Below are 72089 nucleotides of genomic sequence, written 5' to 3' on the forward strand. Positions count from 1 at the left end.
AGACTTTTGACTAATTGATGTGTGTTGTCATTATTGAAAAAATAAAAATAAATGCTTGTCTTTGATTTACAGCTGACCCATTCTGAGCTGTTCGAGTTTCTCAAGAAAGTATTCCTTTTTCCTTAAAACTTCAAAAGGAGGTCAAAGTGATTCTCTGGAGTTTTGAGGAAACTGGGGAGTGTGTGCGTCAGCAGGACTCAGCTGTGGTCCAGGTTCCTTACTCAGTATAATTTTCAGTTGTTTTGAGAACTGAACGACACCTGTCGTTATTAAATGGAATAGTAACACGCTATATAGCTGTGGTGCACGAGCTGATAAGAGAAAAACGTGCAGCGGCACAGACGCGTGAGCTGGTCGAGCGCATCACTTTACACAGACGTCAGAGGAAAGTTTGTAGTTCAGTCAGATGTCAATGGCAAAGAAAGTAAAACGAAGTATGTAGCTTATTATCGTTAACTGATGAGAGATTGAGAGAGAGCGCACTTCTGTTGAATGCTCTTGATTGGTGACTGTTCACTCAGAACGTGTTATTTGGATTAAAACTGAATTGTATATGTAAGTAAAACGCGTTAGCAGAGCGGAGGCAGTGCAGAAGCAGTCTGTACGGTGAGCGGGAGCGGGTGGTGAGCAGTGTTGTGTGGGCAGTCTCCAGCTCACCTCTTATGGCCTCAGTCTCCAGCCCTTCTCCTATGACCTCAGTCTCCAGCCCTCCTCCTATGACCTCAGTCTCCAGCCCACCTCCTATGACCTCAGGTTCCAGCCCCCCTCCTATGACCTCAGGTTCCAGCCCCCCTCCTATGACCTCAGTCTCCAGCCCACCTCCTATGACCTCAGTCTCCAGCCCTCCTCCTATGACCTCAGTCTCCAGCCATCCTCCTATGACCTCAGTCTACAGCCCACCTCCTATGGCCTCAGTCTCCAGCCCACCTCGTATGGCTTCAGTCACCAGACCACCTCCTATGGCCTCAGTCTCCAGCCCACCTCCTATGACCTCAGTCTCCAACCCACCTCCTATGGCCTCAGTCTCCAGCCCACCTCCTATGGCCTCAGTCTCCAGCCCACCTCCTATGACCTCAAGTCTCCAGCCCTCCTCCTATGACCTCAGTCTCCAGCCCACCTCCTATGACCTCAGTCTCTAGCCCTCCTCCTATGACCTCAGTCTCCAGCCATCCTCCTATGACCTCAGTCTACAGCCCACCTCGTATAGCCTCAGTCTCCAGCCCTCCTCCTATGACCTCAGTCTCCAGCCCACCTCCTATGGCCTCAGTCTCCAGCCCTCCTCGTATGACCTCAGTCTCCAGCCCACCTCCTATGGCCTCAGTCTCCAGCTCACCTCCTATGGCCTCAGTCTCCAGCCCACCTCCTATGACCTCAGTCTACAGACAACCTTCTATGACCTCAGTCTCCAGCCCACCTCCTATGACCTCAGTCTCCAGCCCACCTCGTATGGCTTCAGTCACCAGCCCACCTCCTATGGCCTCAGTCTCCAGCCCACCTCCTATGACCTCAGTCTACAGACAACCTTCTATGACCTCAGTCTACCGCCCACCTCCTATGGCCTCAGTCTCCAGCCCACCTCGTATGGCTTCAGTCACCAGCCCACCTCCTATGGCCTCAGTCTCCAGCCCACCTCCTATGACCTCAGTCTCCAGCCCACCTCCTATGGCCTCAGTCTCCAGCCCTCCTCTCCAGCTCACCTCATATGGCCTCAGTCTCCAGCCCACCTCATATGGCCTAAGTCTCCAGCCCTCCTCCTATGACTTCAGTCTCCAGCCCACCTCCTATGACTTCAGTCTACAGCCCACCTCCTATGGCCTCAGTCACCAGCCCACCTCCTATGGCCTCAGTCTCAAGCCTACCTCCTATGGCCTCAGTCTCCAGCCCAGCTCATATGGCCTCAGCTTCCAGCTCACCTCGTATGACCTCAGTCTCCAGCCCACCTCCTATGGCCTCAGTCACCAGCCCACCTCCTATGACCTCAGTCTCCAGCCCACCTCCTATGGCCTCAGTCTCCAGCCCTCCTCATATGACCTCAGTCTCCAGCCCACCTCCTATGGCCTCAGTCTCCAGCCCACCTCCTATGACCTCAGTCTCCAGCCATCCTACTATGACCTCAGTCTCCAGCCCACCTCCTATGGCCTCAGTCTCCAGCCCACCTCCTACGACCTCAGTCTCCAGCCATCCTACTATGACCTCAGTCTCCAGCCCACCTCCTATGGCCTCAGTCTCCAGCCTACCTCCTATGGCCTCAGTCTCCAGCCCAGCTCATATGGCCTCAGCTTCCAGCTCACCTCGTATGACCTCAGTCTCCAGCCCACCTCCTATGGCCTCAGTCACCAGCCCACCTCCTATGACCTCAGTCTCCAGCCCACCTCCTATGGCCTCAGTCTCCAGCCCTCCTCATATGACCTCAGTCTCCAGCCCACCTCCTATGGCCTCAGTCTCCAGCCCACCTCCTATGGCCTCAATCTCCAGCTCACCTCCTATGGCCTCAATCTCCAGCCCTCCTCCTATTTTTATTTTATTTATTTATTTATTTATTCAGGACAGTGCATATTAATGAACAATCTTACACTTCTGTACAGACTGTAAATGAGCCAGATTATAGCATAGATGATAATAAGTTTCATCTTTAGTCCTGAGGCAGGAAGACTCTCACGATCTAAAGCGCAGATCATTAGTAAACTTAAGACACTGCGTAAAAAAATCCACCAAGTGCACGACTACAATTGAAAGAGAGGTAGCGGAAGATTAGACTGGCCTTTCTACAGCACATCCTGACGTCACGTGTCTTTACGGGATCTTTTTACGGGATGTGTGTGAACGCACTCACAGATTCCAGAAAATCAATGGCAGTGTGAATTAACCAAAATCAAACGATACCGGGATAAATCCTGACACATTATCCATGTATTTTCCAGAATCTCTTTGTGAAAATGATTTTGAGTCTTCTTTGGAAAAAAAAAGTTCCTGTCTCTAAAGCATAAAGGATAAAGGCATTCCTCTCTCTTCCTATGTCTATTTGTACAATTTGTTTTATTGTTTAATGTTTATTGAGATTTCCACACACACAAATGTTTATTTATTAATTTATTTATGGAGAACTGGATGTAGTTGTTAATTTATTCTTTTTTGAGTAAATCCATTGACATGTACAAAAGATAACTTCTTGTTATACAGTTACGTTCACATTGAGTATTGTGATAGATTTTTCCCTAAACTAAACTACGTACCTGGAACCTAATTACCTGGGACGTCTCCAGTCGACACCCAAGCATCTACAGTCGACACTTAATAAATATATCTGGGGCGTCTACAACCAACCCCCAATAATCTTTATACTATAGCTCTTGCGTCTACAGTCGACAACTGGCTTCAAGTTCCTTACCCTAACTTGTTTGCCTAACTATAATAACCAGACAGACTTCAGCAAATGTCCTTTAAATGCTTTAATCACGGCCGGGAGAGTTTCTCGAGCAGTTCTTAGAGAATCTCCCCCAAGAAGAAGCACGGCCGGAGGATCTCAGACAAATTTCAGAGAGAATCCCACCAGCAAACACGAATACAACAGTGTTTATAGAAAAGGAGAATGGGCGAAAATGACATGATACATTACATAATTTCCCTACAATTTGATTGGTTCTTCATAGACCCTTCCGTTACTAGGTAAAAGAAAACTCTGTTTTAATGAATACTTCATAATCACAAGTTTTGAAGTTTAGACATCTGTCTAGTTTCATTTCCCATATTTGTTATTTTTACACTCACACAACCAAAGTCACGAGATTTCGCCAAAGAGTTTGGAAACATACAACATGATTGTTGTTCCTGCAAGAAAAATAAATGTTGAAATTAAAAAATCCATCACAGTATGTACAATAGTTAACATTTAATAAAATTTTATTTTTTCACAGATTCATTTGTCTAATATATATTAAAATAAAATAAAATTGAATATTATGTAAATATGGTTAATTAAAATTAGATGTCAGAATTATTTTTTATATTCATAATTTTTTTAGTTTATTCAAATTGGATATACAATTTCTATTTGTTTATCTCTTTTAGATGATCCTCTGCTTTCTGCTGCATCATGCTGCATCAGCTCATTCACAACATCTCCAACTCCAAGGCAGATATTATGCAGCTTTGTGCAGGCAACTACCACTTCTGGGACAACTAGCTGATTCAGAGGTAGAGAAGAAAGAGGGGCACTTAAGGCACTTATTTGGGTATTTTGGGGGTTTATTCTTTGCATTTTGGATGTATCTTACATTTATCTTTATTTGTCATATATTCTAGTTTTTTATTTTGTGAGTTTCATGTAATTAGTATTAATTTAACTGCAGCCACAACTATATTATTCCCTTTTATAATTTGCAGTGCATTGTGATGTTGACTGGTAACTTAAGCTGTGGAAAGCTGTGTCATGCTGCTGATGAGATGCTGTATGCTGCACTGGTGTAGTGTAGTGGTGGTGGGGTGGGGTGGGCAATATTACAATACAATTTTTTTAATACTACCCCAGATTTTGTTGGGAGCCATGAATAAAATAAAATAAAATAGAATTCACATATTCTCATTTTATTTGTCTTATCCTATCAATGAGTAGAATGAGTAAATTAAGGCTAATGCTTTTGGATTGATGTGGAATATTTATTGAATATGTTATTAAAATAAAATGTTTTGATTATACACGTATACCCTTTTCTGTTCTTTTTTTCTTTCTTTTTCCTCTTTAATATGTGAATATACTTTTCTTCAGAATCTTTGAGATGAATGTTGTCTTCAACATTTATCATATAGGTCTATAAAAAGTTATTAATGTCTTATTATGCTATAGAATTATTTAGGGCAGTATATGTGAAACGTGTATCTGTTACAATTATAACCTTGAGGGGAAAAAGAAAGAAAAAGTGCTGAGGTGTCGTTTGGGACAGGGCAGTGGATACTTGCCAATAGTGATATCACGTCCGTTTCGCAGGTCTACGTGAGACTGCGGCTTCTCTTCTCTAACTGAGTTGGAGCTTTTGTTTAGTCACTGTTCTGTTGGCCTGTGCCAAGGTAAGAAGGGTTATCGCTGTTCTCTGTGATATCTCTTTCATTTCTTTAACTATATTGGCCATCCATGCTGGTTAAAGAAATATATTGTTTATTTATCTGTGATTATTTTTGATGGATGGTATTTGGTAATAATATTTAGTGTTTTGTAAATTCCATGTGGCAGAGCATGTATTTTCTGGATATTATATTGTGTTTGAGGTTTATTTGGGGTTTTATTCTTTGCATTTTGGATACATCTTACTTTTATCTTTTTTTTGGTCATATTTTCTAGTTTATTTTTTAGTGAGTTTCATTTGATTAGTATTCATTTAACTGCAGCCACAACTATATTATTATAGTTACAACACTTTAATGTTTATTAATGAACCTTAATGTAATGTATTACTAACATGAACTAACAATGAGCAATGCATTTGTTACAATTGTTATTTGTTAATGTTAGTTAATAAATATACAGCTGTTCATTGTTTGTTCATGTTAGTTAACAGTGCATTAACTAATGTTAACAAATACAACCTTTGATTTTAATAATGTTTTAGTAAATGTTGAAATTAATATTAACTAAGATTAATAAATGCTGTAGACCTGCCCCAGACCAGAGCCTTTAATGATTTTGTGGAAGCTATGAATTAATAAAAAATAAAAAAAACAGAATTCTCATTTTATTTGTCTTATCTTATCATTTTAATGAGTTGAATGAGTAAATTTAGGCTTATGCTAAATAGCAGATATTTATCTATGTTTTTTTTTTTAACCCCCAGCTAAAGGAGAGCCGGCTCTAACTCTGACGCTTCCACTATCAACATCTATGCAACTCGGAAAAGAGGCGACTTCCTCTGAATTAGGTAGGTCTAAGATGTTTTTTACTCTTTGTATAGCAGTCTTTCATTATAAATTTAAAATGTAGAAGATATGATACATAAATGTATGAAATGTAGAGTATATGCTATAACCACCACATTTAGAAGTCTCTCCAAAAATTATAAGTGACCTAATCTCCCCTCACTATTTTATATTCTTACGCCGGTTTCACACATACTCTGTGTTGCAGTGCGTGTGCGGTGCTATAGTGCTTTCACATAAGCTGCGTTTGCAGTGCGTAACTGATCCGCGGCTGTACCACAAACATATACTCACTATATGTATTTCAAATCCAGAAGTTATCAGCAAATTTTATTTAAAAACAAAAGTTTTCCTTTGATTTACCCCGGTCTTGAAGTAAAAAGATGACTGTAAAAAATAGTAGTAGGCCTATTTAATTAAATGCATTTATGGTGAGATTACTATATTTTATTTAATTAAATGCATTTATGATGAAATTACTACATTTTCATGTCAATCTGGTCAATCTGTATTCATTTTGACCACGAACCATGCGCTGTCACTTTAATTCAGCGCGTGCAGCACAGCAGAAATAGACCCGGTGCGGAAACGATCGCTGCACTGCTGTATACGCACCGCACCTGGAACGCATTGCCGGACCGCATCCGCATGCAGTGTCTCTGAAAGCTCGAACCTGTTAAAATGGGTACGGAAAAAAATACGCATCGCAAACGGAGTATGTGTGAAACGGGCGTTACACGCAGCTCTGTTCGTTAGTTGGATGACAAAAAGATTTAAACGTTTCTAGATTGCTCTGCCTCAACAGTCTAACGTCAATGTCAAAATGAGTGAGATGGCCAATCAGATCAAAGAAAGGGTGTCTTACTGTTTCCAGAAGACGAGTGTGAATTCCAGCGCACCGCGTTAGTTTTACCGCTAAAAGAGTGTGTGGAAAGTAGCAGTGCGATATATCTCAATATTTTATCAATAACAATAATTAGATGATATTTTGCTGACTGTGTTATTGTGCTGGTGCTGTCATGTACTGCTCTGAGACATGAAGGTTGAGGATCCAAATGCAGTTTATTTTGAAAGGGTAATTATGTGATCGATATCCCGTCTAAAGTATTGCAGCCACGGATCAAAAAATAATAAGCGTGAATCAAAAATGCGTGAAAGCGTGAAACACATGTAAAAATATATTGCACAAAGTGAAAAAAAATAATGCAAAAATTATCAGAATAGCAAACAACGTGGTCATGGATCAAAATATAATAAGCGTAAATCAAGAAATAACAAACATGAATAAAAACTTTAAACGCATTAAAAGTTATTTTGCACAAAACTTAAACTTATGGTCATGCTTTCTTAAAAAGTGTTTTCCTTGGTTTTATTACTCTGTACTTTGTGCTCTCTTGTATTTTCTGCTCATATTTTACTCTTTTGTACGCTTGAGCTGTTTTTCTCTACGCTCTTCTTTCTATGTTCTGCGCTTGCTTTCCCAAATGTTGCAGTTCGAATTTCATGTAAATTAGGGCGGGCTTAAGCGTCACCATTGGTCCACTAGTTCTAGATTGACAGCTCCTCCTCTAGCCAATCAATCGAAGAGGGGAGATGACGTCACAACAATGCGACTCATGGCTACTATTCATCTCAATGATGGGCTACTTCCCATCTCAACAACAAGTGAAAAGAGTTCAAGTTAAAAAAAATCAGCCGGTTAAAAATGAGTCAACAGCAGAGTAAGCGCTGTGTCCCTCCATGTTCTAATCCTATGTCAGAACTGGATACACACGCTTACTGCTTTGTATGTTTGGGGGAGGAGCATGCGGTCGCTGCATTGGAGTCAAGCGAGTGTGAGCATTTAGAATGATTCACTGTCAAAATGCTTCGTGCTCGTCTTGGCTACTTTCAGTCCGCACCCGCATTACCATTGTGGGGCTCCCAAATGGATTTGGCTGACGAGCAAGAGACGGGTCCGACTCTTTCGCTTGCTCGTTCACCAGATCCACACGTTTCCTCGCGTGATCCCAAAGCGCGCTCCGGTGCTTCTTCGGCTCATGCGAGGGACGATGATGAATCTCTTGGGTCTGCGGACTTCGAGCAGCCATTCTCTGAGCGTTCCTCGCACGACGATAAATCCACCGAGGAATTACTTGAGGTGGTTACTCGCACGGTAGCCAGGTTACAGCTTGACTGGCCTCGCGAACAAGAGACCCGCAAACGCAGTAAGCTAGAGGATAGGTTTCTGTCCGGTGGCAAGGGGTAGGGACCAAAACATCAGTCTCTCCTCTTTTTCAAGTACCACCATGATGAATTATCTAAATCATGGAGTAAACCATATACCTTGCGTATCTTCGTGCCCTCAACGTTTACTTTTTCGACTGTCGTGGGACACGGGTATGCGGAGATGCCCCAGGTTGAAGAGACGCTTACGAGCTATCTGCATCTTCCCTGAAGAAACCTACCCTCCCCTCGAAGCCGTGTAGAACCAGTGTTGGTTAAGTTACTTTAAAAAAGTAATTAGTTATAGTTACTAGTTACTTCTCACAAAAAGTAACTGCGTTAGTAACTGAATTACATCATTACAAAAGTAACTAATTACCAGGGAAAGTAACTATTGCGTTACTTTTTTTTTTTTTTTAAGTTTAAATATAAGAAATTTCTTGGATACCCCCAATATGAAATGTTAAATGAATTAAGAACATGCTTCTTAAGAAATGTACCAAAAATAAATAAATAGTAATAGAAAATATAGCCTACATACACATACACTAGTGCATATCATTAAAATGATAAAACTCACACACCTTTACAACTGGTAGACATTCTGTATAGCCTACTTGAAGTATTTTCTTCCTCGCAATATTAAGTTTAACAAAAAGTGCTCTCAATATAATACTGAACAATGTACCAACATAAATAATAATAATAAAAAATAATCTTTTGGGGCTTTATTTTTATAACCTACAGAGAACGTCATCATCAGAGGTTATTTTAGCCAAATTAGTCGTGTTTGCCGCACAACAACCGGTCAAACAAATAGCCATGTTTGAACGTTCCCTGCAGGTTATTTTGGAGTTTATGTTAGGCTATATAAACTAATTAAAACATTGCATATGATACCAATATGCTACAGAGATTATTCAAATGCTGAAATGTGTAATTTATTTATAAATAAAGTATTTATGCTCGTTGCTCGGACACACTCGGTCTCTCTCGCGCACTGTCGAGCGCGTTCTCAGACACACTCGGTCTCTCTCGCGGACTGTCAAGCGCGCTGGCTCGCGGCATTCGCCTCGCTTTTGTCCAGTCCGGCGCCTCATAAACACACACACAGAGAGAGCCTACTCGGATGAAAACCGCTTCAGTGAGCTCAATTATAGTAACGCCGCATTTTTATTGACAGTAACGGCAACGGCGTTGTAACGGAGGAAACAGTAATTAGTTTGATTACTCGTTACTGACAAAAATAACGCCGTTAGTAACGCCGTTTATTTATAACGCCGTTATTCCCATCACTGTGTAGAACAACGTCGGCTCTCGTGGTTAACCCTCTGAGGTCTGAGGGGTTTTTGGGGTCCTTGAGATGTTCTGACATGCCCTGACATTTGTGCTTTTTTCAGTTGCTTATAAACATATTAATGGCAAAGGTATAATTACACTCTATTTAGCACAAACAGGGCTACCATAATATGTGAGCAACATGCATGTACATGTTTGTATTTTTGAGAGAATAATGTTTATGCATGGTTATTGAAAAAACTAAAAACTAAAGTTTCTGAAATAAGGCCACAAAACACATACTAAATACGTGTCAATAATACTTTTGACTAATTGATGTCTTTGCCTAGAATTTTTTCTTCAAAATGATGTGAAAATCATCCTGCCCTTATCATTCACATAACACAATACATTGATTTAAATCTTGTAAAACACTTTTTGTTTGTAAAGGCAATATGCGCAAGGGGCGTCAACCATTCAACAGCATCATGCATATGTAGTGGTTCACACCTCAGGAGACAATGGGGCCCGCATACCTAATGAGCCATTCATTCAGGTGTGTCACCTATAGCCACAAGAAAGAATGCAAGAGCAATATATATACAGTATATATATATATATATATATATATATATATATATATATATATATATATATATATATATTCTACCAAATTGGTTCACAGTTGGAAGCATGTCAATTTTTTTTTTTTTCACAAATTTTGCTTGCAAATTGTATAATATCCAAGGAAAACATGTCTATTAATTGTGCAGTTAATTCTCATACTGCATTTTCAGTTTTGGAATATGTATCCTCTCCCCAAATTTGTCAATAATAAAACACAATAAAAATTATTTAAAGAAAATGCTTATATTTACCTTTTAAAATTTGTTTACATCTACCTTGTAAATATATATTTTTTTATTAAAAAGGTTACAATTACAACAACAATTGAAGTGTAATCTTTCTTTGTAAAAACTAAAGTATACATTTTATCATACATATTTCAAACTTCGAATATAGCCTACATTGACAAAACATACTATATTTAACATATTAGCAAAAATTGGCAAACAAAAGCTTATTTGAGGTGGCAGATATTTTACAGTAAAAATGTGTAATCTATCCAAAACTAATCAACGAAATGTTGTCTTTCATATGTCTGTAACATAGGTCTTTCGTTTTTATTATAAGGAATATAAATGTTAATTTGCAGTTTAATACGTTGCTTATACAAATACATTTTATTTCAACATATTTCAATCGATTTTACTCAGTATAGCAAAATAGTTTGCTAAAAGCAGATCATTTATTCACACACAGAAACGCAATTCAAATTTAAACCGTCTTTTTGCGAGTTGTGGTAAACAGCGCATCTCTGCGTTCATTCATTCACACAGAAACGCGATTTACTTGAGAATGAAAAAAAAAAAACTTACTACATTATTCCATCCGTTGCTCCTCGAAATACCAGCACTTCTGAGGTAAGTTTTCCATTATTATTATTCCTCACAGCGCTGCGAGACAGTGTAGACAACTACACTTATCTGAATAAACTTGATGTGTTTTCTCGAGCTGATATGGGGGCGTTCACAGTTTGTATGGGATCGTCTCAGTCATTTGCGTTTGAATAGCGCGCGCTCTCCGTGGGCGGGGCCGATTATAACGTAATGAGATGAGATGAGCTCGACTGGAATCGCTCTCTTTTAATACAGATTTCACAAGATTAGAATATTTGTTTTTTATATAAATTGCTTCATTTAAAAGAAGAAAATTCAAGCTTCATGCCTGTGTGTCTGTATGCCTGTTTGACTGAGTATTCGCTCAGTTATTGTTCATTTTCGGACGCGTTTCAGAATGGACTTCACTGGCAGAGAGAAGGCAGAACTCGCTTCGTGTTTATTTTTCTTTATTTGGCAAAAAGCACAACACTTTGTTTTTATTGTGAGTATACACAAAAATAATACACATTTAACAGAATCGATTGATGTATGAAACTCCTATGGAAAATCAAAGTCAACAGAGTATTTATGAGTTTCTTTTACATTGACAAAAAAAAAGCGAGCTGGTATCGCCGGCGATACCGTAGACCTCAGGGGGTTAAAGCTTACCAAGCTGCAGGTCAGGCTGGTGCTGCGCTGCACACCATGGCGGTGTTATAGGCATACCAGGCTGACCTCTTGAAGGACTTAAGTGCGGGGGAGACAATTAATGAGGAAGCTTTCTTTGAGCTCTGTAGAGCCACAGACCTGTCTCGTCGTGCTACCAAGCAAACGGCCCGTGCCATCGGCCGTTCAATGTCTGCTTTGGTGAGTATGAAGAGGCATCTGTGGCTTAATCTGTCTGGCATCAAAGACAAAGAGATAGTCTTTTTACTTGATACCCCGATCTCCCCCTCAGGTTTATTTGGTGATGCAGTTAACTCCGTAGTCACCAGATTTAGAGAAGTTAAGAAACACGAGGAAGCATTTGTCCAGTTTCTTCCTCGTCGCACTCAAGGGGAGTGGCCATCGGCCACCCAACCTCTCCCCGGTCCTTCAAGATCTAGGGAGGTTAAGAAGCAGAGTAAGAAGCAGAGTGTGGCGAGTCGCGCTCCCCCTCATAGAGACTGGGGACCAGCTTGTCGCGCTCAGCAACCTCCCAGGGCAGACCTCAGGATTATTATCACTAATAAAAGGAAGAAGTCCTGATGGTCTTGTGCCCAGTCTGGTGGGGGTAGCCCCTCTGCGGGACGGGGCGCATCAAATGTCTGCTCACCCCGTTCCGCTACCCTCACGAAACATATCCATCTCTGCCACCTCTGGCGTTTCGGGGGGCAGCGGTTTCCAGCAAAATGTTAGATGTCCCGTTGCTTCCTGCTGTTGTAAAACAGGATAAGGGACATCTAATATCCCCTCAACAGGAAGTGTTTAAACTAGTACCACTATCAGAGAGTCTGGCAGTGTGGAATCTTCTGCCAGGCAAGACTCCAGGGCATTCGCATTTTAAATTACATAGATGACTGGCTAATACTAGTACAATCGCAAGAGATGGCGCTTCAACACAGAGACATCGTGTTAGCTCATCTAGCTTCCCTGGAGCTGAGACTCAACACCAAGAAAAGTGTTCTTTCTCCTGCCCAGAGAACGACTTATCTCGGGATCGTTTGGGATTCGATCACGATGCGGGCACAACTGAGACAAATCTTTCTCTGGGCCCAGGACAAATTCCTGTCAGTCAGAGCAATATACATTCCAGGGCATCTGAATGTGGGAGCAGATTTACTGTCCAGACAGAAACTATCGATGGGGAAATGGAAACTCCACCCAGAAGTAGTGAAACAGATTTGGACCAGATTTTACGAAGCGGAGGTGGACCTTTTCGCCTCTTATAAGACAGCACAATGTCCCTCTACTTCTCTCTGAGTCACCCAGCCCCCCTGGGTCTTGACACGATGGCGCACACATGGCCCAAAAAGCGCCTGTATGCATTTCCTCTAGTCGCTCTACTCCCGGAAGTTCTAGCCAGAGTTCGCCAACAAGAGTCTTGCCTCTTACTGATAGTGCCGCGTTGGCCGAACAGAGTTTGGTTCTCGGAGATAATTTCCCTCCTCAACGGCTCGCCATGGGCGATTCCGGAGAGGAGGGACCTTCTGTCTCAGGCGGAGGGCACGATATTCCATCCCAGGCCCAACCTGTGGAACCTTCATGTTTGGCCCCTGATGGGTACCAACTAAGGGACACTGGGCTTTCGCCTAACGTTGTTGAGACACCTAGCACTGAGCCCTAAGTGCTAGGGCTTCCTCCACTAGAAAGAGTTATGCCAACAAATTGGGTGTCTTTGAAAGGTGGTGTGTTGTACATAATGCAGATCCGGTCAACTGCCAGATTGCTTCAGTACTGGATTTCCTGCAGGAAAAATTATCAACAGGCACATGCCACGCCACTCTCAGGGTTTATGTGGCTGTTCTTTCGGCTTGCTACGCCTTGGTTGACGGGGTGCCACTCGGGAGACATCCTCTGCTCGCTTGTTTCATTCGTGGGGCCAGACGACTGAGGCCTCCCATAAGAACCAAGATCCCTTCATGGGACTTAGCAATAGTCCTAGAGGGTCTGGTTGAGACTCCTTTTGAACCTCTAGAATCAGCGTCTGACAAACTTCTGACTCTAAAGATGGTTTTACCATCTCATGCCACTCCGGGCTCTCACGTCCTTGAGTCGACATCATGAGCTAATGTCTGAGGCCTTCTTTTGTTCTTGTGAGCATACCTACACAACGGTAAGGGGTCCAGACACCTTCAAGTACGGCGGCGTGGGCATTTTCGTTCCCAATGCGCATCATTGATTGTAGCTTTTGAAAGGGAACGCTCGGGGTTACTTAACTGTAACCCTTGCTCCCTGAAAAAGCGGAATGAGATGCTGCGCTGCCTTGCCGTGCAGAAGATGTCCCAGGACTGCTCTTCAAACAAAATATCTGACGATGCACCTGTGGCTCATCTATTTATAGCCTTGCGTCGCGGGTGCGTGCCAATGACATCATCGACCGAGGCTATATTACCTCCAGGTCAATTCTATTGACGTGTTTACACACTATATTCACAGCTGGTCACATTTAAAGACGTTCCCAATGCGCTGAACAGCGCAGCATCTCGTTCCGCTTTTTCAGGGAACAAGGGTTACAGTTAAGTAACCCCGAGCGTTCTCTCCCTTCCCAGTCTCCTGTGCCACTCTGCTCTTTGCAAGGTATGTAGCTTCTTCCTAATAATGTTGCGAAGCTCGATAAGTGGTGGCTTCTCCTCCTCCTTCTGATGCAGAAAAGTTAGTTCATGCATTCATGACCTCGAGACTGGATTACTGTAATGCTTTATTAGCTGGTTGTCCTGCATCCTCAATAAACAAGCTACAGTTAGTCCAAAATGCCGCCGCTAGAGTTCTTACGAGATCAAGAAAATATGATCATATAACGCCGATTTTATCATCACTGCATTGGTTACCTATAAAGTTCCGTATTAATTACAAGGTATTGCTACTGACTTATAAAGCCCTAAACGGCTTAGCTCCAGTCTATTTAACGGATCTTCTATCGCCCTATAATCCATCGCGCTCTTTAAGATCACTAAATTCAAGGCTTTTGGTCATACCTAGGATATCCAGAACCACCAAAGGAGGGAGAGCATTTTCACATTTGGCTCCAAAACTCTGGAATAGTCTTCCTGATACTGTTCGTTGCTCAGACTCGCTCTCCCAGTTTAAAACTAGATTAAAGTCGCATCTCTTCGGCCAGGCATTCATATAATCCCACAGTTCAAACTGCAATCCGGCCTCTAGCTCATAAATGCCAGAGGAGAACTGGCCCCCGACTGAGCCTGGGTTCTCCCAAGGTTTTTTTTCTCCATTAGGTCACCTGATGGAGTTTTAGGACACCATTAGGTCACTTGATGGAGTTTTTCGGTTCCTTGCCACTGTTGCCTTTGGCTTGCTCAGTTGGGGATATTTTGGGGATATTTAATTTAATTTTATCAATCAATAAATTCCTCTTGAAACAAACTTTGTTGTATTATTTTAATGTAATACTGTGAAGCTGCTTTGTAGGGGTGTAACGATACACCAATGCCACGGTTCGGTTCATATCACGGTTTTGGAGCCACGGTTCGGTTCGGTTCGGTTCTGTTTGCTGTGGGGGCAGGGTTCATGGCAGGGCACCAGCAATAATAACGCTAGATTAACTTTAACTTTATTAACTGAACTTTATACAGTGGCTTCAGCCTTTCTTTAGAGCACTTAGCACACCTGAGTTAACTAAAATGAAATAAATGCCTCCACTGACTAGTCAGAAATAAACTGCACACCTGAGTAGGGTTGCCAACTTCAGAAAAGTAAAATGCGGGACAATCGTGGTTCTTTATAAGAAAAAAAAGGGACACTCAAAATATTTGTACTGCATCGCACAATGTACATCATTTCATTGTCTGCAGACAGTTAAGTATATGTTTAAAAGGTTATCAGACAAACACATTTGTATTGCTTAACCTATTTATGTACAATTTAATTCTAAAAATTATTGTAAAGTCATACAAACAAAATGTCACATTACAAACAAACCACCATTCAAAATAACAGCATTTATCTGAAATAGAAAGCTTTTTTAACATTATACATAGGCCTACAGTTCAAAAGTTTGAGGTTTGTAAGATCATTTTTGGGGGAAAGAAATTAAAGAAAGTAATTGCCTACTTTTATTCAGCAAGGATGCATTACGTTAATCAAAAGTGACAGTAGCCTACATTTATAGTGTTACACAAGCTTTCTATTTCAAATAAATATCTTATGATCTTTACATTCTTCATAGAATCCTGGGGGGGAAAAAACAAACCAGTCTTAAACATTAATAATAATCAGAAATGTTTTGTGAGCATATTATTCCCTCAGGTAGATTACATGTTTTCTTGCGTGGCTGGATGTTGGACTCATGAACAATAATCACGTTGTTTGCATTCGCTAAAATTGATTTGCCGAAATCAAAACGTGGACAGTGAAAAGGAATTACCGTTAGCGCGAGACGAGTCCGGCTTGAAGCGGAAGCGACCAGACGGCAGAGGATTATGTTCGCAAAACAAACAATGAATTGTCTCAAAACGATGATTAAAAAATGCTGTGATATGTCATCATATTGGATGATGACAGGTGTCGGTGATTCGTGATCAGCACTGCTGCTGTTGCTGCTGTATCAGTCAGTGGTTGTGACCGGAGGGTCTTCAATCTCAATATGAGTTGCCATCCTGAAGTGCGTATGTAAACTCTCGAGCGTGATCGATCACCCAAATCACGTGACATGCACTTTATTTAGTAAATAATATTATAATAATATTTAGTAAAACTACAGCTCTTATTAGTTGTTAAAAGTGTACTCATTAATAACTATTTAATCAAATGTCAAGGAAGAAAAAAATAGTTTTGTGACAAAGTGATGTGAGAGTTGGGCCGGGGCAGCAGGGGGCGGGGCGCGTTCGGTTCGACATGAGAGTATCGCGGTTCGAACCGTGGCTGTTGTATCGCGGTTTGTCGGTTCGGTTTGAATATCGTTACACCCCTACTGCTTTGATACAATCTGTATTGTGAAAAGCGCTATACAAATAAACTTGACTTGACTTGACTTGACTCCTCTGCAGTCTTTTAATGCTTTTTGAGAATGTGGAGCTCCTGTCACAGTTGATGAATTCTCTCTGCTCTCCGGTTCTTGGTATAAGGAGTTTTGACGATTTTCTCATCCTCTTTACCAAACCGTTCAGCTCCGTACAATGATTATAGTCAGGGCTTGAAGGCAACTGTCAGCATCACCCTTCCACATATTTGATGTTATGTGGGAAACATCTTCTCCAAACTGCTGCCACTCCCTATTCTTGCTGGTTGCTGTCCATTTCATTTGTACTTGGTTTACTCTGCCTGAGGATGGAGCTTCTGGTGCCTGGAGGTTCTGGGCACTGTGGGGTGATTCCAGGCCGGGCTCCTCCTGCGTCTCACCAGGGTCAGACCCTGTGCGTTGCACTATTGGCTCCTCGGGTATTTCATCCTGTCAGTATAAGTCAAGTATACTTAAGTGCAATTTTAAGTATATTCTGAGAAGTACATAAAGTATATTTCTGATAAGTATATAAAAAGTAGACTCAAAATAATTTTTTTTTGTTTTAGTTTAAAAGAAGTATACTTAAAGCACACTTGAATAAACTTATTTTTTGTAAGGGATATAAGTTTTGATGAGCTCAATCTATAGAAGGACTAAAGTAACAGCTTTCATTTGGTGTGGAGATTGAATGTTTTTTTTGTTTTTTTTTGTGTTGCAGGTTCAGGCACGATGAACGGCATTATTCCCAAGAGCAAAACAAAAGGCATTGACATCTGTGGAGCGGGCAAATACTATTATATAATCCGTTCTGATCTTGGCTGCTATATGAAGATAGGTAGTATCAATAGAGGTTCAGATATCTCTATTTTCAGTCTGTACCTTGCATGCAAAAATGGAGACCATTACCTTGGAGATGAAGATGGCTCCTTTTACATCATCAAGGGCAATTCCTACCGCAGAGTCAAGAACCTGACGACAGACAGCGGTGCTGAAGTTCACAGCCTTCATCCCAACTGCCAGGGAGGAGACCACTACTTCTCAACTTCTGGCAAGTTTTTCATCATCTTCCAAAAAAGGGGCACTTACCGAGAAACAACAAACATGAATACAGACTCAGATGCTGAAGAATACAAGCTCCATCCCAGCTGCAGAAACGGCCTCTATTACTGGGGCCTGTCAAACGACTGCTTCTTCCTAAAGCCAGTCTCAGATTGGGGAGTTGAGTACTATAAAGGTACCGACCTTAGCAATGATGAGTGTGTTGGTGTCTATTCTGTTCATCCTGATGTTGTTAACTTCCTTCCTGGTGGACTGACAGTAACTATAGGCCCATCCTTTGACAATTGGGAGAATATGAAAACTATAACTAATGACAGCAATACACCAGTGACATGGCAAAAGAAAATCAATAAAAATGCTGGATACGATAAGGAGAAGATGTCCCACATCACACACAACTGGAAAATAGCCACGTCATCCTTGATTGAATCTGGAGAACATGCAAAGTTAATTTTGAAGTTGCACCTCGTCTTTTTTGGAGATTCACATGCCAACACTAAAAACGAAAGCTGTAAGGAAATGATTGAAGTGGAAGAACAACTCGCATTTGAGCTGAAGCCAAACAAGTCTTTATATCTGTGGCAGTAAAAAAAATAGGTCTTGGTCAAGAACCAGTGTTGTTCTGCCGTGATTTAAAGATTATAGATGATCCAAACCCTCCAACTGAACTCCCGCTGCCACCCGCTCAATCATGAAAACATATCAGGATGATTTAACTCCAAGAATAATCAAGTGCCACAGTTAAATACCTTAATTATAACTTCTCAAGAAATTATTTAAAGATCTGCATGCATTGCTTAAAATGAGGCTTGAATTGTTTAATATAGCAAAAAGATTTTTCAGTTACAGTCAATGTAACTACAAATTACAAAACTATTCATTATGGTATTATTGAAACTTTGTCTTTATGATTAAAATATCAGGCCTAAAAAAAATCAGGCTTTGGGAAAGTTAGGCTAGAAAAAAAATACATGCTTAGTCTATATTATTGTAGATGTAGTCATAGATGTTGTCATAGTGTAATCGATGTCTACTAATGTGTTTGATTCACAAGTATAAAAAGCGCTGCATTCTGTACTCATGCATTTGGCGTATACATGTTTGTTTTTTACATATTTTTCACATGTTTTACTTTATGGCATATACCATTTAGAATTTGCTTTTAATAAAGCTGGAAAAAAGCTTTTAAAGTCTTGGTGTTTTCATTGCCATTCTGTTTCTTTAAAACCCTTAGGTGGTCTTCAGGGTCTTTTTGACCCCAAATGACTTTTGCTAAAATATAAAAAATAATTATCTTTGTCCAAATGGCATGAAAAATACATGCTTAGCATGTACAGTTGTCAACACTTTTTAGATAAAAAAAAAAAAAAAAAACTGTTTTAATGTTAGTGTGTAAAAAAGTAACACTCAGGTCTGAGACCCTGCTTATAAAATGGATAAGATTCATCCTCAAAATCAGAAACAACGCAGAACACAAATAGATGGAAATGAAGTGGCACACTTCCAACAATGCAAAAAACATCCACAATGCAAAATGATCATGCTCTCTCTCTCTCTCTCACACACACACGGGGAAATACATTTGTGAGACTATAAAAACGGCTCTCTTATAATTTGTCAAATAAAATAATACAAAATGAAGAACCACCACAAAAATAAATTGGTGACAATGACACATCGACAATGTGCACACACACACACACACACACACACACACACACACACACACACACACACACACACACACACACACACACACACACACACACACACACACACACACACACACACACACACACACACACACAGAGAGAGAGAGAGAGAGAGAGAGAGAGAGGGAGATGAAAGGATGAGACAAAACAATTTAGCACAAACACAGACACACATTTCAAATACCGAAATCAAAGAGATTGTAATATTTTTATTATTATAATTGTGATTTCATAATATTTAGATATGAATCCAACTGAAAAAACTTTTGAAAAGATATCTTTCAGTTAGTCAATAGCAAATAGGTAATAGCAGAGAATGTCTAATAGGAAGAGAATTGGCACTCTCTGCTTACTTCCGGTTTCTGGACTGGCTGCAGTAACACGTCTCTGTCCATGCGGGGGCGCTCGCAGGCGAGTGCAGAATGAATGGAGGTCTATGGCGAAAAACCCTCAAAATCCACTTTTCTCAGGATATAATTTTTTGTCTAGTAATTTGAATGCTGTATTCGAAAGGAGATGCAAAGAAATTACACATTGCTGGGTGTTAGATTTTTTAGAGTCACTTATTTGGTTTAAAAAGTCTTTTAAAATGTCAATGACGTCAGAATGCTGACGTCATTAGCAGAATGCTAGCGTGTTATGGGCAACAACAACTCAACCTGTAAGAAATCGAAAAGAAATAAGTACTCGTTCATTCAACTTTCGACCTATAACCCATGTTGAACTTGCAAAACCTACAATAAAATCTGAGATTTCTCAACGGCAATCGGGTGAAAGAGACACATTTAGCCGTCTAGCCCCATAGACTCTCATTCAGTCTGCACTCGCCCGCGATCACCTCCAGTGGAATTCTAATGGAACTGCAACCAAGATCGATACAATGGGGCTAATAGGAAGTGCCAAGGCTCTCCGTAGACGGGCTCTGGTAATAGTGGAGCTTTGCAGCCATCTACTGGCTAAAGTGATTTTTTTTTTTTTACTTTTAAAACTGCATTTTCCAAAAGATGGGCAAAATCTTACACTAAACCATGTCAAATTATCCATGTTATCCCCATGAATGAAAGTTAGAAATATGGGTCTTTTATAAAGTGAATTTTACATAAAAAGCTGTTTTTGTATAAAAGAATTGGTGGACACTCCCAAAACGGCGAAGACTTTAACCCTCGGATGTACACATTGCAGAACATAACGCAGAATTTATCAGTCAAAACTGATTCATCGTTGATTCAAACCTGTTTCAGCAGCTGTCAGGGACGAGTAGAGTGCAGTCTGGACGGTGTAAAAGTTGCAGATGTCTGGTAAGGTTAGTGTGCACATGACCATGGACAGGAGTCATCCCATATTCAATTTCAATTCAAGTCATTCGACTGTGCTCTCAGAGTTAGTAATATTTATTAAGAGCCACCGAGTCATCTCCCACCACATGTAATCCACGTTTTTATAGTTCTAGAGTTTACTCTAGATACAACTTACTGTATATTCATGCCCCTTTGGCATTAGCGATCACTTGAACATACAGCTACAAGTAATCGCGCTAAATCGACTCTGCCTGCTGATCGCTGATTGGCTAAAAGTGCGTGCTTGTCGGTGACGTCAACACCAACCATCATTCGATCCTGTTAAGTGTGCATTTTTTTGTGTATACTCACAATAAAAACAAAGTGTTGTGCTTTTTGCCAATTAAAGAAAAATAAACACGAAGCGAGTTCTGCCTTCTCTCTGTCAGTGAAGTCCATTCTGAAACGCGTCCGAAAATGAACCATAACTCAGCGAATACTCAGTCAAACAGGCATACAGACACACAGGCATGAAGCTTGAATTCTCTTCTTTTAAATGAAGTAATTTTTATAAAAAACAAATATTCTCAGTTTATGTAATATGAATGAAAAGAGAGAGATGTCAGTCGTTCTCATCTCATCTCATTAAAGGGCACCTATTATTCCCCTTTTTAGAAGATGTAATATTGGTCTTGGGTGTCCTCAGAATGCATTTGTGAAGTTTCAGCACAAAATAGCCCACAGTTAATTTATTATAACCATTTGAAAATGTCATTTTTGGGGCCTGTTTTAAAAGAGCTGTTTTGGCGTGTACTAGACTTGTAGTCAAGATCGCCTAAACCGAGACCAAGACACTACCAAGACCAGAGGGTATCGAGACCAAGACAAGACCAAGACCAAGACCAAGACTGACCAAGTCAAGACCAAGACCAAGTCCAGACCAAGACCGAGACCAAGTCGAGACCGGAGGGAAAAGAAAACAGACTAGTGTTGAAGCTAAGCAATAACTTGTATGAATTCAAGAACAGCAGCATACTAGGGTTCAGCCGCAGTTTAGGCTACATTCAATACATATTAGACTGTATTACTTCAACTACACAGGCAGAACAATACAGAGACAGACCATGTCATGTGTGTGACTGTGAGCTCACTGTAAATGTTTTTGCAGACTGGGTGAGATCAACTATGTGTAGCAATTGCATGACGGCTGTTACTGCACTATTAGAGGATTGAAACTCCCTTAACTTTTGTGTACTGTTGAGGACTGACATGACTGGTACTGATGGTTCATCTGACAAAACATCAAACACCTCCAACACCATCTTGCTCCTCCAACAACTGTCTAAAGAATGAGAAATATGTAACCAATTGAAATTATACTTAATGTGTAGATGAAATCGTAACATCAAATTAAAGATACACAATTGTAAACTTGGATTAGGCCTAATGTTTAGTCAACACAACGGAGATGTGCAGATGATATTTAAAAGACCATTTATTTAGTCTAACACCATCTTAAATACAATACTGTAATCAAACAACACACACACACACACACACACACACACACACACACACACACACACACACACACACAGATATCAAAGACACAAATTCAAAGACACAAAGCAAATGCCTGCCTATCTCTGCCGATTTCGGAGTCTCCAAATCCATTCAGCAACTTTTAAATACATAATTCAATTTTTAAAAACGAAATTATAGGCTTAAGTGCAGGATCAGAAAGTTGGTCGTTTTGTCGCTATGGTTACACACACACACACACACACACACACACACACACACACACCGTTGGCGGTGCGCTCAAAGCCATCTGTCAGTTGTGCAGTTACCCAAAATCTCCTGAATGAAGTTAAAACCCATCATGTCACTGATATGTGTTTTTTTAATCAAGTGATCAAAGTGCTCGTTGCCGCTGCGATCAGTGGCGCGGATAAAGTGTTTTCTATGGCAAGCCAAGGGGCTCAGAAATACGCCATAGATTAATCGCGTTTAAAGCCAAACGCCGTCAAATACGGCGTTTTAAACCGTATTGGACGCCGTAAAATACGCCGTTTTAATTACAAACACCGTAAAAGACACGCGAAATACGTCAATGACGCCGTATTTGACGGCGTTTTAGTGTACATGGAAAGCGCCGCTTTTTACGCCGTTCATCTCGCCATATGACGCCGTAAAAAACGCCGTTTTGGTTGCACAGAGCGCGCGTTATTTTACGGCGTTTTGCTTGTATTATAATGAGCCACGCCCACTGATTTCCACAGCCACTAAGTTTGAACTGGTCTCTCCCAATCAATGATGAACTGAGTCAGACCAGACCAATTCAGCACGGATCATTTGTGGTAATTATTCAATGCTCCTAAGGAGTTATTATCGACATTAAAACAAGGAAAAGAATCCAGTTCGCTAAAGATGGACAGAAGAAGCTTCATTTTGCGCTGCAAGCGAACATTAAATGACTGCTCTCGTCAGCTAACACAGGATGCTGGACCCAATGTGCTTCTGTCAGGGTTCTGCCCTGGCAGCGTTGTCTGTCTTGTCTCTGTTTAATGTTTCTATATTTACGTTGTGTTTTAACACATGGTTGTGTCTTTGTTTGTGTTTGCCATGTGCTCCTCTGTCCCTTCCTCCTTGTTTCCTGTTACCACGCCCCCTTGTTTAGTTGAGTCCTTGTTTGAGTGTTGGCACCTGTCGTCTCGTTAAGTCCTTGTTTGTCTGAGTGTGCTCACCTGTTCCTCATGTTCTTGTCCCTTGCTCTTTCCCTCTTGTGTTTGCCAGTTTGTTAAATGTTGTACCTCAGAGTACTACTGTGTCTCAGTATCGTTTCTCTAAGTCTTTAGTGTTTTGTTGTAAAAGTCTGTTAGTGCTCTGGTTACTGCCTTTTGGCTCTGTCTTGTTCCCTGTTCCTGTCCAAGTCCTGTCCAGCTAGCAGCCCTGTTCTGAGCCTGAGGTTCCTGAGCGCCAAGCTGTAAGAAGTTCCTGTCTGGCTTTAGCTGGTTACCTCTGGTCTCACTCTGATCTGCCATATCTACACTCCAGCCTACGGACACCTCATTACATCTGCTGCTCTGCTGTTGTCACTGTCTCATCTCTACCTATTGTTTGGATTGCTACCCTCTCCCACCTCGTCGTGTCATCTGTTTGTCAATAAAGCTGTTAATTGTCATCCTGCATTTGAGTCCTCCTTCACAGATCCATAACAGAACAAACTGGCCACTACAGGACTCAGCAGGATGAGTATTAAGGTCCTGCCACCTGCCAACCTGCAAGAGAGAATGGCCCGTCATCGTAGTCTCACTGCTCTTCGCCAGGATGGCTTAGGAGTTGGGGGTTTTGCCCAGATATTTTGGACCTGGTCTAGGGGGCTAGATTATAATGATGCAGCTCTCAAGGATATCTTTAACTCCTGCCTGGAGGACCCCTTGCCTGCATGGGAAATGGATTCTCTCCGTGTTCTGGATTTCTGGGGTTTCATTAGTTACCTTGGTAATCGCAGTAATTGGGGAATGCCGCCAAGCCCACCTGCATCTGCCTTCAACTTTCCCCGCCTGTCTCGTCACATTTATGATCCTCCTTTGGCTTCTACGAGGAGACTGAGATCCAGACGGAATAGGGCAGTCCAGTCCACCACATCTACCTCAGAGCCAGTCAAACCAACCCCCACCACTTCTCAGACATCCAGGTCAGTCCCAATCACTTCAAGATCTGAATCACTATCTGTTATTCAAGACACAGCTAAGTCAACTGCTGTCATCTCTCAGTCAACTATGCCAATTACTTCAAGATCTGACTCACTATCTGTTATTCAAGCTACAGCCAAATCAACCGCTGTCGTCTCTCAGACAGATATGCCAGTTCCAGTCACTTCAAGAATTGTGGTACCATCTGTTATTCAAGACACAGTCAAATCTACCGCTATCACCTCTCAGACAATAACGCCAGTCAATTCAAGATCTGACTCACTAACTGTTATTCAAGACTTAGTCAAATTAACCGCTGTCACCTCTCACACAATAACGCCAGCCCCAGTCACTCCAGGATCGGAGTCACTGTCTGTTATTCAAGACACTGTCAGATCCACCGTAGTCATCTCTCAGAGAATTATGTCACTCCCGGTCACTTCAAGATCTGAGTCTCCATCTGTTCTTCATGACACAGCCAAGTCAACCGCTGTCTTCCCTCAGTCAATTACGCCTGTTCCAGTCATCTCTGAGTCTGTCGACTTAACCTCTGTTTTCCCTGTTACTAACGAGAACTATCCTGTCTCTTCAGAGCCTGCTCAATCTGTTTCAGTCAGTGCTGATTCTACGAGGGTTACTGCTTCTCCGCCTGGGTTGGCCGAGTTGGCTACAGATACTACAGAAACAGCCCAGCAAGCAGTATCAGCTCGTCGTAAGAGGAAGAAGAGAAGGGTACGTGCTGAACAGTCTACATTTCTCCATTCCCAAGCCCCAGATCCAGTGGTTTCTGGGGTGTCAAGCCAAGTGAGTTCTATTCCCATACCGTTGATAAGCGATGTCATTCCCGCCGAGACAACCTCTACCAGTCCTGTTATGTTTACTGATCCCAGTCCCAAGATGCCTATTGTCATTGCTGCAGAGGCTTTATCTGAACTTCTAACTAGTCTTGTCAAGATCCTGGAGATGCCTGTCAATCCTGTCTTGTCCATTAGTCCCAAGTCTGCTGTTGAGAGGGCATTCACTGAGCCCGCTGCTGCTACAGAGAGGGCGTTTCCCGAGCCCGCTGCTGCTACAGAGAGGGCGTTTCCCGAGCCCGCTGCTGCTACAGAGAGGGCGTTTCCCGAGCCCGCTGCTGCTACAGAGAGGGCGTTTCCCGAGCCCGCTGCTGCTACAGAGAGGGCGTTTCCCGAGCCCGCTGCAGCTACAGAGAGGGCGTTGCCCGAGCCCTCTGCTACTGAAAGCGCTGTCCCAGAGCCCGCAGATGCTACTGAAAGCGCTGTCCCAGAGTCCGCAGATGCAGCTGAAAGCGCTGTCCCAGAGTCCGCAGATGCAGCTGAAAGCGCTGTCCCAGAGTCCGCAGATGCAGCTGAAAGCGCTGTCCCAGAGTCCGCAGATGCAGCTGAAAGCGCTGTCCCAGAGTCCGCAGATGCAGCTGAAAGCGCTGTCCCAGAGTCCGCAGATGCAGCTGAAAGCGCTGTCCCAGAGTCCGCAGACGCAGCTGAAAGCGCTGTCCCAGAGTCCGCAGACGCAACTGAAAGCGCTGTCCCAGAGTCCGCTGACGCAACTGAAAGCGCTGTCCCAGCGCCCGCTGACGCAACTGAAAGCGCTGTCCCAGCGCCCGCTGACGCAACTGAAAGCGCTGTCCCAGCGCCCGCTGACGCAACTGAAAGCGCTGTCCCAGCGCCCGCTGACGCAACTGAAAGGGCTGTCCCAAAGCCCGCTGATGCTACAGAGGGTGCTGTCCCAGAGCCCACTGATGCTACAGAAGGTGCTGTCCCAGAGCCCGCTGAGGCTATAGAAAGCACTATTTCCAAGCCTTCTGCTCCAGTCTGCACAGCCCAGGAGGGCGTCCCTGTGCATGTCTGCACAGCCCAGGATGGCGTCCCCGAGTCAGTCCCCGTGCATGTCTGCACAGCCCAGGAGGGCGTCCCCGAGTCAGTCCCCGTGCATGTCTGCACAGCCCAGGAGGGCGTCCCTGAGTCAGTCCCCGTGCATGTCTGCACAGTCCAGGAGGGCGTCCCCGTGCACGTCTGCAGTCCAGGAGGGCGTCCCCGTGCACGTCTGCACAGCCCAGGAGGGCGTCCCCGAGTCAGTCCCCGTGCATGTCTGCACAGTCCAGGAGGGCGTCCCCGAGTCACTCCCCTTACCTGTTCCCAAGACCTTCCCTGACCCTACCAGCCCTGTCTTTGCCCCCAGGTCTGTCAATCCCCCTTGGAAGCCCAGACCAGCTAGGCAAGTTCCTGATCCCAAAAGTGCCCCATATCAAGTTCCCATGTCTCCCTCTGTGTTTCCTGGTTATAAGCCAGTATCCCCTTTGTCAGCACCTAATCTTTTCCCCGGTTCTGTTCCCACCTGCCATATGCCACCTTTTGTGTTCCCTGGTCAGTTTGGGACTTCCATGTCTATGCCCTTCCCTCCCCCCCAGTTGTTCTCTCCATGGTCTCTGCCTGTTTTGGACGCCTGGAGGCGTCCTTTAGAGGGGGGGTACTGTCAGGGTTCTGCCCTGGCAGCGTTGTCTGTCTTGTCTCTGTTTAATGTTTCTATGTTTACGTTGTGTTTTAACACATGGTTGTGTCTTTGTTTGTGTTTGCCATGTGCTCCTCTGTCCCTTCCTCCTTGTTTCCTGTTACCACGCCCCCTTGTTTAGTTGAGTCCTTGTTTGAGTGTTGGCACCTGTCGTCTCGTTAAGTCCTTGTTTGTCTGAGTGTGCTCACCTGTTCCTCATGTTCTTAGCTCCCTTTATATGTTTGCTCTTTCCCTCTTGTGTTTGCCAGTTTGTTAAATGTTGTACCTCAGAGTACTACTGTGTCTCAGTATCGTTTCTCTAAGTCTTTAGTGTTTTGTTGTAAAAGTCTGTTAGTGCTCTGGTTACTGCCTTTTGGCTCTGTCTTGTTCCCTGTTCCTGTCCAAGTCCTGTCCAGCAAGCAGCCCTGTTCTGAGCCTGAGGTTCCTGAGCGCCAAGCTGTAAGAAGTTCCTGTCTGGCTTTAGCTGGTTACCTCTGGTCTCACTCTGATCTGCCATATCTACACTCCAGCCTACGGACACCTCATTACATCTGCTGCTCTGCTGTTGTCACTGTCTCATCTCTACCTATTGTTTGGATTGCTACCCTCTCCCACCTCGTCGTGTCATCTGTTTGTCAATAAAGCTGTTAATTGTCATCCTGCATTTGAGTCCTCCTTCACAGATCCATAACAGCTTCAGTCAACTTTAGTGAGGTAAGGATTGCTTTCAAACATAAAGCAAATATAGCGTAAAATATCTTACGCTGCTTCTATCAATGCATTGCCCAATACTACGAGATTGTTGTGATTTATTGGTGTAACTTACAGGTCATCATCATAGGTCTTCATCTAAAACAAAATGTGGCTGGGTGTAATGAAGATATTATCATTATTTTATTGTGTAGGACCAGGCCTATCCACTAGTAAAATACCACCAGTAAAAACTTACATACATTATCAACGTGTATTTTAGGCTATTTTCTCAACAAATCCTTTTACATTTACCGCCCGGTATATGCAAAACAAGAATGAAAAATAAGTGAATACATAAAATAGTGCCATTCATTAGGCCACAAACAACAGAACATTTTTAAAATATTAAATATTGGTTTCAGGCTGGAAACGATGCAGAGAAGTTTTGAATGGGCAAGAGGGAGGCTGATCATTGTGCCGGCAGCGGATTGGTTACTCCGTGACATAGCGGAATATATTGCAGAAGTAAACGCACGTAGGCAGCATGAACAACAAGGTACAACATTACAAATCTTTGCATTATTATTTAACAGAATGTCTTTGAATATAGCCTACAATAAATTATTACAAATCTACATGTACTGATATAATATTTGTTTATGTAAGCTAAGTAGTTATGGGTATTAACGTTAACTAGCATTCATTATTTATTTATTTATTTATTTTTGTAGTAAAACTTGTAGTAAAGATCACTAGTCTACATAGTGGACGGACATGGTTATTAAATTAACTGTTCTGACAATGATATTCTTACCACAGATGACATGCTTACAATGACATTCTTACCATTTTAAATACATTACATTTTAAATTTAACGGAAAACATTGTATTCCCTTAATATTGTGTTTCTAGATAAACCTCTCTTTGTGACTTGTAAAACTTGATCCGATTACAATTTTTTATCCTTGTTATTATTGTTGCAGCCAGTTCCAGTTATCAGGCTCCACTTACTTGTAGTGGAGGTAAAGGAGCACCCCATTACAGCATCACTAGAGAGCAACTTTCTTTTCTGACCTCGTGTGGTTTTTCTCTTCGTTCGATAGCTGAGATTCTGCAAGTGTCTTTGGCTACAGTCAAACGACGCATAAAGTAAGTTGCATCAAGATGTAGGCAAATTTCTTTTTAAACTATTTGATGCGCATGAAGTGAGCATTGTATTTACATTTGCATTTAACTTGTGCATTCCCTTTCAATTCATGCATTCCCTGGGTATCAAACTTGCATTTATATAGCGCCATGCTCTACTATTTGAGCTACAAGAACATGTTTAGCATTATCTTGATAATAAACAATAGTTATGTTTGAATTGTTTGTTTCAGGAAGTTCAATTTGAATCAGTCTGTGACATATTCTGATGTAACTGATGATGCCCTCGATGACATGATCAAAGATATTGTGGCTGGGAATGACCAGCTTGGGTCTGAGGCTGTCAGGGCACAGTTAAGAGCAGGTGGAGTACGGGTGCAAAGAGACAGAGTGAGAAGGAGTTTAGTGTGAATCAACCCCAGTGCTGCAGCTCTAAGAGCAATGTCACAAAGACCACAGAGGCGACTGTACAATGTAGCTGGACCAAACTCCCTTTGGCACCTTGATGGCAACCACAAATTGATAAGGTAGATATACACGTTACAGGGCTATGGTTTTTTGTATTATACGTTACATTTAATAAAGTGTATAAATTATTAAAAAGTATTCATAAACTTCCCATTATGAAAATATTTGGAAGATGTACTGTAATGTATATTCTTTTTGTTCTTAACGTCTTGTATTATAACAGTGTTTCTCTATGTTTTAGATGGAGAATTGTCATTCATGGAGGTATAGATGGCTACAGTCGCCTCATAGTCTTTCTCCGTGCCTCAAACAACAACCGCAGCAGCACTGTAATGGATTGCTTTTTGAATGCTGTGGCCAGATATGGAGTGCCTTCCAGGGTCAGAACAGATCATGGAGGTGAAAATAATGATGTCTGTGTGATGATGAACATTTTCAGGGGCTCAGACAGAGGCAGTGCTATCAGAGGCAGGAGCACTCATAACCAGCGGATTGAGAGGCTCTGGGGTGACATGTGGCGGGGATTGACTAATGTTTATTATAACCTCTTCCACTTCCTTGAGAGTGAAGGTATAGTGGACATAGACAATGAAATGCATCTCTGGGCTCTTCACTATGTCTACTTACCACGGATTAACAGGGACTTGACTGCATTCATTCAACAATGGAACAACCATGCGCTGAGAACTGAAAGACATCAGACCCCAATACAGATTTTTGTCCGAGGCTGCCTGGGACAACAAGGACAAAGAACCACAGCGATGCAAGAAATCTTTGGCAGAACAGCTGGGCCAGCAGATGAAATTGTTGTTCAAGGACCATCTGAACAAGAAGAAACGACATCAATGCGGGGGGCACCAAATGTTGACTGGCCAGACAGAGTAGCAGTACCACAGAATCACTACTCTGTGAATAACGCAACCTTGGAGCAACTTGCTGCACAATTTAATCCACTTGGTGGAGCACAAGCAGAACTTGGATTAGACATCATTCGCAATGTTTTGTCTTTTTTGACATCTTTAAATCAATCGTAAGAAAAGGACGAGTTCATCCCAATATAGAAATTATGACTACATGTTATGGTTGACTTTCATTAAATGGACAAAACATAGAGCTAACCTTTTAAGTTTGATCAGAGTATGGTCCATTATACATTATTGCTTTCATCTTCTATTTTATGTAATGACACCAAAAACACTGTGTCCAAAACATCCACAACCTTTTTTTTGTGTGTGTGAAATTTGGTCACCGTTTTACATTTCTATGGACCCAAATAATTGCTGCTTGCGGCTATGACTTTAATAGTCATGTGCCTCAATGTTAAAGTCTTCTGAAATAAAATTGTCCAGTTCCCACACCAAGTGTTTTGTGATTTACTTATTCTTTGACTATCAAATACATTTAGATCTTGCCCCAAAATGTTTTCCAGAACTGTTATAAAAAAAAAGTAAAGATTCAGATGTTTGCAAAACATTAGTCAAGTTTTTATTGAATGAACATAAACATTGATTTGTTCTGTATTGTAAAACAATAACACCAGAATAAAATATTTTACAAAATGTATAATGTTTCTCTAAATCTTAATGTTTCACAATAATTAATGGATTAGTTCACTTTCAAAAAAATGTTTGCTGATAATTTACTCACCCCGATGACATCCAAGGTATCCATGTATTTCTTTCTTCAGTCGAAAAGAAATTAAGGTTTTTGAGGAAAACATTCCAGGCTTTTTCTACACAGAATGGACTTTAATGGAAACCAACTGTGTAGAAAAAGCCTGGAATGTTTTCCTCAAAAACCTTCAATTTCTTTTCGACTGAAGAAAGAAATACATGGATATCTTGGATGACATTAGGGTGAGTAAATTATCAGCAAACATTTTTTTTTTAAAGTGAACTAATCCTTTAAGAAGGTGACGCTTATACCTTCCCAAATCCGAGAGATCCTTTTATTGCAAGGAACATTAATTCCTTGAAATCCTCTTCTTCTGACACACCTCTTGGTAGGTAGAGAGTCAGGGCACAGGTTGAAGCATAAGGAATTCTTCTGGTTGGCTCCTCTTGGTCATAAAACTCCACTTTGCACTTTTGCTGAAACCCCAGTGGAGGGACAGAATCTGCTGCAGTTACAAACACTAGGACATCCTCAAAGGATATGCCCACATCTTCTTCTGTTTAAGTTTGCAAAACAGAAAATGTAAAAGACAAAAAGCTAAATCTAATTGCATAACAAAACAGTGTGCAGTTAAAGAAACACTTACCTTGAATCGACATTAGCCAGCATTCCCACAGGAAGATAGTCTCCTCCTCAAGGTCTCGCCTGTTGCTCCCTGGTGAACTCCAGACAATGTCGAAGAGGTCTCTGACTTCATTTCTTGTTAGGGCACCTCTTGTGTTGGTAAACAAGGGGAGGAACGCTTTCCAATTATTAAGCACTACCTCCCACAACCGGCCACAGGAGTTCAGCCCAGAAGTGAACTGCTGGATAATACTTGCCACTCTGAACAGAAAAAAAGGTAATAATAAGACTTAAAAATCACTGTTGTCAAGGCACCTAATATTTATACAATACAAAGAGTCAAAGCAGCATCTCAGTAAAAAACCTGATACCTTTAAATATTGAAAAATGTGATGACCCTGATCTTAATAGGAGACCAGAGATAACCATATATTTTGTGTGTTAAACATTGACTGGTGAACACCTAAATTCATTAGTCATGAACCGAAATCGAATCAACTTTTCTCACGGATAGTGATGAAGCAGACAGGTGAGTAACATAATACTGAAGTTTATTTTCAACAGAAGCATGGAAATCAGCAGATGTAAATGGTGAGTTGAACACAGTGAAGATAGATGAATGGAACTTAGCTGATGAATAACAGTATTGTCCTTTACAGATGGTTATCTCCCCCCCAACCCCCCCACAAACTACGCCCCTGGATGGATGGATTTAATGACTTGACATATGTATGTATGGAACAACATGTCCACTCTAAATATGGACATTTCTTTACAATGGCAGAGACACAACATAGTACACCTTATTAGGATATTTTTAGGAGACATTTTTGAGACAGCTGAAAGTTAAAGTAAATGTTATATATTTATTTACCTATGGTAGATGAAGTGGGTCACTAACTGCCCATAAATTGTGGGCAGATCACTCATGGAGGCTGTGAAAATATTGGGTACCCCACAGTCGCAAATCCAGTCCCCCAGGGAGTTTTTAAGCTCCGTCAGCTCCTCTGGAGTGCTGCACCTAACAACCTAAAATCATAGAAAAACATGTGGACTTGAAATATATTAGTTACTGAATACATTGTTCTCCTTAAATGAGCACATAACTACATTATGTGGGATGTAAAATTAGTTTAGTTACCTTTGCCAGCTTTTCTGCGAGGTCATTTTCCAGAAAGTTATTAAGATCAAATGTGGTGAGATCTGGTTTCTGGCCACACATGATCATAAAAAGCTCCTTGTTAATGGACTTTATGCCTGGTCCATTGTGAAGAATGGACCAGGCCATTAGTCTTCCTGCTGTATATAATTTATTTTCAGCTAGAGCCTTTTGATCATAGCTGAATAGAAGCTGTCCAGGTTTGCCCTCAAAAATTCCAAGATTGCTTTGGAGCTCAATCATGAGGAGTCTAATAAAAAAAAATAAAACAATGTCACAAAAGTCTGTAAATTTTGAAACAATCATAAATCCTTAACATTTCGTGATAAGTTTGCGTTGGTAGGAGAAATGTTAATTAATTATCTAATAAATGTATAGAATTTAGGGGTGTAACAATATATGTTTTCAGAGTTTTAGTGTCAGTACTACATTAAACTACTATATAATGTTGATTATAATGTATAATAATGTGATAGAGGAATATTTGTGGGTCCTGATAATGTTAAGCATATTTGTCTCAAATAATTCAGTATTTTCAGCTTCAGAATCATGAATATTTTATAAATTATTCTGGTGTCACCATTGTCCTTGGGTTACAAGCACCAAGTCCAAGCCTATTCATTTAAACCCACAATGTAATATCAAAATGATCATTTTAATAAACAGTACATTTTTTGTTTACCTTTTTTCATATGTCTTTGGAGAATCGCAATAATATTGTATCGTGAGTTCAGTATCGTGATATGTATCGAATCATGAAATGAGGGTTTCATTAACACCCCTAATAGAATTGTATTAAATTAAAACATTTGATTAAATCATGTACCTATTAAATTAATATCACTGTATTCAAGATATAGGAAAAACTAGATATTTCAAAAGCACCTGAGCTGAAAGTGTTCCTGTAGCTCAATTGGTATTGCATTGCATTATCAGCACAACGGTTCAATTGGGTTAAATTCCCAGGTAACACACAAACTGATACAAATGTAGAAATTGAACTACAAATCAAGTTTAATCCAATAATCAAACGTCACAGCTGCCAAAGGGGCATGTCTAACTGTCACATATACTGACATTATTATGTCATTATAAATTTATATTAATTTATTGCTGCCTATTTAATGTTGTTTAATGCATTTACGGCAAGAACAAGTAAGGACTTGTTCTGATATTGTCCAGAAACACACTTTGAAACCTAGACATTTTCAAACTTTTGAAGGTCACTTTAGACATTACTGTATATACGTGTAATACCTAATGTACCTGAAAAATTCTCTCCTTGGACCTCCATAGTCCTCAGCCATTTCTCCCACAAACTCAATATTGGGAGTTTTGTGCCACTCAAAGTACCCTCTTGACAGGGCCACACATGCACTCTTTAAAATGTTTTTGCATCTTGCTATAACAGTTATGTGGGAATAGAAGTCCAGGTTGTCCTCACGAAGCTCCTGTAAAATTGCTGGTAGCTCTCTGTCAAGCTGAAAATACAAATAAATAAAAATTCACCAACATTAAATTGGATAAAAATAAATTTTCAGTTGAAAATAAATAAATAATAATAATAATAATACTTGATAATACATCTATAAATAAACTAGTGCAAAATGCCTGTGCAAAATCAGTTTTTGTGTGTGTTTTTAGTAATTTTGTTTGAGTGCTCATTGTTACAATTACACAATTATCCATCGGACTAATGGTTCGAGAGATATACGCTTAACAGATAGACATACAGATAAACACAGACAGACAGACAGACAGACAGACAGAGACAGACAGACAGACAGAGACAGACAGACAGAGACAGACAGACAGACAGACAGACAGACAGACAGACAGAGACAGACAGACAGACAGAGACAGACAGACATAAAGAGAGATTACAGGAATGTCTGTTAACCACATATTTCTCTAACAGTTAGTCCGATGGATTTCAAACTTGGCAGGGGTCTTGCTAGGTTTATTTGGATTAGAAATGCAAAATATAGTGTTAAATATATCGGTAAAATAAGCACACACTGGCTTTTGCCGGTCTAGCCGCTGGCAGTGGCCATTCCCCCTCTCACACTGCAGCCACCATCCAAAGACATGCAGATTAGGAGAATAGGCTCTATGCACGAACGCTGAATCTCAACCAGCGTATTTACTTCCGCATAGCACGTTCTATAGCAAAGTGTACTAGCAGCAAAACTTTAGGCTTCCGACGCAGCACTGGATGTAACTGGGCGAGGTGAGACAAAACGCGGAAGCGATCGTGCATAGAGCCTATTGCAGTCACTAAATTGACTTCAGGTGTGTAAGTGTGAATATGTGTGAGTGTTAGATTGAAGGATAGATGGATAGATATACATACGATTTGACTATTACTCCTGACCGGAGAAGCCAGGGTTACTTCTTCAATGTCAGATCCTGATGAGTCTATATAGAAGTCCTCTCTAATTGTTACAAAATAGGTACAAAATTGAAAAATATATTTATAATTAGCATATTTTACACAACATTTTAACAATTTAGAAAATAAAATACATCTTCAGAATTTCTGCAATACATAAAACACATGTCTTGAAATGGCATCTTGCATTTAAAAACACTTATAATCATGAAACTAGCATGAAGATCATAATGGCTGGGGTGTACTTACACTGGGATTGTGTTGGCGTGGGCTGCATGGCTGCCACCTGTGGAGGTGTGGGCTGCATGGCTGCCACCTGTGGAGGTGTGGGCTGCATGGCTGCCATCTGTGGAGGTGTGGGCTGCATGGCTGCCATCTGTGGAGGTGTGGGCTGCATGGCTGCCACCTGTGGAGGTGTGGGCTGCATGGCTGCCATCTGTGGAGGTGTGGGCTGCATGGCTGGCACCTGTGTTGGCGTGGGCTGCATGGCTGCCATCTGTGGAGGTGTGGGCTGCATGGCTGGCACCTGTGTTGGCGTGGGCTGCATGGCTGGCACCTGTGGAGGTGTGGGCTGCATGGCTGGCACCTGTGTTGGCGTGGGCTGCATGGCTGGCACCTGTGGAGGTGTGGGCTGCATGGCTGCCACCTGTGGAGGTGTGGGCTGCATGGCTGGCACCTGTGTTGGCGTGGGCTGCATGGCTGGCACCTGTGGAGGTGTGGGCTGCATGGCTGGCACCTGTGTTGGCGTGGGCTGCATGGCTGGCACCTGTGGAGGTGTGGGCTGCATGGCTGCCATCTGTGGAGGTGTGGGCTGCATGGCTGGCACCTGTGTTGGCGTGGGCTGCATGGCTGGCACCTGTGGAGGTGTGGGCTGCATGGCTGGCACCTGTGTTGGCGTGGGCTGCATGGCTGGCACCTGTGGAGGTGTGGGCTGCATGGCTGGCACCTGTGGAGGTGTGGGCTGCATGGCTGGCACCTGTGTTGGCGTGGGCTGCATGGCTGGCACCTGTGGAGGTGTGGGCTGCATGGCTGGCACCTGGCATGGGCTGCATGGCTGGCACCTGTGGAGGTGTGGGCTGCATGGCTGCCATCTGTGGAGGTGTGGGCTGCATGGCTGGCACCTGTGTTGGCGTGGGCTGCATGGCTGGCACCTGTGTTGGCGTGGGCTGCATGGCTGGCACCTGTGGAGGTGTGGGCTGCATGGCTGCCATCTGTGGAGGTGTGGGCTGCATGGCTGGCACCTGTGTTGGCGTGGGCTGCATGGCTGGCACCTGTGGAGGTGTGGGCTGCATGGCTGCCATCTGTGGAGGCGTGGGCTGCATGGCTGGCACCTGTGTTGGCGTGGGCTGCATGGCTGGCACCTGTGGAGGTGTGGGCTGCATGGCTGCCATCTGTGGAGGCGTGGGCTGCATGGCTGGCACCTGTGGAGGCGTGGGCTGCATGGCTGGCACCTGTGGAGGTGTGGGCTGCATGGCTGGCACCTGTGGAGGTGTGGGCTGCATGGCTGGCACCTGTGTTGGCGTGGGCTGCATGGCTGGCACCTGTGGAGGTGTGGGCTGCATAGCTGCCATCTGTGGAGGTGTGGGCTGCATGGCTGGCACCTGTGTTGGCGTGGGCTGCATGGCTGGCACCTGTGGAGGCGTGGGCTGCATGGCTGGCACCTGTGTTGGCGTGGGCTGCATGGCTGGCACCTGTGGAGGCGTGGGCTGCATGGCTGGCACCTGTGGAGGTGTGGGCTGCATGGCTGCCATCTGTGGAGGCGTGGGCTGCATGGCTGGCACCTGTGTTGGCGTGGGCTGCATGGCTGGCACCTGTGGAGGCGTGGGCTGCATGGCTGGCACCTGTGGAGGTGTGGGCTGCATGGCTGCCATCTGTGGAGGTGTGGGCTGCATGGCTGGCACCTGTGTTGGCGTGGGCTGCATGGCTGGCACCTGTGTTGGCGTGGGCTGCATGGCTGGCACCTGTGGAGGTGTGGGCTGCATGGCTGCCATCTGTGGAGGTGTGGGCTGCATGGCTGGCACCTGTGTTGGCGTGGGCTGCATGGCTGGCACCTGTGGAGGTGTGGGCTGCATGGCTGCCATCTGTGGAGGCGTGGGCTGCATGGCTGGCACCTGTGTTGGCGTGGGCTGCATGGCTGGCACCTGTGGAGGTGTGGGCTGCATGGCTGGCACCTGTGTTGGCGTGGGCTGCATGGCTGGCACCTGTGGAGGTGTGGGCTGCATGGCTGCCATCTGTGGAGGTGTGGGCTGCATGGCTGGCACCTGTGTTGGCGTGGGCTGCATGGCTGGCACCTGTGGAGGCGTGGGCTGCATGGCTGGCACCTGTGTTGGCGTGGGCTGCATGGCTGGCACCTGTGGAGGTGTGGGCTGCATGGCTGCCATCTGTGGAGGCGTGGGCTGCATGGCTGGCACCTGTGTTGGCGTGGGCTGCATGGCTGGCACCTGTGGAGGCGTGGGCTGCATGGCTGGCACCTGTGTTGGCGTGGGCTGCATGGCTGGCACCTGTGGAGGTGTGGGCTGCATGGCTGCCATCTGTGGAGGTGTGGGCTGCATGGCTGCCATCTGTGGAGGTGTGGGCTGCATGGCTGGCACCTGTGTTGGCGTGGGCTGCATGGCTGGCACCTGTGGAGGCGTGGGCTGCATGGGCTGCAATTACTGGAAAAATCATACAGACATAATGATATACATTGACAGAGGAGAGAGTAAAAGTGAAGGATTTTTTGTATATTTTTGTGCTTAAATGAAGATTCCAAACTTGCTGACTATCCTATAAGTGTTTGTCACACAAGTTTCATCTCATGACACAGATTTAACAAGCAAAGGCCTATGGGAAACTACAACCATACTTTGAATATTTTTAGTATTGTACTGAATATTTTACTCACCTTCAGACGAATATAAAGGGCAGATCTCCCCAATGCATTAGTTGAATGAATCTGATTAGGACTCAAACTTTCTAACTGCAAAGGGATGATCTGCCTTTGGCTATTAACTTTACATAGTTCAAAATCATCTGTAAGATCAGGAAATTGAACTCTCAGGGCCTGTTTAAATTCTTCCTCATCTGCATCTCGGCGCACAACCACACGACAGGGTGGAGTGGCATCTGGAAGTATATTAAAAAAAATCACCTTTCATTTCAAAAAGCATGAAATAAAAATATTAATAAGAAATTAATAATAATAAAAAAGGTATTCACATATGTGAACTCACCTCTGTGTGATCTATAATGAGTAATGGTTGGACTTTTTAGCACAGAAACTTTGAAAGTTAATTGTCTAGGCCTGGTTATTTGTCTTACTCTGGACCTTCTCTGACGGATCGGCCCACCACTTGTATTCCTGAACATCTGAAACCTTTATAAAAAACAATATATTAGTCATCATTGTGTTTTCTAGGGGCTGTTTTTTATCTTCTTAAATAGGGCCCAAGCCATGAATGGGTGAAGGCCCTATTGTTTTCCTAAGGAATATTCTTTATTTATTATTTACGACTTCTCAGGGACTTAAGAGTGTGTGTGCCATGTTGTGCAAAAGTTTGATTTTGATAATACTATGTAGCAGGGCCGTGCACAGACATTTTGAGGGGCAGTGGCTTAAACCAAAAAAGGGGGCACTATAAGGAGTTTGAATGAGGCAGTATCATCTTAATACAGAAAATTAAAAACAACTCTTTTAAATGGGCAATAAGATTACAATTAGGATTTAGTGCAAAATCAAGTTATGTTGTTATAATTACTCTTCCAATTAAATAATTCAATGTCAATGCCAGTTTAACTGTCTGATGCTCAGTGGGCTCTCACTCTGCCTCATCCTATGGAAGTAGTATAGACATTTCATTTAATATTATACAGTTAAAGTATAAATTGAAATGATATACAGGTTACAACAGTTATAAAGTCACACCGGGGTAAAATGCGCATTTGACTTAATTCTCTTTTATACTACTCGATGGCACAAATTCTGCTCAGCACTTTTTTTCATTAACGCTTTTGATGATGGACTTGGAAATTTGGCTGATCATTGACTTGATCAAAGTTGATTCTGTGCTAATTTAATCTACTATTTTATATATTTTTAAAAATGTTTTAGACTTATGTAGCAATTTAAATACAAAGATCTCAAGAATCTTGTTTCTGTATTTTTAAAATGAAAATTATGACAGATAGCCTATATTTATTGAACAAACATTTATCATTTAATTTATCAAAATAACTCAAATTGTTATAAACTTTGCTAAAGTGATTGGTTTGAACAAGTATCAACTTAGACATTATTAAAAGCATATTAATTTAGCTTAAGTATTTTTATCAATACTGTGTGTCTTACCGTGCTGGTTTTACTATGGAGGTATTTTTGGTGCAAAACTACTGAACGCCTGTGACAGTGGAATGTGTAGTTGTAGAGAATAGCCACACATGTGTATCAGTAAATTTGAAGTCACAGAGAGAACTGTTTTAAGAGTTGCAAACTTGTAGACTTTTTTTTATCTTCCACAAACACAACACAACAGTTACACCTTCTCAAATTCTTCATTGCAGGTGCACAAATCCTATTCTACAAATCACAAATTAAGAAACTCATACGCTCACATGTTTGCTACAGTTGCTGCAGTGAATATGGTGCAAAACGCATTTACACCCCGCATCAAGAAATGTGAAGTCACGGAGAAATTTTGCTCATCTGCAAATCAGTATGTGAATTCATCCAATGAGAGTTGCACACTTGTAGAATATTTTCTCACAAATGTCTTGTATATTTTTCTAGCACAAACACAAGTACATAACCACAGCTGCTTGAATCTGCTGCCACGAATCGAGAGCGGGTTAAGTGTTTTTTGTTTCTCATTTACAGTAACCTAGTTGTATCAAATGTAATTTATCCACTTTTGTCCATACAATTTTGTTTAATCCAAATTGTACGTATGTATTAAAGCAACACATTCATGGTTGAGTTTGGTCTTACATGATTTGGCTTATTTAAAAGAACAAGAATTTAAGAACAATCACACCAGGATATATTATATATATTTTAAAAAGTGTTAGCCCACAGATACATTTGTGAAGGTTTATTTAATTTATTGCAATCAACAAATGATAATAATTAGTAAAAGCCACAGTTTTAAAGCTTCGCAAGGTGCAATTTATACGGTGAGTTGAAGTTTGCTGTAGCTACTGTATATAGGCCTACACGAAGTGAATGCCAGCAATCATTCAGTTAGTGACGAATTAATAAAAACATTATGAGTTTAACAAAACGATACACAATTGTAGTTTAAGTTCGCGCTGAAACTATATTTACCTTTTTTGAAATAATCCATTAAACCTGCTGAGAAACGAGGAGCGTGAACTAGAATGAGCAGTTCCACGCGCATGCCCGGGAAACTCATGAATATTCATGTAGGCTCCGCCCACTGCCTCTACAGATGCACAACTCACTTTTGCCCCACATTTCACGGTGCACTTGGTGCAAAAGGGAGAGCGCGCGAAACTTGTCACTTGAAAGCTAAAAACAGTGTTTGAGATTGGTCGCAGTAGATTCAAGCAGCTGTAGTTATGTACTTGTGTTTGTGCTAGAAAAATATACAAGACATTTGTGAGAAAATATTCTACAAGTGTGCAACTCTCATTGGATGAATTCACATACTGATTTGCAGATGAGCAACATTTCTCCGTGACTTCACATTTCTTGATGCGGGGTGTAAATGCGTTTTGCACCATATTCACTGCAGCAACTGTAGCAAACATGTGAGCGTATGAGTTTCTTAATTTGTGATTTGTAGAATAGGATTTGTGCACCTGCAATGAAGAATTTGAGAAGGTGTAACTGTTGTGTTGTGTTTGTGGAAGATAAAAAAAAGTCTACAAGTTTGCAACTCTTAAAACATTTCTCTCTGTGACTTCAAATTTACTGATACACATGTGTGGCTATTCTCTACAACTACACATTCCACTGTCACAGGCGTTCAGTAGTTTTGCACCAAAAATACCTCCATATTTTACCCCGTGTGTACCTCCTTGCCACCTCATACATTAATAAGATTTTTAAACAAACCACCTTTCTGATTTATTTTCACACAAAATCTGTTGCTCCATAAATTTTCCAACATATTGTTCTGCAATCATACACTGGGAGTAGTGAAAATTAGAATTCTTATTCAATCAAATTATTTAACCTGATCTAATCTAATATAAATAACACTAATAAATAAATCACGAATAAATAAATAACATTTTCTATTGTTTGCAGATTTTGTAGACAAAAAAACAATGCTTTCACAAAATTAGAAGAACAGAGTGAGAAAGAGCAATGAGCAAATGTGTTCTAATCTAAATGAATAGTACCTTAGTATAGTAGGTTACAAGGTAAATAACGGCACAAAACACATTTGCTTTTCTTCCAAGAACATGGATGTTGCACGAGTTGTAACTTGTTAGCACTATTTGAAGACCAAGAGCAAAACATTTTGCGACAGAAATACAAAAACATATTACCAAAATACTAATTTTGTGGATCGACTACTGTCTGTAATGTGGATTGTAATTTGTAATCGACCTGTGAATGGGACGAAATTCTATTCTGAAACTGTCGTCGGAGAGCGGGCACATAATATGGCAAGCCGTTTTAACTTTTATTTATTTCCAGGATATGAATCCTTGATATCAACAATTCAATTTTCACTAGTTAAAATGATAATTCTTGATATCAGGAATTAGATTTCTACTAGTAAAAAAAAAAAAATTTGATATCAGGAATTACATTTCAACTAGTAAAAATGTTCATTCTTGATATCAACAATTGAATTTTAACTAGTAAAAACTATAATTCTTGATATTAACAAATGAATTTCAACTAGTAAAAACTATAATTCTTGATATTAACAATTTATATCCTGGGAATGGCAATAGGCAAGCCGTTTTGACTTTTAATCATTCGCAGGATATGAATCCTTGATATCAACAACAAAATTTTCACTAGTTAAAATGATAGTTATTGATATCATGAATTAGATTTCTACTAGTAACAATGGCAATTTTTGATATCAGAAATTACATTTCCACTAGTAACAATGCTAATTCTTGATATCAGCATTTACATTGTCACTAGTTAAAATGATAATTCTTGATATCAACAATTGAATTTCTACTAGTAAAAACTATCATTGTTGATATCTGTAATTGTATTTTCACTAGTGAAATGTCACCATAGGCTGCCATTCAAAATCAATTGTTGATATCAAGAATTGATTTCTTACTTGTTGAAATTCCAGTTTCACATATCAGAAATACAATTCTTACTAGTAAAAACCTTTATTTTTGATATCAAGAATTCAGTTGTCACTAGTTGAAATGTCTATTATTGATATCAACATATGAATTGCTACTAGTAACAATGTTCATTTTTGATATCAAGAATTCCATTTTTACTAGTGACAATGTTAATTCCTGATATCATGAATGTGATTGTTACTAGTAAGAAAGCCATTTTAGATATCTGAAATTTTATTGATATCAGAAATACATTTTCAGATATCAAAAATTAAAATTTTTACTAGTAGCAATTCAATTGTTGATATCAAGAATAGACATTTCAACTAGTGACAATTGAATTCTTGATATCAGGAATTTGCATTTTTACTAGTAACAATGTAATTCTTGATATCAACAATTCAATTCTTGATATCAACAATTGATTTTGAATGGCAGCCTATGGTGACATTTCACTAGTGAAAATATAATTGTTGATATCAACAATTAAATTGTTGATATCAACAATTACATTTTTGATATCAACAATTACATTTTTGATATCCAGAATTACATTTTTGATATCAAGAATTAAATTGTTGATATCAAGAATTAAATTGTTGATATCAAGAATTTAATTGTTGATATCAACAATTCATATCCTACATGTGTTTTAAATGTTAAAAGGGCGACAAAACTATTACAGATATCAAAAATGGATTTCTTACTAGTTAAAATTCTGAATACACATATCAGAAATACAATTCTTACTAGTAAAAACCTTTATTTTTGATATCAAGAATTAAACTGTCACTAGTTGAAATATCTATTCTTGATATCAACAATTGAATTCCTACTAGTAACAATGTTCATTTTTGATATCAATAATTCCATTTTCACTAGTGACAATGTTAATTTCTGATATCATGAATGTGATCGTTACTAGTAAAGAAAGCCATTTTAGATATCTGAAATAATATTGATATCAGAAATACATTTTCAGATATCAAAAATGAAAATTTTTACTAGTAGCAATTCAATTGTTGATATCAAGAATAGACATTTCAACTAGTGACAATTTAATTATTGATATCAGTAATTGCCATTTTTACTAGTAACAATGTAATTCTTGATATCAACAATTATATTTCTACTAGTAAGAAATCAATTCTTGATATCAACAATTGATTTTGAATGGCAGCCTATGGTGAGATTTCACTAGTGAAAATATAATTACAGATATCAGGAATTCAATTGTTGATATCAAGAATTACATTTTTGATATCAAGAATTACATTTTTGATATCAAGAATTCAATTGTTGATATCAAAAATGAAATTGTTGATATCAAGAATTACATTTTTGATATCAAAAAATGCAATTGTTGATATCAAAAATGTAATTCTTGATATCAACAATTCATATCCTGGAAATGAATAAAAGTTAAAACGGCTTGCCATAGGCACATGCTTGTCTACGAGTGACGCTGCGGAGCGAGCAGGAAAACACGGAGCGGATTAGCGGAATCAGTGGATCTTTAGCGGAGCGATAACAGAACGTTTTTATGGGAATCTTCTGGAGGGTTAGGGAGGGGGGCGAGAGGGGCACCTCAGCTGATGAGGGCAGAAGGGCAGTGGCTCTAGTCACCGGGCCACCCCCCTGTGCACGGCCCTGCTATGTAGGTTTGGTTTCAGTATATATTAGGTATTTTGCAGATTTGGGTGTGTTGGTTTGCTATTATAATTTGCAAAGTGCTATTTCTTTATTTGTAAATTAGCAACTGAACTTTTTAACCATTGCACATGTGAGAACAAATGCAAGTTTATATTTTCTTTCAGATTATGTAATTTTTAAAATAAAGTCTGTATGTTGTTATTTTGTAGATGTTTGTTGTAACTAAATGGCTTAAATGTAATTCAAGATAATTTAGTAAAGCCATGGTTAATTTTTCTAAGGGCTGATACCATAAACCAGGCAATTGACTATGTCAGGGTATGTGAAAGATGGTAACATTGGTGCTTCTGTTCTGGGTCTTTCGTCCATTCTGTAGCTTGCTGGTCGTACATTGTTGATGTCAAACAGTTTCTCTAAATAGCGCTGCCTGACGTTGTTTTTTATTCTTTCTTGATAGAGCCCCTTTCCTTTTGCTTCCTCCTTCTCCATTTATTCCCAAGAAACTGCGCTGTATCGCAAAATACAAACAAATATCAAGCTGCTCTCTCTCCTCCGCTATTTCTCTCGGTCTCACTGTTCTGTTGAAGTAACCATGGCAACGGGTAGCGTATCCTGCTAAAATGATATCCTGCCTTCTTTTTTTATTTTATTTTTTTATTACAGAATTAGAAATCAAGTTCTTGATACATTTCTTTTACAGATTTTCATATTAGGTCAACTTGAAACAACAATGAAATTGCCTTCTTGAAATGCAAAGCGGAGTGAAACGCGTGAAAAAGACGAATTGACAAACTAAATGTGAGCAAAGGAATATAACTCAATATTATTTCATTAGACAACATTACAGTGCACTGATTACAGCACAGCAGTTTTTATAATAAAAAAAAAAACTTACATTTATCCAAAAAAAAAAAAAAAAAGACGCGTAGGCCTTCTCATCAACACTCTCTCCAGGATTCTGTCTTAACGTATTATCATCGCAAAGATCTGATCTAACGTTACACCTTAGATTATTATTTTCAAATGTATATATATATTTACAATTAAAACATCAAACAGCACTAGAACAATACATTACGTTGTGGGTTTTTTATTTTATTTTATTTTTTAACTGCTCTCGAAAAGGTTGGTCTTAAATTGGCTGAGTTCCTTGTAACGTTGTAGTGACCCGCTTGTGACAAAACGAACTCGGGCCGATGCCGACAGAGAGCCAGCATTTCAGCCGGAATCGGCCCAACTGCTTGCATTTGTAAGTTTTATAATGCAATAGTCTGAATTTATTTAGATAACTGGCTAAAATATTGTGCAATATTTGAAAATATCCAAATACGTTTCCAACCTTAAAAAGGCCTAAAGTCACATAGGCCTAACTTACCTATCTAGTTGAGTTGTCTGCTCCTCTTCTGGGGGGTCTTCATTAAGAAGTCTGTTAAACTGAGCATTCATTATTTCATTAATTCTTCTTCTGAATCTGCTTTCTCCATCCACCATACTGACACTCAATACTCAAATTCAATCTCGTCGTCGTCGTCATTCGTGCATTTATTAGCCAAAACTGCGCGGGAACTACAGTAGGCCTAGGCCCGCCTACTTAAAGGAACAGTTTGACTCATTATTAGACTCGTTGTTTTAGTGGTAATTATTATTTTGATATATGATAAACATATTCAAAGGCTATTTTGGTGTTTCAAAGAAAAAAAGCATAAGTAACTTTTTTGTTAAAACCTTACAAATCAACTTTACAGCTAATGCTGTCAAGACTTTCAATATAAAATATGTGTTTGTTTTACAGTGTGACTTGATAATGGAGATGTGCAGCAATATCTCATGCATCACATACAGGAGCCACTGTGTCAGGTGACCACCACTTTTTACCAGCCTTTTTTTTTTTTTTGTCTCATAAAGGTGAAAAACAGTGCCATGCCAGTGCACACACACACAGAGAGTGCTGCCAACCCAACTGATATAGACCTGCAGCTCATATGTAAATGTTGGCTGATTAAGTCACGTAGACTAGTTAGTAACTAGCTATTAATTGTACATTTTGAAAAAGCAATTAGAAATGCGTTTTAAAAGCTATTATTTTTATTTTTATTTTATTTTTTGCATAAATCAGGGTTTATACTAGTAGGCCTATACAAGGACTGACATTTTTTTAAATTTGGGTTTACAAAAATATTCTTTGTTGCATGTGTCATATTACACAACATTGCCACCATCCGAGAAAAAAAATGCTACTTTCATTAAAAATAGTCATATAAATAATTAAAGACTAGACAAAAATGCTTAGTTCCTTGAGTTTTATTTCAATTGTTCTTTGTAAAGAAAAGCCAGTGGTCAAGTGCCTGCAACAAGAGATATTAGACACATGCCTCATGCAGCAAATAAAAAGGAAAAGTTGTCTATCCACTGCCCACCTGTAGGCCTATGTCTCCTCTGTCTGTGCAGACTCTTCTGTAGGCCTTTCTGTAGATGTGGAATCATGACACTTATATTGCAGCCATAAAGCATACAAGTATAAATGAAGTAAAGTTATTTATGCACTTGCAGGGCTAGTTCCTCCATATGACAGTTATCTGAGAGGGTTTATTCACTGTCCAGTGCAATGGAAACAAATGGACATTACAAAGTCTTATACTTTCTTTCTTTTTGAAAGTTAGAAAATGTCCACTTACTGCACATATTTTTTCCCTATTTTTTCGTTGTTTTGAATTAAAAAGTGGGATGCATTTTGAAGAGTAGACCCTTACATTGAAATGTATGCTGTTGTTTCTTGGATTCGTCCGAACTCGTCTGAACCACAGGATATGAAAGTTAAGTACTGCGGTTCATTTTGCTCATTTTTACATGAACAGTCCTTTTGCATTTAATTTAACCCTTTCCTCTCTGGTGTACTGATTGCAAAAACAAGTTTAAAACATGATTCTTGAGTGTTTTAGCTTTCAAATGAGTTTATGATAGTCAGTTGAATATTTGTTATAAAACAAAGCTTAAAAAAGGTAATAAAAGTATAGTTACGCCCTCGACGGCCCAATTGTCTTTTGTGAATTTATGTTGTGTTTTAGTGTATTATGGTTCTATATGAGTAATTTAGTGTATTATGGTTCTATATGAGTAATTTAGTGTATTATGGTTCTATATGAGTAATTTAGTGTATAATGGTTCAATAGTTTTTTGTTTATGGTTCTATTACGCCTTTTGTGTGTCACAGTAAATCAACTAAATATTACAAAAATGGTTAAACACCATGTCTAATCCGAAACGAGTTTGCAGCAGAAGGCACGAACAGAGCGAAATGTTTATGAGTATTATAAGATAAGACAACTGAATGCAAGAATCAAAACATTAATGCCACGATTTAAATATGCATAGGAATACGTCAAAATTTGTTGGTCGGTAGAGTTGTACGTAGGCTACATAAATGACGTTTTTGTGCTGTCAATACGTAAATGTTTTACGTTTTAGTGCTGTAAATACGTCAGTATTATATGTTTCTGTGGGTATAAAACGTAAGTAAATGTAGGCTAGCCTACGTGTGGTAGAACTACACTTTACGTAAAAATACACAATTCATGAAATCACGCCAAGAAGGCGACAAGGGTAAGGAAATGCAGAAGACAAAGGGTAGGTAAAATAAAAAGTCCCAAAAGTCCCATAGACCCAGCCCCAAACCCCATCTCTGCAATAATAATTAATAAAGGCTGGTTGTTTGCCCATGTTAAAAAACTATTTAAAAATGACTCATAATAGATTTTTTTGTTTGTCTTGATGTAGGCCTAGGCTATACAACTCAGTAATTTTCTTGGGGATATCTAAAGGTTAACATTTTTACCCTATTCACGTAAGAAAAATAATGTTTGGCTATAGCCTATTTTGGGTCTTTTTCGAAACTTTCCCTTAATTGGATTCCTCTGGGCTTTTATTTTCCTTACTCTGGACAAGGGGTCTCCAACGTGGTGCCTGTGAGTTGCCCGCTAAACACATTCTATAAATAGCCCCAACTTGCAAATAGCGATCCACTGTAAATCGGGGCTTCAGACTTCGACTAAATTGTATACTATTGCACCCTTTTTTCGTGCCCGTGCAACTAAACATTTGCACTGTTGCCTCTACAAAATTACCCAACTCTCTTTGATTATACGCTGTCATTTGCATTGCGTTTGAGAAACATCAAAAAGCGGAACGAAACTTATTTGTTCTGTGCAGAGCGCAGCATTATCAGCTCGGCCCAAAAAAACAGCGATCACGGCCAGAGCATCCTATGAGAGCATCACACGATACCATTATTACACAGAGCTGCGCGATCCACCGAGACACATTTTGATTCAGCGCAGAATTCTCTATCTCTATTATACTCTATTATAAACCCACAGATGACTAGGTTATTAAAGCTAGTTGACAAAAAAAACAAAAAAAAAAACAGGCGAAACATTGTTCCATTTAAGAACAAACCAGTTAGAAGACACATTTCACTCCACAACTTATGAATTAACTGTAGTAAAACAAACTTTTTTTTTTGCCTGTATATGTTCATATTAAAAATGCTGTTATATTAATATAGTCATGTATAAATGTATTAAATGTAATGCAGAAATGTTTTTTTATTAGAAGTTATTTCAGTTTATTTATTTAACATTTATATTTAGCCATAGGCTACTATATTGTTTGGGCTACTGTTTTTGATAACACATACAATAGGTTTATAGAGAATACAAAAATAATTCAATAGCCTATATATTTTCATATTTTTTTCAGGAGTTTTCGCATATGATGGTGAAAAAAAAGTTAAAAGTAAAAAATCACCACCATGTATAATACATATTTTTGAGTATTAAAAAAGTGGCCCTTCTAGATTATTTTATCCCTTGAAGTAGCCCTCGCACACAATACAGTTGGTGACCCCTGCTCTGGACATATTGAGGATATTCAACCTTTTTTTCATAAAATGACTGGATTAGAATTATTTAGTGTTCCGATTTTTTTTGTTAAATCTATGTTTTATTATGGCTATAACCTTATTACCTTATTTCATTTCGTTATTTCCAATATATTTTGTAATATGAAGATTAAAATATGAAAATGAAATAAAAATTTCTAAATAAATAAAATAAAATAAATAAAATAAAATAAAATATGAAAATATTTTGCCCTTTTCGATCGTCAGTTTATAGCCAATAAATAAACTTGTGGGAAAAAAGCCCACCGAGGTTCGAGAGGTTTGGTTCAGTAACCATTTGTCTTTTTATTCGAATTTTGAACATGTTATTTGCCTACTTTCCCAACATTTGAGTCATTATTCTTAAAATGTAAATTTTGTTTGCAACAAAAGCTGTAAGTTTATTGGGCTGGATGAGACTCCTGGCCTGAGATTGTTTCCTAGACCGGCATTAAGTAGGCTAATTCGTGAATATTTGTAAATATTTGTGTCTTAAGAGAGCAAAATGTAGGCTACAGTTCTGTGGATGTTTTGCCCAGCAGGGTTAACTAAAACTATTAAAAACTTGTATGCCTATCGACGTAAACCTGAAATAAAGGTTGTTGTTTACTTTTATTTTAAAAATCGGGTTTTTTTCAACCGACAAGATTAGGCTGTGCTGTGTTAAATTAAAATCGTCTGTGACCCATTAAAAACACACAACATTTTTTCCACCCAGGGGTTTAGTTTTAGACTGCATGCACAAATAGCTGCATAAAGAACAGAATTATCATCGTATAGGCTATGCACCTGTAGCACTTCTGTGAAGAAAAAAAAAGGCTACACGAATTTTCTTTCGGTTCATGGTCAAAATGATCGCTTTTGAGAAGCAAGTTCACGGAAAGGAAAGCTGTTTTCTTCATTATACAATATTTTGTTTTATGAGTGTAGGTATAGGCTATAGTCTACACACACACACACACACACACACACAGATTCGAATGATCCTTGGCTATAATGATCCGTGCTGAATTGGTCTGGTCTGACTCAGTTCATCATTGATTGGGAGAGACCAGTTCAAACTTAGTGGCTGTGGAAATCAGTGGGCGTGGCTCATTATAATACAAGCAAAACGCCGTAAAATAACGCGCGCTCTGTGCAACCAAAACGGCGTTTTTTACGGCGTCATATGGCGAGATGAACGGCGTAAAAAGCGGCGCTTTCCATGTACACTAAAACGCCGTCAAATACGGCGTCATTGACGTATTTCGCGTGTCTTTTACGGCGTTTGTAATTAAAACGGCGTATTTTACGGCGTCCAATACGGTTTAAAACGCCGTATTTGACGGCGTTTGGCTTTAAACGCGATTAATCTATGGCGTATTTCTGAGCCTCTTGGCTTGCCATAGTTTTCTGGTGTGGCTCGCGCACACGCCGCACTGTCTTCACTCGGACGCGCGCTTCAATCCGTTCCGTTGCGGATAATAATGTTGCATTATCGAACGTTGTGTCGTCTTGGATATTGTAGTATTGTATTGCTAAATCCCCCGACCACTATATGTCGGTCTGAGACAGCGAGACCTAGACAAGACCGAGAGGTCCGAGACCAAGACAAGACCAAGACCAAAGACCGTCAAGGCCGTGACAAGACCGAGACCACGTAAAAGTGGTCTCGAGACCGGTCTCGAGACCAAGACCGGTCTCGAGACATACATCACTAGCGTGTACCACCTTAAATGTAAATGAGCTGCATATCCCCGCCCTGCTGCTGGACCCAGATGATGAAGAGAGTCCGACACAGAATAAACACGAATGAGAATGGACTAAATGTCTCGGAATGGTTATTTGATACATTTATGTACTTACAAAGTTTTAATCGTGTCCCCTTTGCCATTATGGATGTGCAACCCACACACACACACACACACACACACACACACGAACTGTGATAACGTTTGCGCTATTTTTTGAAACTACACACACACACACACACACTACTGTGATAACGTTTGCTAAGTACAAACGATTTATTTATTTTTTTCTTAAGGGGAGGGAGATAGACGTTTATATACTGTCTATGGAGATAGAGCAGACCTTAATTTATTTACATTTGTAAATGCTGCAAAAAAATGCCTACGTGACATAAAACTGTCTGACGTTGTTTGTTGAGACATCTATGACGACGACAATAAATAGCTTTAGACGCATTTGTTGTTGAACTGGCTGACATCGATTGAAATGACTATTTGCTCAAAAATCATAAAATACACTTACTTCTGGAGGTGACGTTGGATCACGAACTGTAGGCAATGATCCACACTTGAGGATTAACTTTGACCCTCGTTCACTAAACAGTCAGTCAGAAAATGAATCTCGTATTTGCTCAATGAATAAAATGTAAATGTATTTAGTGCCACACCGGCACAATGAATAAAATGTAAATGTATTTAGGAAGTTTAAGTGGCACCTTTTCTTCATAAATAAAATCCATCCGCTGCGTTTTCAGTGGCTCTGATGCCAGTGAAGACTACTATGTCCATTCTTAAATCCCACAACAGAACACCTAAGTTACACTTCTTATGAGACATTACACACCGGCTGTCGTTGAAACAATGGAGGATGGTGTGTACAGATCACCGAGGGCGGGGTCTATGCCAAAACCAGATGTCAATCAAATCACGTCGGTGGGGCTTAGCGCATTTCTACGTCACAGTGAGGGAAATCTAGAACAGGGCGTTCTGAGACAGTGCTTATGATTTATTGAGATAGTAAAAAAAACTACTGGGTGGATTTTTATCATTCTAGGGTGGTTTTGCTCACACACTGCCAACACACATTTATGTTCAAACACCATGTAAAAGTGAATTTTGCATAATAGGTGCCCTTTAAGTTTTAATGTGACTCCGCCCATGGAGAGCGCGCGCTATTCAAACGCAAATGATCTGAGGCATCCATACAAACCTGTGAAACGCCCACATCAGCTGGATAACACACACCGCGAGTTACTTTCAGACTCATGTACTTTACGACGCTGAGGAATAATACTATCTTGATAATAATCCTGGAAAATTTACCTCAGAAGTGCTGGAAGTTTCATTTCGAGGAGCAAACGGATCCGGCTGAGGAATAGGTCAGTTCAATATTTGCTTTGTTCTAATCGCAAATGTCTGTACATGCAAAAAGACTGTTTAAATATGAATCGCGTTTCTGTGTGTGAATGAATGCACAGATGTGCGCTGTTGTGTAGCTACAGCTGGCAAAAATACTGTTTAAAAATGAATCGTGTTTTTGTGTGTGTGTGAATGAATGAACAGCTTTTATCAAACTCTATTGCTATACTGAGATGAGTATAAATCGACTACAAAAATCGGATAGATTATAACGTTTTTACTGTAAAATACTGCCACATCAAATAAGCTTATAATGTTGCCAATTTCTACTCTTCTACTATATATATGAAGAGTTCAGATGCAAAAGCCTCTAAATGCCATCTGAAATTTTCTAATATAATGATCATTTTTATCAAGCTCGTATATTTAAATTCAATAATTTCACTTAAATGGCAATGAAGATTACCTATTAATTGTCATTTAAGTGAAATCACTGAACTTAAACATACAAGCTTGATAAAAATGATCATTCTAGAAGAAAATTTCAGATGGCATTTAGAGGCTTTTGCATCTGAACTCTTCATATATACTGTATATATTTATTATGTTTTGTCAAAAATAAAGTCATCAACTAAGGTGTTACCAGACAGTTTCTGGTCTCATAGTAGGAAAAATATACTATGGAAGTCAATGAGACCAGAAACTGTCTGGTTACTGATATTCTTCTAAATATCTTTCTTTCTGTTCAGCAGAAGAAAGAAATTCATAAAGGATTGAAACAACATGAGGGTGAATATATGATGACAGAATTTTCATTTTAAAGTGGAGTATCCCTTTAAAAGAAGAGAGGAGTTGGGAGAATCTGACACTCTGCTTAGAGAGTTCATCTTTTAAAGACAAATTTTATCCATACTTCCGTTTGAATCAATATCAGTTTCAAGACATCCTGGACATCGTGAAAGAGGACATCAGCAAGAGCCAAACTAATCTCAGGAATCCCATCAGTGCCAGAGACCGTTTGGCAGTATGTCTTAGGTATATAGCTACTGAATCATCAAGAAATGCTATCTAACAAACGTTTCCTAAATTTCATATACAAAAAAAGAAAGTTAAGTCAAGTCACGTCACCTTTATTTATATAGCGCTTTTATCACAGTGATAACAGGAAAATAATGCAACAAAGTTTATTTCCAGAAGAAAATTGCGTCATCGTCCACCTTAAGTAAGGCAGATCAATAATATTGTTGAATATTAAATGAGCCAAAAGCCAAAAGCCAAGGCAACAGTGGCAAGGAACCAAAACTCCATCAAGGTGACAGAATAAAAAAAAAAAAGAAAAAAAAAAGATAAGATATGAACATATTTAAGATATTTAAATGACAATATATTTTTATTTGATATTTGGAAGAAATGTTGTCAGTAGTTTGTAGAAAAGAAAGAAGAAGAAAAAAGAAAGAAAAAGAAATTTATTTTACTCAATGAGATGCATATAAATAATAAATCCAAAGAAACTGCTATTTTTACAGTGGTCTCTTAATTTGTCCCAGAGCTGTATATATAGGAGTCATTCCACGAAACCTGTATGATTTGAGTCCCTCTGACGTTTTTTGAAAGTATTTTATCTATTGGGTCACCAAAATCTAATTGAAATGTCTCCTTTAATAAAGTTAAAAACATGACATACATTTTATCTTTATATTAGAAATGATCTTTTTTTTTCCTTTTTTTTTTGTTGACACCGCCTATTTTGTCATGTCCCTCATGGCCTTCTATGATAGTGTACTTGGGATATGAATAATACAATTAGAAAAAAGTCCATATGTTTTGCCTTTTTGCTTTTTTGTTGGTAAATTATGATTAATCATTAAAATCACATTATTTAGTTACGTACCTCAGTAATCCCTAATCCCTGTTACACAAATCATTCTCTCCCCCAAAAAATAATGAACTGATCCTTATGTGACATCAATAACAGGAAGTGACATCATGGAAGTCTTATGAACAACACTAGGTGTGTTGGACATCGGCTCCGGCTGGATGTAACCGATCGGCGAGAGTAGCCGCGTGCAGGCGGGGAGGAGCTGCAAACGGAGACGTGAAGCCGGACACTTTCTGGTTCCCGTAGTGACCGCTCACGTGGTGTTTGCATACTTTACCACAGCTGAAGTGAAATAAATGCAATATTTGCCAAATAATACACAGATGTTTCAGAGACATTTTCATTCAATACTTTATGTACTGCTTCATACAGCGTCTGTTTGAACAAGAATAAAGTTCAACATAAGCTACTATCAACGAAGTGGAGTCTACGTTTTTTAAGCAGTTTTAATTTGATAAACATGACACAATATAACATGACAACGACATGAAAAGAGTGTTCACTGGGTAACGCTTTAGATTACAGCCCGGAAAGTACTGCGTAATTAAAATGAAAGTACAGTATAACTTTCGGTAATTAAAGTGTACCTATAAAGTACTTACGTGTAAGTATAGGGGAACAATATGTAAAGTCTTGGGAATAAAGGTGTAACAACCAGGAAAATACTGCGTAATTAAAACGAAATTACAGTGTAACTTTCGGTAATTACAGTGTACCTATAAAGTACATAAGTGTAAGTATAGGGGAATAATATGTAAAGTTTTGTGAATAAAGGGGTAACAACCAGGAAAATAACAAATTATTTAGGCAAATTATTTAGATTATTTAAGTATTTTAGAATCTTACTTTTGGGAGCAATTTAGCGAGTAGGCTACATACACTGCACCTTTTTGTAATAATAGTGTATAAAAATACATAAAGGCTTTTTTTAAATTGCGGGGTACATCAGTGCATTTATAAAGTAGGCTAATATGTTATTATTGCAAAGGTGCACTGATTAAGTTTCAAGGTAAGTAAAACTATTGTAACTTTTTTTTTTTAAATGCTAGGAAAATATACTCTTGTTTCATGTAGTTACAGGGTAAGTGTGACATTGCGGGCTGTAAATTAAAGTGGTGCTTCTTACCCTCTTGTTTCATGTAGTTACAGGGTAAGTACAATAAAAACACATGTACACACACAATCTGACATCACTTGGAAAACCTTTATTTGAAAAACAACTTATTTCAAAACAGATTTACAACATATTACACTTATTCTTTATTATTTTTAAAAAATCAACTTTTCATTTCAAATACTAAAGTCCTGACAGAAAGTAGCATGTTTTGTCCTTTTTTGTCCCTCTTGGTCCTCCTCTTCTTTTTCTATCGTTCCACTGATTAGCCTAATCTTAAGAAGGAGTCTTTTTCTATTCTGTATTATGTATTAAAAGAAAATACAGTACACCCAGAAATGTTCTCATAATTTACTCATCTTTTCGCTACCGACCAACTGTCACCAGCGAGTGCATGAGAGTCGGCTTGAATGGCTTCGCGTTTGCTGAAGCTTTAAGCGTTCATTGCATTCTCACGGGAGTTTGATGTGAAACTCGCGCGAGAACTGGTGTCTGTTCTTCTGCATGGTTTGTTTTTCATTATTATTATTATCTGTTATTGTTTGTATTTTGTTGTAAGCAATAATGAAAACATAAAAAAAAAAAAATTCGACATTCGGTTTTTCGGTGCGCTTACGTCACGCTTTAAATTGTCAAGCGTAAACGTACTCAACCCTCTCATGAACGCGCAGGTGACAGTTGGTCGGAAGCGATAGTCTACAGTTTAAAAATGTAAAATATTTGGTATTTTTCTTACAAACGCTTATCGTTTCACTTCAGAAGACATTGATTCATCCACTGGGGTCGTATGGATTACTGTAGTTATTGTTGTATGTGCTGTTGTCAACTTTTAGGAACACATGAGCTTGCATTATATGCATTTACAGAGATTATTTATTTTTCTAAAACCTTTTGTTAGTGTTAATCTGAAGAAGGAAATTTGTATACATCTCGGATGACATCAGGGTAAAAGATGAGTAAATGGTGAGGACATTTCTGTAGCCTACTGTAGGCTATTTTCTTTTAACACATAATACAGAATAGCAAGAGACATGTCATGGGATTCCTTCTTAAGATTCATCAGTGGAAAGAAAGAAAAAGAAGAGGAACAAGAGGAGGAGGAAACCAAGCAAGCGAAAGTGCTGTAAATCCGTTTTGAAATAAGTTGGGGGTTTTTTTAAATAAAGTTTTCCGAGTGATATCAAATTGTGTGTGTGTACATGTGTTTTTATTGTACTTACCCTGTAACTACATGAAACAAGAGGGTAAGAAGCACCACTTTAATTTACAGCCCGCAATGTCACACTTACCCCGTAACTACATGGAACAAGAGGGTAAGAAGCACCACTTTAATTTACAGCCCGCAATGTCACACTTACCCTGTAACTACATGAAACAAGAGGGTAAGAAGCACCACTTTAATTTACAGCCCGCAATGTCATACTTACCCTGTAACTACATGAAACAAGAGGGTAAGAAGCACCACTTTAATTTACAGCCCGCAATGTCACACTTACCCCGTAACTACATGAAACAAGAGGGTAAGAAGCACCACTTTAATTTACAGCCCGCAATGTCATACTTAACCTGTAACTACATGAAACAAGAGGGTAAGAAGCACCACTTTAATTTACAGCCCGCAATGTCATACTTACCCTGTAACTACATGGAATACTTAGTCTAAATAATTTGCCTAAATAATTTGTTATTTTCCTGGTTGTTACCCCTTTATTCCCAAAACTTTACATATTATTCCCCTATACTTACAAGTAAGTACTTTATAGGTACACTGTAATTACCGAAAGTTACACTGTAATTTCATTTTAATTACGCAGTACTTTCCGGGCTGTAATCTAAAGCGTTACCGTTCACTGTTATAATAAACTGATTTGTGAGCTTTAGAGGAACTAAAGGTGTTCGAATAAACACGAAACACACGTGATCGTTGTCATGCGGTGAATCCAGCCAATCGTGGGACAGCTGTGTCGTCATCAGCCCACGTGCAGCCCAGTGCAGCCGCTCTTGAGAAGCTGCGCTGGCTGAGTTCTCCGGCTACTCTCGAATTGCTCTCGCGGTACTTTGATGGCATACGTCACAGTCATGTGGCGTCGGCGCTGTATCAAGTCGGACAAAATTTCTAACCGGCATGCACTGCTTCAAGTCAGCCGCCGATAGGTCAGCGCAGAGCTGCATGAAGTCGAACAAGCCTAAAGTGTGCAGACACAGGCAAGTCACCACCTTCTTTTATAACTTTAACTTATTTATATATTGTGATATTGTGGTTGTCAAGCTCAACGACTCAACCCCATTACATCAAACAAAGATGGAAAACTATGACTTGTAAAAAATGATCTTTGTTATTTTAACAATCTACATGATTTCTTAATATCATGCATGCCATGTGCTCTCCTGTTATTCACTACATGTAGAGCAGTGGCCATTTTGAGTAACAAATCACAAGCCAGTCACACTCAACCACTGTTACTTATTTGATCACAACGGGTTTGTGAGATTGTGATGGGGTTGAGCTTTTAAAGGGATACTTTACCGTTTTTTCATATTAAACTATGTTATTCCCTTAACTAAGACGAGTTGATACATACCTCTCTCGTCTCAGTGCGTGCACTAAATCCCTCTGTCTTGCGGCGAAACTTTGTTAGCCCAGTTCATTTAATATGGGCCAAGCAGAGAAGCTACCAAACACCTCCACGTTTTCCCTATTTAAATACAGTTACTCGCGAAGTGTAACTCGACCTAGAACGGTGACACAAAACAAAACGTTGCGCTTTTCTAAGCGTGTAAAATGGATAACTATTTTGTATGGCGGAATACCATAGCAAGTGCTTGTAAGCACTTCGACTTGGCGCAGTAATATCTTCACTCGTGAAAAATCCTCTCACCGGCCCCCGCTCCCTCTAGTGAAGATATTACTGCGCCAAGTCGAAGTGCTTACAAGCACTTGCTATGGTATTCCGCCATACAAAATAGTTATCCATTTTACACGCTTAGAAAAGCGCAACGTTTTGTTTTGTGTCACCGTTCTAGGTCGAGTTACACTTCGCGAGTAACTGTATTTAAATAGGGAAAACGTGGAGGTGTTTGGTAGCTTCTCTGCTTGGCCCATATTAAATGAACTGGGCTAACAAAGTTTCGCCGCAAGACAGAGGGATTTAGTGCACGCACTGAGACGAGAGAGGTATGTATCAACTCGTCTTAGTTAAGGGAATAACATAGTTTAATATGAAAAAACGGTAAAGTATCCCTTTAACACTTTGGTTCTGAAGTTATCCAGTAATTTAAATGAATTATTATATTACTGCCTAGATTTTCACAATTTCAGTGTTGAGTAAATTGCTCTGAAAGAATGTTTGATTTTAATGATATCAATTTAAACATCTACAGACATCTATGAGCCTTTCAGTGTTGGGGGTAACGAGTTACAAAGTAACGGATTACAGTAACGATATTACTTTTTTGGGTAACGAAATATAGTAACGCATTACACTAAAAATATCGGTAACTACACTACTTTACTAGACTATAGGAACGCGCTTTCCTGCGTTACCCAAGTCGTGTTTGCCTGCGTGTAAAGCTCTGATCTGTTTGTGCTGCGTGCATGTCTGTCTGTCTGTGTTTGTGTGTGTGTGTGTGTGTGTGTGTGTGTGTGTGTGCGCGCGCGCGCTTGCACCGTTGTCATAGAGATCGATTTGAGTGACGTAGCTGCTGGTGCGAAGGGGAGCGGGAAATGGAGACGGAGACGGAGACAGGGGGGTTTCGGCCAGTGGCGATATTCACATTACTTTCAGTTTATTGCTCGAAAGGACAAAAATATTCGCGTAAAATGCACTTTATATGCTCAGGCAGCAAGTACTGGCCATCGGGATTACCGGGAGATTCCCAGTGGGCTGACGTGCCTTTTGGGTCGACATCTCAACACCAAAAAAAATCTTTTTTTTTAAATTTTTTACGGACCATAAAACTCGTACATCGGCGGCCCATTCGTTTTGCTTAATTGGCGGCGCTGGGTTAAGTAAGTGCGTGCCGGTGTAATGCATTAGTTAAAAAAGTCTTCGTCAGTTTTTTTTTTTTTTTTTTTTTTCTGATAGCTGACCGGCCCATGAAACACCTTGGCCCATTGGATCTTTTCTTGATTGACACTGGGCTGGTCCAATCACATCTTTAAACACCTCCCCCTTTGGGCTTTGAGCGAGCGTGCAGTGTGTCAGTGTGTATCTGTCAAAATAGTCTGAGAGATGGAGAAGAAACGCAAGGAATGTGCAGAGAAAATTAGCGTGAAAAATAGACACAGGCCCTTCAAGCAGACGCTGTAAAATGTGTCAAAATGTTTTCTGCAGCAGCAGGACCTTCATCAGCTCCTGTGGCTGATGAGGAGGATAGTGAGGAGGAGGATCAGGACAGAGATGAGAAAGTGTAGAGCCTGCGGTAAGCAGAACGAACAGTTACTTTCAAAACACTTAGGCTATCATGAGTGTAGGAACCCATTACCCAGTAACACATTATTTCCACATCTGCATAGTTGACGATTACCGTAATTTACTATAAATTTTATGAGATGCGTTTGTAAACCATGTTTTCCATCAAAATAAAAGATCATGTGCTTAAATCTCTTTCAAGTATAGAAATTAGTACAAAACTAATTATAAAAGTTTCCTTTATTTTTCAGTGCATTTGTTTTACAATATATGTATATTAGTGTGCTATTATTATTATGGCCAAAATGCCAGGGCCGATTTTTTTTTTGTCCCAGTCCAGCCCTGATTATGTGTCTACCACCGCAGACATTTGTCCTTTATCCTGTTGTTTGTGGATTTTACAGTGAGGCATATTTCTTTGTGCAGACATGGATATTGTTCTTTCATATGCTTTTACATGCCATTTTGTTTAGGCTACATTTATAAACACTATGCGGACAGGCTAAGTGATGATAGGGCTATGATTTTTGTCCGTATCTACAGGGTAAATTAAGAAATGGGAAAGTAAAGTAATAAGTAGTGAAGTTACTTTTCAAATGCAGTAACTAGTAAAGTAATCTCATTACAATTTACAGAAGTAACTAGTAACTAGTAACTAATTACTTTTTTTGAGTAACTACCCCAACACTGGAGCGTTTGATGGCACCGACAACAGCGGCAGAAAGGCAGAGGCAGTATTGTGCATGTTTAAAAGCTGATCCTGAAAAAAGGGAGAAATACCTGCAGAATGAACGCCAGAGATGGAGAAAACATTTAGTAACACAGTTGATGGCTGCTCACTGTTTCCCCCTGCTATTCCATGATATCTATTTCTCATCATTATTGACTAATTTATGGAATGTGTTTGTAAGCAACATGTGGAGGGGAAGAAAAAATTAAGAGAAGAAAGAAACAGTCCGAAGAAGAAAATAGAACAATTCAGAAAAAACTAAAAGAGGTGCCAATGTTTAACCCTCTGGGGTCTGATGTGTTTTTGGGGCCCTTGGGATGTTTTGACATGCTCTGACATTTGTGCTTTTTTCAGTTATTTATAAACATGATAATGGCAAAGGTGTAAATTCACTCTATATAGCACAAACAGGGCTACCATAATATGTGAGGAACATGTATGTAGATGTTTGTATTTTTAAGAGAATAATGTTTATGCGTGGTTATTGAAAAAAATTAAAATGAAAGTTGCTGAAATAAGGCCACAAAACTCATACTAAATATGCTTCAATAAGACTTTTGACTAATGGATGTTGTCGCTTCGAGTTCTGGCTTCAAAATTATGTGAAAATAGTCTTGCTTTATCGTTCACAATAAAACAATACATTGATTTAAATTGTGTAAAACAGGTTTTGCTTTGAAAGCCAATATGCGAGGGGGGCGTAAAGGGGGAGTAGTTTACACCTGAGAATACAATGTCCCACCCATTATGCGTAATGACTTCCATAATGAGCCATTCATTCAGGTGTGACACTCACTGAGCCAAGAATGAATGCAAGGACAAAAGATATATTTAGAAGAAGACTTATATTGACCATTTAAGATTTTGCTTACATCTATCTTGTAAATATGTTTTGCTATTTTATTAAAAAGGTTACAATTACAACAATAATTACAATTTCAACAATATTTCAAATGTACTCTTTCTTTGTAAAAAAAAAAGATTATAGCCCTACATTTTATCATATGTATTCATTAGTTTGAATATAGCCAACATTGGAACAGCAACATCTTAGTTGATGACTTTATTTTTGACAAAAATAGTATTATATATATATATATATATATATATATATATATATATATATATATATATATATATATATACACACTACTGGTCAAAAGTTTTAGTTCGGTAAGATTTTTTATGTTTTTAAAAGAAGTCTCTTCTGCTCACCAAGGCTGCATTTATTTGATAAAAAACAATAAAACAAAACAGTATTATTGTGAAATATTATGACAATTTAAAATGACTGTTTTCTATTTTAATATATTTTAAAGTGTAATTTATTCCTGTGATCAAAGCTGAGTTTTCAGCATCATTACTCCAGTCTTCAGTGTCACATGATCCTTCAGAAATCATTCTGATATGATGATTTGATGCTCAAAAAACATTCATTATTATTATCAATGTTGAAAACAGTTGTGTACAATTTTTAAAAGCATTTATTTAAAATATAATATTTTCTAACATTATAAATGTCTTTACTGTAACTTTTGATCAGTTTAACTCATCCTTGATGAATAAAAGTATTGATTTATTTTATTTATTTCCCCAAAAAATAAAATTAAAATTCTTACTGACTCCAAACTTTTGAATGGTAGTGTTTAATGTTACAAAAGCTTTCTATTTCAGATAAATGCTGTTCTTTTGAACTTTCTATTCATCATAGCATCATGAAATAAAATTGTAAAAAACTGTTTTCAACACTGATAATAATCATAAATGTTTCTTGATCCTCAAATCATCATATTAGAATGATTTCTGAAGGATCATGTGACACTGAAGACTGGAGTAATGATGCTGAAAATTCAGCTTTGATCACAGGAATAAATTACATTTGACTATATATTCACATAGAAAACAGCTGATATAAATTGTAATAATATTTCACAATATGACTGTTTTTGTTTGTATTTTTAATCAAATAAATGCAGCCTTGGTGAGCAGAAGAGACTTCTTTTAAAAACATAAAAAATCTTACCGATCTAAAACTTTTGACCGGTAGTGTGTATATATATATATATTCATATTATAGAAACGCGATTCATCTTTTTGCGATTTACATATGCCTACACTAACGTTATTCCATAACGTTATTTATTCCACATTAACACTTGAGAAAAGATAACTTAGCCTACCTCACTCCTCAGCGGGATCTATTGCTCTTCATATCAGCACTGTTCTGAGGAAACTTTTCTCCAGGATTATTAGGTAGGCTATATTATGCCTCACTCGCGGCGCGCTGTGTTTACAGCTGATGTGGGCGTTTCACAGGTCTGAAATGGTTCTCAGAATTTGCGTTTGAATAGCGCGCGCTCTCCGGGGCGTGGTCACATTACATTTGAATGAGCGCTAATGAACTCGACTGGAATCGCTCTCTTTTAATACAGATTTCACAAGCTGAGAATATTTGTTTTTTTATATAAATTACTTCATTTAAAAGAAGAGAATTCAAGCTTCATGCCTGTGCGTCTGTATGCCTGTTTGACTTAGTATTCGCTGAGTTACGGTTCATTTTCGGACGCGTTTCAGAATGGACTTAACTGACAGAGAGAAGGCAGAACTCGCATCATGTTTATTTTTCTTTATTTGGCAAAAAGCACAACACTTTGTTTTTATTGTGAGTATACACAAAAATAATACACATTTAACAGAATCGATTGATGTATGAAACTTGTTTGTAATATCAAAGTCAACAGAGCAAAATTTATCTCTTTTGAACTGATAAAAAAAAAAGCGAGCTGGTATCGCCGGCGCTACAGCCGACCCCAGGGGGTTAAAGAAGCATTCCGATTCACCATGGTCAAAGGTGAATGAGCTAACGGCAAATTGCCCCGTAAACCCAAGAATCAGGAAGACGTTGTTGTATTACCAATCACTGATTAAAGACATCAGTAACAAATATCAGCAGACCACCAAAGAAAGGGAAAGGCAACTAATTGCAAAAGTGACAACAGGGAGAATTGTCAAAAATACAGGTTACAGAGATTTGCTGAGGATTCCCTCTGCTTTTCGAGTAAGCGTTGATAACGTGAGGAGAGTCTTAACTTTGAAAGGAAGAAGACCAACAGGTGCACTGATGAATTCAAGGACAGAGTGAAGATATTCTATGTAAGATATGATGTCAGTAGGATCACAACAGGGACCAAACAAACACTCACAAAGAACAAAGTAATGATGCAGAAAAGGTTCCTGGTGGATACCAGGACACAGCAGTACGACAAAAGTGTCAAGGTCACCATCAAGAAATCTGTGGAGGGCACACAGGAGAACCTCACTGCACACCTACCTACAGCGGTTCAAACAGCATCACTTGTCAGAACACTTCAGGACAAGAACCCTTGATACACATTGACTTTTAAGAAAATTACAGCTGCAAATACGGCTCCCAGATCCAAGCAGTCCACTTTGGGGCTTCACACCAGCAGGACACTCTGCATATAGGGGTTGCATGTTGGTGGAAAACCGAGCCTGTGTGCTTCAGCACCATCTCCCCCTGCAGACATAAAGGCCCTCCAGCAGTATGGCAACTGTGAACGTGATTTCACCAAGTACCACATGTTCCTGGATCAACATCTTTGTTGATCCTGGAACAACTTTCCAATCAACCAATCAGAATTGAGGGACAAGTTTACAGTTTATGTCAAGTTTAGGCTTACAACCAGGGTGAGATGGTTCAACATCAGTGTTATTCACCTATCATTTCCTTCTGATTTTAGGGAAAAGTTATGGGTGGGGTTAGGTTTAGGGGTAGGGATAGGGTAAGGACTTAATTTTGGGACAGGAATGTTATTCCAGGATCAACAAAATATGTTGTCTTACTTGGCAAAATCACGGTGACCGTATGGCAACCCCTCAATCCAGTGCTGGATTACCTTCAGGCTGTCTGTGCCGCACTTTTTTTTAGCGATGGCCACGGTACTCAGTACAAGCAACGAGTCAACTTCATCCTTTTTAGCACAGAATTAGACAGAAGAAGATTCTAGGCTGGCTCTTGGAATTTTTTTGAGGCTAGTCACGGCAAAGGAGCCCCGGGTGGCGTCGGGGGACAGCTGACATGATGGTGGCAAAGGGACGTGATATCCCGGATGCACACAAGCTGTTCAAGGCCTTGACCAAGAAAAACACAAACGTGAAGAATGAGGATGTTGAGAGTGCAATGGAGAAACTGCCAAAGAAAATACCAGCAGTCCTGGGAACAATGAGAATCCACCAGGTGATTACTCTGGCCACAGCCAGCCAGTGAAGGTAATCCAGTGGGGGAGTCCAGAGCTGCTTGGGCAGTGGTGCATCAGATATGATCAAGAGCTGTATCCAGGCATCATCCTTAGCACAGATTAAACAAATGTCCAAGTGAAATGTATGTTGGGACAAACCAGTTCTTCTGGCCGGCTCGGGATGAAATCATCTGTACCTGTTTGATGATGTCCTTGAAATCATTCTACTCCCAAAGCCTATGACAAAGTGCCATGTGTTCATCTTGAAAGAGGTGTGGGCCAGACTTTCACACAAACACAAACATACACATCAAAAAAGCACACAAGTTATATGTTTTATTTTGATGACCTATTCAGTCAGTTTATAATGTTCTAATGCAGTGTTTCCTAACCTTTTTTCAGTCACAGCACCCTTTGAAAATGTAAAATAAAAATGTGTGGCACCCCTACTACACAAACACTAATAGAAAATCTCACCCACCCCCTACCAGACCCTGAGCTGGGCGACCACTCATGATCGCCCCCCAGCTCGTGAGAGATGAATCTGTCGTTAGCCGGTTCTGAGCCACCACTGCAACGGTCGCATGTACAACAGGCCACAAGGTATGATGTTGGACGCTGCTGCCATCAGACATAACAGTCTTTGAAACTACTTTAAAGTGAGCGACTGGCCAAGATTTACTTCTTTCATGGCTGAGAGAATCGAAGTGATACAAGAAGGTGACAGGCATCGTTGTAGAATCTCATACCATGGCCAGAAAAGTAGTCCTCTGTAGTGGAGATAGCACACTTTTCTTGAGATTCAACCTCAACCCCAACTTCCTCATGTGAACAAGAAAGACATCTCGATGTCGAACCACCTGATGCTCCGATTGAGCTAGAATTAACCATTCGTCTATATAATTCAGTATGCGGATGCCCTGGTGTATTTCGAAAAGCAGACACAGTGACCTAAAGCTGCGCACCGGCAGGGAACAACTGGTTTGACTGCTCTAAAGGCCTCCTTGGAGGGTGTTAGTGCCCCTCGGGAAAACGCTCGCTGGGACCTAAAATGCCCCGGCATAAAGGTGGGGTTGGTAGAACGGCCCCCTGAGCATCCGTCGTTAGCGTGACGCGACGACAAGGAGCCCCCAGCGCTGGGCCTTGGGCGAGGAACAAAGGCTTCTTCCACATGACTAAGGCACGTAGGCAGCTCTGCGTGACCTTGATCATGTGAAACGGATTTCTCCTCTGAGAAAACCCCTTGGTTCTCAGCCACCACTGCAGGGGTCTCAGGTACAGAAGGCCAAAAGATGTTTCACAGTGAGTAACTGGCCTAGTTTTTTGACTGATAGCCTCGATACTATACGTCGTCGAATCCCAAACTACTCCTACAAAAGTGGCGTTCAGCCTCAATCCCAACTCTTTCATGTGGGACAGAACGACATCTTGATGCCGAACTGCCATTTGCTCGGATTGAGCTAGAATCAACCAATCGTCGATGTAATTCAACACGCTGATGCCCTGGAGTTTCAGTGGAGCCAGAGCTGCATCCACGTATTTTGTGAAAGTGTGAGGTGATAAACCCAGATCCAACGGAAGAACCTGATATTGGTATGCTTCACCCTCAAAAGTGAACCTCAGGAACTTCCTGTGATGAGGATGGATGGCTAGATGGATGTCTATCGTGACAAACCAGTCCTCAGACTGAACCTGTGACATGATCTGTTTGAGTGTAAGTATCCTGAACATGAGTTTCTAAACCTTGCAGTTTAGTTAGCGTAGGTCTAGAAAAGGATGCAACCCTCCATCCTTCTTTGGAACAATGAAGTAACGGCTGTAAAACCCTGACACTCCCTGCTGGGAGGAGGAACCCTTTCTATAGCCTCCTTTCATAGAAGAGTCTGAACTTCTTGCTTCATAACCAGAGCCTACCCGGGGTCCACTACAATAGGGAGGTCCCCTAGAAATCTGGGCGGACAAGAACCAAACTGAATTCTGTAACCCTTTTCTATTGTGAGCAGGACCCATCAAGATATATTCGTAAGTAGTTTGCAAACTGGCCTCAAGACTGGCCTCTGGTATTGGTTCGAACAGCCACTTCGGCGCCCTGAAAGGGAACTTTATTTATGATGCACTTTCAGCTTTACAACTTTGCAGACTGTAGGCCTACAATCACATACAGCTACATTACACACTGGATGAAAGGTCATTTTTAAAAATCCATAATAGGGGCACTTTAACTCTTCCCTCAGTTCGTAGAGTCGTGCCAATACCTTGCCGCGTGATAGCCATTGAACGGCCGTATGTAGTAACAAGCTCTGATCGGTTCACATTTCTTTGCATAAAAATGAAAATAGACGGCTCTTCAGTGGGCTTGCCTTGATGAAATGAACTATATCTACTGCTCTGTCCAGTACATCAGAGAGTTCATTCGGGTGCGTTTTTGCTACCAGTGCCTCTCTATGTAAAAAGCAGTGAGTGGTTTTTGCATGTGGGTTTTGCTCTCTGGCTCTGGTAATGAAGCCCTTCGAACTCCCCGTCATGGCAGCGGCCCCATCAATACATATACTGAGACAGTCCTTCCAATTCAACCCCTCCTTTTCAAGATACTCTGTTGTCACACGATATATTTATTCTCCTGTTGTTTTGTCAGGCATTGATTTACAAAATAAAAAGGTTTCTCTGATGCTGTCCTATGAATCGAACATTTGCCAAGAGCTGAGCATGCCCACTACTGTAATGTCAGTCGATTCATTCATTCCTGCAAGAAAAATTTCCCGCTGAATCGTATTTTTCCCAAAACAACACTTTCAATGTCTGAAGACATGTCATCTATTCGCCTGCTTATTGTATTGTTTAACAGGGGAACCTTTGATATTTCGTTCGCTGCTTGTGGGCCTAGCATGGTGTAAACGATGACTTTGCATGCTGGTAAGATTACAGTCTCAGCGATTGTGTGAAGCTAGCCTTCAATGCTTTCTCTGACACTTTTGCACTCTTCATCCTGACTTCCTCTTGTTTTTCATGTTGCCTTTATCTAATCTAATGTAATCTAATAAAATATTCTGCATCCTTGCTTACTGCTGATGGGTGAAAGTCAGATGCCTTTCAATTTGCTAGGAACCATTGCTTCATTGATAATTTGTCCCACAGACACAGAGGAAGATGACATGATGGATCTCTGATAAAGATGAAGCCTTATGACAAGTAATTGTTGATGTGTCTTCTCTTCTTCTTGCTGCTGCTCTCAGCTGCCCGCTCTGGACTGTTACATGAAGATGAAGTTGATGGTCCTGGAGCTTTTCTTTTGAGAAATCTGTCCATATTCTTTTGCACTACACACACATCGTCACACACTGTTTATTGAGGATAAAACACAGGCATAAGTCTCACACATTGACATTGATGTGCTGCTGACAGATCAGCGAGGGGGGGTCAAGGGGGAAGGAATTTATTTTATTTTTTTATCAGGCTATTATGCGTGTATGTGTGTCTGTCTTATTTATTATTTCAGACATCAGATATTTATCATATATATTAAATGTTCTATATGCATTTTAGCATTTTAGCAATGTTTGAAGGATTTGTACACAGCACCCCTGCTATCGTCAGACGGCACCCCGGTTGGGAAACACTGTTCTAATGTATACTTTGTTATTGTTGTTGTTGTTTTTCCTGCAGTCGGGTTAATAAAAAGTTCATTTGCAATACATAATGAAGTACAATGTTAATAAAAAAAATTGGTGAATTTGAGTAAAAAACTACTATTTATATGTTAAGCTGTATTTGTCACTTCAAACCCGTTACCCTAGACTCAACCCCGTCACACACTACGTTTTTATTAATTATATTTTAAGTTTTTAAGTTAATGAAAAAGTAATTTAGTGTTTGTTGAACTCAGTCTGAAATGTTCAGAGCAATCATAAGAATACTGATTTTAGTTCAGTTTTTGAAGTTAAGCCACATCTTTGATCAAAACTGATGATGTTGTTGTCACAGAAAATGCTCATTTCAGGCTTTAGTATAGCAAAAGTCTGAGATTTTATATAACTTTTATATTTGCAAGTGTGAAAGACATCTGATTAATAGGAAAATGTTGATTTCATTACCACAAATACATTTTATAATTATATTCAGAGAGAGCTCCCAAATTGTCCATAACGGGGTTGAATACTAATAGTGACCATATCTTAAAATAATGACCAATAATAATAGGGATTTGATGCCTGATGTGGGAAAACATGTTTTACTGTAAGTTAAATATGTCTTTAATGTTGTGGGGTGATCAGAAAAGTATAAGTCCAAATTGTACTGGTTTCATGGAATGACTCATAAACATTTGGAGTTCCAAAAAGTGTGTGTTGACTTAGTGACTATGGTATGATCATTAATTATAGCCAGCACAATCATTTTGAAAGCTTGTTAATTACTCATTGTTTTTCAATTTTAAGTAAGTTAAAATAATCTTAATTTAACTGTCACGTGCTCACAGTCAGCCTGTTTACCTCACAATACATGTTATGAGCACGTCTCTTCATTTTGACATTATGTTAATGATTTATCATAATGTTGAATGAGAAATTTCACATTTTTAATAGTGCTGACATAACAGAGAGGCCATCATAATAATTGACTATAGTCTATATGAAGTGATTTCAAGGACACAGCTCTGTGTAGGCAATAGTAGAACAAAAAAAATATGTTGGTCAAGGTCTAGGCTTCAGTGTAATTTATGTTTATTTATTTTTATGAAATTAACTTAAAATGTTTAATTCGATCAATTGGGCTCTCTCCTTTTCAAGAAACACACAACAATCCAGGGGTGCGTTTCCCAAAAGCATAGTTAGCCAACTGCGTTCGCAAGTTCTACCAGAAAGACTCGGGAGAGTTATTTCAATAAACCATACATTTATTGACAGCTCAGCAAGCTGATAATCTACAAAGTCATTTGGCGTAGGCCCCGTCCGTAGTGCATAGTCCGAGAGTATCGGATCTGCAATTCCTGCCTAAAGATGAAGGCAGGGGCGCAGCCGACCCCCCTCCTGGGAGGTATGGACGGGACCATCCTGGTGGTGGTGGGGAGGATGGGGGTAATCGTCGCTTCAGTATCTGCGAACTCAAACATGTGTAAGTACCGTGCTTTTATACAATAAGCATAATAATATGATTGGATAGAAGTGAAGCAATAAGTGACGTAATAATTGAGTCTTCCCAGCAGAACTTATGCTAAAGCTTTCATTTCTGTCGTCATCAGCATAGTTCAACAAGTCAGTGTTTCCCGAAACCATTGTTCTAACGAACATTTGCAAACAGCATCGCAAAGTTGTGTAGTTGGAATGACAGATCTCGACCTGTGGTTAGAAGCAGAGTTTCTAGTTTGCATGACATATGGACTCAATAAATCCTTATCTTGAGCAAAATAAGCAAGCTGACATTCAGTACAACCTGTGTCTTTTATTTAGAATACATACAAATGTCATTTACGACTTTTAGTTTGTCAAGAGATTTAAAGCACCGTTTTTGAAAAGTGTGCATGTGCGAAAGAGCTCTACTATGTAAGAACGAGCCTATGAGTGAATCTGGAAATAAAGAAAAATAACTGAGAAAAATGAGAAATAGTCCTCAGATGTCACGTCCGTCATTTATAGCAAAACATCTAGCGTTAATTCGATCTCAAACAGATTAATAAAAAAAAGTTATAACTCCACCACGTGCATGACGTCATAAACCAATGTGGTTGACGGACCACTTTGCGACAATACGGTTTCGGGAAACAGTCGTGACTAGCTAGTTGATTTCTTCAACGATGCATCATACTATAGTAGTTAAGCAGCGAGTTACGGCGTTGTTCAGGAAACAGATTCTGCAGTTCTGCTTGACTTCACATAACAAAGTTGAGCAAAGTGAAATCCCATTTGGAGAGCCATTTAATATGCGCAGTTCTCCGTGAAGCAAGCGTTTGCAAACATACTTTTGGGAAATGCAAAATGAGTTATGTATGTAATATGTATAATAAGCATGAAAAGCAGCCCTAATGTTATGATTAGTTCAATTTGAGCAATGAGTCCAAAAATCCGCATTTATGCTTTTGTTTTTCTTTATTCAGATTTTGGGTATTCATAATTTACACTGATGATCATCACAATAATACTACAGTTTATTGTATTTATATTTTAGGGTATATCATTCACAGATCATTTCACAGATTCACAGCAAAGTGTACATCCACTGTAATTCAATGCTGCTATGTAAACCGGACTTCATGAAGCGTCTGCCTATTTGCAACGGTACGCACTCAGTTCCTTCACTAACATCTACCACACGATACACTTAAAAATCTTATTACCACTAATACCACTTGTAATAATTGTGGCAAAATAATTTGCCCGTAGGGCGTACTCAATGGGAAGCCAGGTGCCGGTCTACCTTGATAGTGAAGAACAACAGGACACCCTTTTAGCTTTTCTGAAGTCAGTACTTCATAGAACACCAACACAACTGAGCTTCACGGATGAAGTGCAGTTCTTCTGTGGTCTTCTTCTTCTTGACGCATGCAAAACAATATAATGTAATTGTGCATGTTTCTGCACTTTCAAACCCTAATGTATGCTGCTTACGTACAGACCTGTATATATCTTAATGAACCGTCTTCTTTTGCTAGTTCATCATATATGGCCTGGTGGGCTGCAGGATTTGCCTCTGATGATGCTGAGCAGGCCTTCTTCTGGTCCGGATTATCATCACAGGTAAGAGCAGAAAATGTCATGTTTTACACAATGTCCAATGTATCCATCTGTCAACCCAGCAGTGATTATGTTCTCCATTTATTATTTCAGTGAAGTGGAAGAATTTAATAAAGGGATAGAGAAACAGTTGAGAAAAGGGGAGAACATCCAGTTGGTAGATAGTGCTGCTGCATTCTTCACAATCTAGCCTTTAAATATCTAAAGGTCAGGAAAGTCATGTCAATAACATGTTATTTCTATTCATATTTCTTGCATCTCTCTCTATTCATGTTTTTCTCAGTTCAGAGGGGCTTTATTGACATGAAAGTTTTAAGAACCTTTTGTTCCCATCAAAATATTTTGAACAGTACAGTAATATGAACATTAATTGGTATGAAGATTGTATATAATGTGTGTGTGCTCTGTGGTTACTAAGATCTTTTAAATATGAAATTTTAAATTTGAAAGTTGAACATGTTCAACTAAATGTTCCTTATTTCATTCACTTCTCTCTCTTTCTCTCTTCACCTTTCTCTCTCTTAGGAGTCAGTAGGCGCGTTTCCATTACAGATTTGAGCAAAAGTTAAGCTTTTTTTTTTCTAAATGTCGATTAAAAAACTATTGCGAAATGAAGGCGTTTCCATTAACCGATGTTATGCGACTAAAAGGTCATTTTTCCCTCTCGCGATAAGTCATTTAAAAAATCATGGCAACGAATATTGGTAGGTTTATATATTGCAGCCGCCACACTAGCCATTATTATTAATGGAAGGAGATAGGTGTGTTATCCAAGCATGGCAAGGAAAGACACTTATACTGAGAGCGGCACATATGAGGTGTTTCTGGGTGTTTCTTCCTCATTTCTGCTTCGAGGTCTTGATTGTGTCATTTCTTTGAGGTTTGGAGTTCAGTATTCTTGTAATTATTTTGTCTTTTATGAATTTAATAAAGAACTCTGTCTATATTTCTTTTTCGAATAGGCTGAAAAACCTCCTCATGCGAGTGCAAAAACTTTTTTGCGATAAATGGGAGTTTTTGAGAAGATTACGTGTTTCCATTAAGCGTATTTTCATTTCGCAATTTAAATTTGCGCAATTTGAAGAGTAATGGAAACGCGGCTAGTGAAGACGTTGCCGGTGAAGATCTTTCTATGTGGTTATCGTCATGAACAAATTTGTTTTTATGTGTTCAACTGTTATTATATA

General features: G+C 39.8%; 2 protein-coding genes and 1 long non-coding RNA gene across 4 annotated transcripts; 1 reads left to right on the plus strand and 2 right to left on the minus strand.

Annotated features, from left to right (window-relative positions):
• Positions 1 to 4141: 4141 nt before the first annotated feature.
• LOC309502192 (uncharacterized protein) lies at positions 4142 to 18138 on the plus strand (the record flags this gene model as incomplete). Of its 2 annotated transcripts, XM_082174469.1 has the most annotated exons (4): positions 4142 to 4194; positions 4985 to 5064; positions 5826 to 5909; positions 17210 to 18138. In XM_082174469.1, the coding sequence occupies exons 3-4, from the start codon at positions 5873 to 5875 to the stop codon at positions 18136 to 18138; spliced, it is 966 nt and encodes a 321-aa protein (XP_082030595.1). In that variant the 5' UTR covers positions 4142 to 4194; positions 4985 to 5064; positions 5826 to 5872. The 2 variants fall into 2 exon arrangements, with proteins under 2 accessions (XP_082030595.1, XP_082030594.1); XM_082174468.1 differs by lacking the exon at positions 4142 to 4194 and having other exon boundaries at positions 4854 to 5064.
• Positions 18139 to 30803: 12665 nt separating this feature from the next.
• On the minus strand, positions 30804 to 33856 carry LOC309503600 (G2/M phase-specific E3 ubiquitin-protein ligase-like). The gene is made up of 5 exons (XM_082176342.1): positions 33714 to 33856; positions 32430 to 32697; positions 32163 to 32317; positions 31311 to 31549; positions 30804 to 31220 (listed from the first exon to the last, which is right to left on the minus strand). Exons 1-5 carry the CDS (start codon positions 33752 to 33754, stop codon positions 30970 to 30972), a joined length of 954 nt encoding a protein of 317 aa, XP_082032468.1. The 5' UTR covers positions 33755 to 33856; the 3' UTR covers positions 30804 to 30969.
• A 21975-nt stretch (positions 33857 to 55831) lies between these two features.
• On the minus strand, positions 55832 to 56617 carry LOC309502213. Its single transcript, XR_014207198.1, has 2 exons — positions 56353 to 56617; positions 55832 to 56135 (listed from the first exon to the last, which is right to left on the minus strand). It is a non-coding gene; the product is annotated as an uncharacterized lncRNA (long non-coding RNA).
• Positions 56618 to 72089: the final 15472 nt, after the last annotated feature.

This window comes from Leuciscus leuciscus, assembly GCF_965113295.1.
Source record: "Leuciscus leuciscus genome assembly, chromosome: 7".
NCBI classification, from domain to species: domain Eukaryota; kingdom Metazoa; phylum Chordata; class Actinopteri; order Cypriniformes; family Leuciscidae; genus Leuciscus; species Leuciscus leuciscus.

Bases quoted from the DNA above. Each gene is read 5' to 3' on its own strand.
- LOC309503600 (XM_082176342.1), bottom strand. From the start codon at position 33,754: ATGGCTGAGGACTATGGAGGTCCAAGGAGAGAATTTTTCAG. The intron at 31,550-32,162 runs GTAAATAAATAT...TTTTCTGTTCAG, and splicing joins ACCCACTTCATCTACCATAG to AGTGGCAAGTATTATCCAGC. The intron at 31,221-31,310 runs GTAAGTGTTTCT...AAACTTAAACAG, and splicing joins CTGGCTAATGTCGATTCAAG to AAGAAGATGTGGGCATATCC.